This window comes from Mytilus trossulus, chromosome 6 (genome assembly GCF_036588685.1).
Source record: "Mytilus trossulus isolate FHL-02 chromosome 6, PNRI_Mtr1.1.1.hap1, whole genome shotgun sequence".
Classification (NCBI taxonomy): domain Eukaryota; kingdom Metazoa; phylum Mollusca; class Bivalvia; order Mytilida; family Mytilidae; genus Mytilus; species Mytilus trossulus.
In genome coordinates, this window is record NC_086378.1 from 52,857,677 (window position 1) to 52,929,765 (window position 72,089).

The following is a 72,089-nucleotide window of genomic DNA, read 5'->3' on the forward strand; positions in this document are numbered from 1 at the left end:
CCAGCTAGGAATATGGTATAAGACAGAATTAAAGCAACGCATAAATTCATTAATATTTTTGTTCTATCATTTTTCACATATCTACAAAAACAGATAGAAAAGCATTCATTGGTTATCTTCGTATTTGAACCACTGTTTAACATTCATTGCTATTTATGTTAACCAACTTTTGGTTTCAATTGTGCACTTGATAATAGTAATTCGTTACATAACTATAATAAATTGATTTCCGATTTGTTAGTGAGAATACAAATACAATGTGTCCATCTGAACAAATGAAGATATTGATGCAAATACGTACAAAACAAAGTGTTCCCTTCTAGGAAATTTACTAAATGTTTTTTTTTTAAACAATATCAAAGTACACTTTATTACAAACGCTATGACATGTTGTTCATATAACAATATTTCATATTTGATGATTAGTTTTTGTTGTTGCTGTATTGTGTGTACGTTTGTTCTTAATTGGTTAATCGTTATAACAAATATACATAAACATAATACTTTGAGAGTTATAGTTATCATTATGTATCAAAGAACTTCAGTAGCACTTTCTAACTAGAGGCTCTAAAGAGCATGTGTCGCTCACCTTGGTCTATGTGCATATTTAACAAAGGACACAAATGGATTCATGACAAAATTGTATTTTGGTGATGGTGATGTGTTTGAAGTTCTTACTTTACTGAACGATTTTGCTTCTTACAATTATATCTGTAATGAACTTTGCCCATTAGAAACAGAGAACTATATTTGGTAAAAATTTACAAAAATTTACCAAGTTAATGAAAATTGTTAAAAATTGACTATAAAGGGCAATAACTCCTTAAGGGGTCAATTGACCATTTAGGTCATGTTGACTTATTTGTAGATCTTACTTTGTTGAACATTATTGTTGTTTACAGTTTATCAATATCTATAATAGTATTCAAGATAACCAAAAACTTCAAAATTTCTTTAAAAATTACCAATTGGAGGGCAGCAACCCAACAACCAGTTGTCCAATTCATCTGAAAATTTCAGGGTAGATAGACCTTGACCTGATAAACATTTTTATCCCATGTCAGATTTCCTCAAAATGCTTTGGTTTTTGAGTTATAAGCCAAAAACTGCATTTTACCCCGATGTTCTATTTTTAGCCGTGGCCCCATCTTGGTTGAATGGCCAGGTCATCGGACACATTTTTCAAACTAAATACCCCAAGGATGATTGTGGCCAAGTTTGGATTAATTTGGATCAGTAGTTTCAGTGGAGAAGATTTTTGCAAAAGATAACATTAATTTACGAAAAATGGTTAAAAATTGACTATCAAGGGCAATAACTCCTAAACGGGTCAACTGACCATTTTGGTCATGTTGACTTATTTGTAGATCTTACTTTGCTGAACATTATTGCTGTTTACAGTTTATCTTTATCTATTATAATAATCAAGACAATAACCAAAAACAGCAAAATTTCCTCAAAATTACCAATTCAGGAACAGCAACCCAACAACTGATTGACCGATTCATCTGAAAATTTCAGGGCAGATAGATCTTGACCTGATAAACATTTGTATCCCATTTCAGATTTCCTCAAAATGCTTTGGTTTTTGAGTTATAAGCCAAAAACTGCATTTCACCCCTATGTTCTATTTTTAGCCGTGGCGGCCATCTTGGTTGGTTGACCAGCTCACGCCACATATTTTTTTAAACTAGATACCAAAAAGATGATTGTGGCCAAGTTTGGATTAATTTGGATCAGTAGTTTCAGAGGAGAAGATTTTAGTAAAAGATTACTTTAATTTACGAAAAATGGTTAAAAATTGACTATAAAGGGCAATAACTCCTAAACGGGTCAATTGATTTGTAGATCTTACTTGGCTGAACATTATTGCTGTTTACAGTTTATCTCTATCTATAATAATATTCAAGATAATAACAAAAACAGCAAAATTTCCTCAAAATTACCAATTCAGGGGCAGCAACCCAACAACCGATTGATCGATTCATCTGAAAATTTCAGGGCAGATAGATCTTGACCTGATAAACATTTTTACCCCGTCAGATTTGCTCTAAATGCTTTGGTTTTTGAGTTATAAGCCAAAAACTGCATTTTACCCCTATGTTCTATTTTTAGACATGGCGGCCATCTTGGTTGGTTGACCGGGTCACGCCATACCTTTTTAAACTAGATACCCCAATGATGATTGTGGCCAAGTTTGGTTCGATTTGGCCCAGTAGTTTCAGAGGAGAAGATTTTTGTAAAAGCTAACGCCGGACGACGACGGACGACGGACGCCGGACGCAAAGTGATGAGAAAAGCTCACTTGGCCCTGTGGGCCAGGTGAGCTAAAAATGAGTTATATTAACAGTGTTATTGAATTGATCACCTTATCGAGTATATTTCACGACTCTACAATTCAAAACTGTATAACTCCCTATTCTGATAACATTATTATTAACATCAGACGTCAATATTAAAAATAATACTCCTTTAACTTGAGAGGTTAAACACTTTTTGAAAAAGGGTAATAAATATCGTCCTCAATTTACAATAGATTGGAAACAGTGTCGCCAGGTCACTAAAGACGTTCCCTCGTATTGTACAAATTGGTGTGAACGAGAAAAATCTGATTAAAAATCTGTCGATAAACTTTGTTGCCAAAACGTTCATAAATTTCTCATTAGAGAAGAAGGCTTTACATGAGTTGCAGCAAATATATTTGCATTCAGATTAACGTAACGAGCATTTATTTAAATAGGAAATCTTTTGATTGTGTGGAAGTTGAATGATAAGAGTTGAGAAAATCAAAACTGAACACAGAATCAAAAGAACCATCAACAGCTCGCAATTTATCTAAAACTCCCAAAGATTTTTTAAAACTCCAGAAAAAGGTAATTCCACTATTTGCATATATATATATATATCAAAAAAGCACATTCATGGATCTACAATCTGTAACATCTTTACATTAAATCCATTGGATGCTGGATGTGTACTGATTGACAATTAAGTCTTATATGCCTGATTTTTTAATAATTTGTAATTCGCTTGGAACTTTTGTCAAGGTTATGACCGCACCCATCTGTAGCTGCCAGTAACTGCAAGTACTCTTAGATCTGTACTTTTCAGATTTTGTCGTTTAGATGTGCAAGTTCCCGGCCACGTTCGTTCTTATTTTGCACTGTTATACCACTATACCAGGTTGGGTCGAGGTTTGGGATCCCACTAACATGTTTAACTCCACCATTTTCTGTGTGTGTGTGCCTGTCCCAAGTCAGAAGCTTGTAGTTCAGTGATTGCAGTTTGCTGATTTGTTACATATTTGGTTTCGTTAATATTCTTGTGCATAAGTATGGCCGTTAGTTTTCTTAGTTTAAACATATTTATGTATAGTGGATTGAGGAACAAGTTATTGAAACTTATATTAATCCCTCTCCACTTTGCGGGTGCGGGTGTTGCCTAGTAGCGGCATTAGCCTTTTTCGAAATTTACAAGGGTGTCTTTTACGTGCAAGAGATATGGCTCTCTCTTAACACGGTTTAGCCATTTATCGTCCCCTACCGACGGACTATCATCGTTTCCTCAAGACTATACTCGCAAATGATGCCAAGGGAGAGCCGAAAATTCAGTTCCTGAAATTTTCCTCCAGGAACGGAAATTGAAACAGAAACCTTTGAGTTAGTAGTCCGATGCACTAACCACTACATCACGGCTCTCTGTTTTCTTGTTTGAAATGTTTTACATTTGTCTTTGCCGGGGCCTTTTATATCTGACTGCGGTATGGGCTTTTCTCATTGTTGAAGGCCGTTATTCTGGCTCATTTGGAATTTGCGTCTCATTGGCAATTATACCGTAATTTCTTTTTTTTTATTTTACGATTTGACATAAAAGAAGAGTTATAAAGAAGAACGACTGAGATTACATCAGTTTATCGGTACCATGGATACGTTTAATCCTTCGGCTATTACCACATGTATATCTTGGAGATCAACAGGTAAATATTATTTTGAATGATGCACATTTGTTTTTTGCTAAACAAATATCAACTTACCTCCAAAGTACATAATGAATGATAATTGTAATAACCAGAAACAAAATGGATACTCCACATCCTATGGCTGATATAAGGCTCAATGCAAAGTTGTGAGAAAAAGGCTTAAAAAGAAAATATCAAATCAATGGTAAAATATGATTCTAGCGTCGATGTATATGATGCATAATGAACATCAATTCAACGATATAAACGCAACGATATGAATATGATAATGTACATTTCTGTCTTTAAAAACTTATTCGAAACTCAAATGCAGAAGTAAGGAAATTTGGAATTACTGCCAATAACACAATTATCTACCAAAGTTGCATTGACGTGAACGAATCACCAAATGGCCATAAAAATTAGCAAAACCCTAAAGTCAGCAATATTTGACATCGATATGACAAATCATGAGATAATAAGAACGAGAAAATCCAACTTTCATTTGAACTTTGGTGAACGGTTGTCTTATTGACCATCGCACACCACATCTCCATATTTTTATTTTGACAACTTGACAACAATTATTGAAAAAAAAATGCAGCAAACATGCTTATGTTTTCCAAAGCATGCATATATCATTTAAGTATTAACTCAAAGGGAGGCGAAAGATACCAGAGGAACAGGAAAGCTCATAAATCAAAAATAAACTGACAACACCATGGCTAAAAATGAAAAAGACAAACAGACAAATACTAGCAATAAGAAACAACATAGAAAACTTAAGAGCATCACGAACCCCACCAAAAACTTGGTGATCTCATGTGCTCTTGAAGGGTAAGCAAATTCTGCTCCAGTATTATCTAACTCAGTTTTGGGGATTTTATTTTATTGCACTTCAACTTCGTGTTTGATTTTGGACATTTACTGTCTAGGTCAACGCCACTGTTGTGTCTTATCTGTACGACACGCGCATTTAATGTATCCAATAAAAAGTCTGGTATCTGTGAAAAGATTTATGTCACAAGTATAGAATGGTGTGTAATCAATACGTCAAAGTGTAAAAGGTGGAGAAAACTTAAACAAATATATATCGAACTGCCATCAAAAAGGGCCAAGTGAGCTTTTCTCAACACTTGGCGTCCGTCGTCCTTCGTCCGGCGTCCGGCGTCGGTCGTCCGTAAACTTATGGCCGCCACGGCTAAAAAAAGAACATATGGGTAAAATGCAATTTGTGGCTTATAACTCAAAAACCAAAGCATTTAGAGCAAATCTGACATGGGGTCAAATTGTTTATCAGGTCAACATCTATCTGCCCTAAAATTTTCAGATGAATCAGACAACCCGTTGTTAGGTTGCTTTCCCTGGATTGGTAATTTTAAGGAAATATTTCAGTTTTTTGTTTTTTGAATATCGTTATTTTGAATAGTATTATAGATAGAGGTAAACTGTTAACAGCAATAATGTTAAGCAGAGTAAGATCTGCAAATAACTCAAGATGACTTAAATGGTCAATTGACCCCTTTAGGAGTTATTGCTCTTTATAGTAAATTTTAAACCATTTTTCGTAAATCTTAATCTTTTAGAAAAATCTTCTCCTCTGAAACTACTGGGCCTAATTACACCAAACTTGGCCACAATCATCATTGGGGTATCTAGTTTTAAAATTGTGTCCGGTGACTCGGACAGCCAACCAAAATGGCCACCATGGCTGAAAATAGAACATATGGATAAAATACAGTTTTTGGCTTATAACTCAAAAACCAAAACATTTAGAGCAAATCTGACAGGAAGTCAATTTGTTTATCAGGGCAAGAAATATGTGCCCTTAAATTTTCAGATGTATTGGATAACCGGTTGTTAGGTTGCTGTCCCTGCATTGGTAATTTTAAGGAATTTTTTCTGTTTTTTGTCATTATCTTGAATATTATTATAGATAGAGATAAACTGTAAACAGCTATAATGTTCAGCAAAGTACGACCTAAAAATAAGCCAACATGACAAAAATGGTCAATTGACCCCCTAAGGAGTTATTGCCCTTTATAATCAATTTTTATTAATTTTCATAAAATTTGTAAATTTTCACTAATATTTTCCACTGAAGCTATTGGGCCAAGTACATTATAGACAGAGATAATTGTAAGCAGCAATAATGTTTAGTAATGTAAGATAGATCTACAAACACACCCCCCTCACCAAAACACAATTTTGTTATAAATCCATCTGTGTCCTTGGTTTAATATTCTCATAGACCAAGGTGAGCGACACAGGCTCTTTGGAGCCTCTAGTTAAATATACTAGTCAACAAAATAAACGATACACGACTTTTGAATAAAATTTATTAAAAAGTATTAAAACAAAACAAAATGAGATATACTATTTTCAAAAGCTTTCATTTGCAATGTATGCACATATGATAATGCAAATCAAAACCTTTCGGAAAGTAACTAAATTCCGTGTAAAAGATCATAGGGTGCAAATTATGTTTGCAAAAAGTTGGACACAAAATCAACACACAATTTTTTAAGTACGAAAATGAATTTTCAAATTTGTTTAAAAATATTCAATATGCTAAAAAGTTATGTTCATGCTGTAACTAAGGGGTTGAAATATTGTTTTTTTAAAGTTTGGGTAAAAAAGTGTTTTTTAAAATCTAAAAAAAAAAAAAACCCCAAAAAAATAAAATATGTTTCCGTCTCAAATCAATGTTTTAGATATGAAAACAACACACTGTAAATTTCTAAGATTGTTAACGTTTTTTTTAATTTCACTTTACACATACTGTCAATGTTAATTGATAATGTTTACATTTTAATGAGTTCTTGTGGGACCGAACTTTGCTTTACAAATAAACAAAGAACTATACGATGTTTAAAAACAAATTGATGGCAAACATTGTCTTGATCTTTAAATGAGAGGTTGACATCATTAGTTGGAACTTTTGTTTATAAAATTGTCGTTTTATGTAAATTTTGTGAAAAAACGTGAATTACGCAAAATGACGTCATGAAAGCCAAAACAAATCTTTTTTTAAACGGATTTATATTTTAATGATCATTAACTATTACTAGCTTCAATATTGGTCCTATAATCGGAAAACTTCATCTTTAATTTGAAAAAAAAAAACGTGTATCGTTTCTTTTGTTGACTAGTATACATAGAGATACATTTTGTAATTACATTGTCATTTTTCCAGTTTAATTCATAAAAACGTTTTTTGCAAAACATTTATTTTCTATGAGTATAATAGACTTTATTATGACGCCAGATCTACAACATGTTACATTATGTGACACTTTATAAGCGATAATTAAGATAATGTACCTTTGTTATAATATTGAAATATTTCTATCTTTCCGTTCAAAATACTTCAGACTAAATGTGTATACAAATAATTAAATACACTGTATTCTTGTCTCTGGTTTTTGCTATGATTTGTCTATATGCATTTTTTCTTTGTTCACATATTTGCATTTTTGTTATAATGATTAAGATTCTAACACGATGTTGACTACTGTACCCTGATTTTTTATAGCATTTTTCCTGTTATGTCTGGCAAACCGCATACCGTATAGTCATGCATCATAATTACATATGTAAAATGATTCAAACAATAACACAAACAGCCTAATTGGGGTACAAAAAATTAACGAAAAACAAAAATGTTACAAAAGACACCGTCTCCTGCGACAGGCGCATACATAATATGGCAGGGTTTAACTCAATTAAAGGCGCAAACCCTCTCCTCACCTGGAAGGTGTAACAGTACAACCTAATAACAAACCATACAAATCAGTTGTAAAAGACTTAACGACTTGAACAGATGTCTTCATTCTTACTTTCTAAAGAATTTGTTTTTGTATCGTACTAAAATTCATAAATATGCATTTATGACTTCTTACTATACATTGCAATAAGTTATAAGGAATTAAAACATCAACATACCGTCCTTCCTGGGCTCATCAGTATTGCGAAATTTGTAGTGTGATAAATTCACATATCGTATAGGAATCTGTTGACTCTACAAGTCGAGAACCAAAGTTGGACCATGCTCCGTTCACAGTATTCCTAAAATATATTTGATATTATTAGTAATTTGAAAAGTTATAAAACTGGATAAAATTTGAGTATCTTATAGTTTCCTCTGGATGCTTTAACCTCACTACAATACATATTGGGAACTTATCAAATGAATTCAACAACTTAAATCAAAATTTGAATAATAAAAACAAAAAAGACACTCGGCACTTTTGTGTCCCTTTTTTGACAGTTTTACCTATTATGTCCGTTTTGATCACACATCATTATAACTATTATGGAATTTGATGCGACCGTCGTACAAGTGAGAGGTTGAGCGCTATAAAACCAGGTTCAATTCGCCATTTTCTACATTTGTGAAAAACCTGTACCAGGTCAGGAATAAGACAGTTGTTATCCATTCGTTTGATGTGTTCTATCATTTGATTTGCCATATGATAAGGGACTTTTTTGAATTTTCCTTGGAGTTCAGTATTTTTGTTATGTTACTTTTTGATCTTTAACCTTAACCAAAACTTTTAGATATATATGTGTTCGGCCTAATAAAAGTTCAGTGTGGTCTTTGAACATTTTTTTAGATAAGGAATTTTATTTATCTTATCAGAAAGACTTGATTAAACATAAGATTTTCATAAAATTGTATATGACTCATATGAACATTTTGAAAACGAAAATGATTAGAATATCAAAATAAAAAAAACCAACAACACAAACAAAATTAACAGAGTAGCATCAAAAATAAAGTTGAAGCTCTTATTTTGTATTTATACAACTTCAATCAAGATATTGATTCCAATATGAAATTTGAACAAAAAAAACTATATGACACTCTGCTCTTTTTTAAAAGCACGAACAAATTAAGCTTAATACTTACGGAACACCGAAATCCCAAAATCCACAAAAAGGTCTGTGGTAATTGTCCTTGCAGAATAAAGTATTGAAATTAACATAAGATACTGATCATTATCTAAACAATTTAATTTTTGTTTGTTACAGTTCAATCATCCGGTGTTCTAGTATTGGAGTTAAAAAACACAGTTCGTCTTTTCTTTTATATGGATAACTTTGCATCCGTAAAACACTGATCATAAATGTTAATTACGAATACCATGAAAGTATAAATAAAGAATAGGAAATTATCAGTTACAAATTCTTTCTATTTATCACAAAGACGCGTCTAACGAGATCAAACGCACCGTACAACGTTGGCCTTTCTTTGGATTGAGGGTTACTTTTTTCGGTTTAATTACTCCCAAGAAAAAGTGACATAAGTATGCATTTAAAATACAATGTGTACGAGTAGCTTCGTTGGGGAAACATTTAAAAGTATTTGTCTTACTTTACTACCCGCAGACTAAGAATAAAAATAACCGAGGGAGCTAACTACATGTATTATTTGAAGGCGAAAGCAGTTTACACCGTTGCCTTAGTTACGTTTAAGTGAATTTTAGTTGTTTGTGTTCAGCTTTAGTTTTGATCCTAACAGCACTGATGTGTTGTTGTAGACGAAACACGGAAGCATGGTATAAACAAAAATAGCTCGATATAGACTTTTTGATATCCATGAAATTGAAGCTCATGGATTATGATAATAAATTAAAGCACACGAATTATAATTATTGTTTTATAAGTTTTCAAAAGCCACAAAAGACATGCTATTGACCAAATGTAACACATTACAGATGATTTGCATTAAAATAGTTTGTAAATTGATCTGAGGGTAAATATTAATGATTGAGTTTAAGTGTGTTTTTATGGGATTCATTTACTTCGAGTTTGACATGAAAAAATGAAACAATAGAGAGAATCGAATATTTTTTTCAGTGTGACTTCACAAGTGTACTTTACCTATAAATATCTAAAATATCAATATTCAATTATTTAAAATTAAAGTTTTAACTCCAAATGTTGATCTGAAGGAGATTTGTATATTTTGGGTTTCATTTCGATGCTTTTGTCATGTAACATCTGTTCGTAATTGCATTCCTGTATAAAGTAAACCCCCAAAAGCGAATTGACACAACAAATTCAGAAAGAGTTAATATCTTAAAAATTACTCATTAACTTGTGTTTTGATATAAACCACTCGAAGGTGCCCACAATATTGGTTGTACCAGTGGTAAAGTAACACAGTTCATGCGCGTAAGAACACAACCAATAATCAAAAATGAATTAAAAGTGTTGAGCAATAATATATGTTTGCAACTAATAGTGTATTTACAGAACCCAATAGTTCCGAAGAAATGTTCACAAACAAAGAAATTATATTAACACAACTTACTAATAGATTCTCAAATTTTATAATCACGATATTATCTGAAGAAGTTGTTGATTCGATTGTAAAATCAGTTATGATGGAATTCACAGCGTAACTTCCATTAAATGACTGTAATTCCCTGTAAATAGAATAATTAAGTTACAAAACTTTGAGATAATGATTTTTGAGGGTGGTGTGCTACTATTTTATAAAAAATATGTAAGGACCAAGCTACATCTTTTCCAAGATCTAATCAAGAAAAAACTAAAGAGAAAAACAAGTTACTATTACCAATAGCAATAATATAAAATAAAAAATGCTGGATAAAGGTCACTTTCTCAGCATCTTATGAATATGAACCCTCTACTTTTTGGTATATTTCTGAAACAATATGTTTGGTGTTTCTCGATATTTGTACATCCATCCATGTGTTCGGTATTTTTTTGTATTCTTATCTTTCTTCTTTCACTTATGCATTTGGTCTTCAGAGTGTCAATATGACATGTTTTTCTTTGAAGACATAGTCTTTTTGTTTTAAAGTAATGAACACTATGTTGACTGCTGGACCCCAATTTTTGACAATTGTACCTAGTGTATCTGTTTATGTCGCTAATACAATGCAGTCAATATAATAGAGTTCTATGCGACTATCCTACAAATGAGATGTTTAGGTAGCTATAAAACTAAGTTAAATCCACCATTTTCTACATACGAAAATGCATGTACCAAGTCAGGTATATATGACAGTTGTCTTCCATTTGTTTGATGTATTAAAGCTGTTGAGTTTGCCATTTGATAAAGGACTTTCAGTTTTCGAATTTTCATTTGAGGTCGATATTTTGGCTATTTTACTTTTAAATAATAAAGAAAGACACTGGATAGATTGATTGATGGACATTTAACGCCCCTTTCAGCACAATTCTGCCATTTAAAAAGTTTTGTTAGTGGAGGAAGCTGGAGTGCCCGTAAAGAAAAACTTACAAATTCAGTGTTGACAGACTTGATATACAGAAGTTTGGCTATAAAAGCCACTTGTCAATCGAGGCTCCAGAAAGAAACCTGATGTTCTAATTCAATATTGAATAATAACTAAGCATCTTAACCTGACGAACTTGTATACAATGAACTTTTTTGGTAAGTTTTGATAGAATTAAAGTCATAATCTAAACTAAAATATGTAATACAAAAAAGATATATCATGATGATAGATCTACAATCAGAAAAAATATGACTCACCCATTTAGAATAACGTAATTTAGAAAGAATCTTGAAATATTTCGATAAAATGTGCCACTATAGCCTGTCAAATCTGTAAAAGAAATCCATTTACATTTTATTGTGTTTCATTTCGTCGGATTTATGCATTGGTCTAAATTTAAAACAGAAAAAAACCCAAATAAGAACGATCACGACACCGGTTTGAAAACTGTATTTAATTGAATTGCAATTTATACCCGAATGTTCTTTTTTATGGTGTAAATACATTACAATTTCGACTCAATTGTAGGTCACTGTATAACCGTCAACAATGAAAACAAAATGTATGTTTGAATTGACATGTATAGCATACATGTAGCTCCTACGTTTTAAACACTGTTTGTTAGCATTGTTTTGCCACTTAAAATGATATTCAATAATACAAGTACCATAAAAGTTTTAAAGTTGCAAGCGGTTTTTGATCACTTCTTTAAATGAAAACATTCGATTCTTATTCTATAGAATGATGGGGTTGAAAATCCCAGACTAACGAGAACTACTAGGTTATACTGTTGGTTGTCCCTTAAAGAACTTGCGTATTAACGAACACTAGCACACAGTGTATTTGTGTGTTTTGGGTTTCCAATGTTAATCTCGAGCTTAAATAAGTTTTTTCGGAAAAAAACCTTTTGTCGCTTTGTGTTTTTTTGGTTGTGTGACACTGGTGTTCCCAAAAACTGTGATACCATGAGGACCTTTTTTCTAGCTACCACTGGGTATGTGTCGCTTATGAATTGTCAACCTCGAGGCCATGTAGCTAGTGATTTCCTACTGATCATTTTCAAAAAGTAAATGTACACTTTTGATTTATTTCTTGTTTGCACATTTTACATTATGCAGTCGTAATCAGATAAATCTTGTATCACCCTAAAACCACAGTCTGTTTCCGTAATTTGGTCTCATTACGCTTTGTTTAAAAGCTACAAATTTATACTGTGTTGGCCTCAGTGAACTATTAATCTCGATTATGAGAATAGCAGAGGAATTTTATTCTACAAATATGTATATAATTATCACAATTGTATAGGTTTATTTACCGTTATGAATGCTCTTTTTCAGTTTGATTTCAGTTGCTGAATCTTTTATCCACGATAACGATGTTTTCAAACGATCAGGCACAGTTATCTCATCAGAGATAGTCTTTCCTACCTCAATTACTGAAATAATGAACTTCTCTTTAAACCAAAATCCACATATGCACTGAGGTATACATAACTTGAGCATAGCTCACAAAAAGATAATCCTACTATTTGCAAAGTCCATTATATGCTTAGGCCTTGAGTTAGAGTATTACAAAACAATATTTTCGAAAATTTCGATCAATTCTCATTTATGTTTATGGAGAGCGGATACAAACATAAACTGCTGTATGCAGATATTTCTTGATAAAGACAGTCCCGATATTCATTCGGATAATTGGGTGAAAAAGAGTCCAGCGGATAGTGTCGGACAGAAGGACGTAATAACAAACAAAAGCACGAATACACTGACTACTACATCACAATATGCCACCCAACGTTAAAACACCACTGATGTGTCGAATATAAAAAATGTAAGCAAATCTTGATTTTTTTCCAATTGGAAAAATATTTCATTACCCGTCCAATAATTTTTAGATAATAGCTACGTTTTGGAAAGAGAGAAATCAACATAGACTAAAAATTTGAGAGTCTAATGATTATTTTTGCTGTCACTTTTTAACTAACTATTTGTGATAATTAAATACGGAATGTTGTCTTTGTTGCTTTAGTGATTTGTCATTGTTGCATAATATACTTTTTCTGTGGACACTTTTTGAAGTGTTCATGTCACACAGTTAAAACTCAAAAGAATACTGATTATCAAAACCAACTTTAATTAAAAAACAACATTTGATTAGACCTGTTTGATTTTTAACCTATTGTATTTTGCTGTGATGATGATTTTACATCTATAAAAAGGTGAACTATAATGGAAACAAAATACAAAATGAAAATCTGTGTAAAGTAACTGGCACTTTAAACTGAAATTGTGTTTTATTTTTTAAATAATATGTGTTAGACAATTGTATTTTTTTTATTAAGAAGATTTCCAAATTGAGTTATAAACAAAAGTATTTATCATGTTCACTGAAACAAATATCTCACGTTTTATGTTCACACTTAAGCACATGAAGTAAACTTGATTAAAAACGAACCAATATTTTCCTTTTGAACAATCATTGCAAATTCTCCGTCTATAACCTTATGATACACTTCATTGTAATCAGTAACTGCTTTTACTACAGAAGGGACACCATTTGACCTCTGAAGTAAAACGTATATATTATATGATAAAGAACAGAAATCTGACTGGTAAATTTATTGTCTATGTATTACTCGAGTAGGAATGTATAAACATCGTCTACTCACAGTATTCTATGCAGGGTTGTGTGAAGTTTTATCGTTCTGATTTAACTAACTATTTTGTCTGCATTTGTTTTAAAACAGTGATTTTGTTCGTCCTTGGTATTTCCTTGTATCAATATTGATTGAATTTCAAATATTTCAAGTGGATATATTATTTACCGAGATTAAGAACACAATTAGGAGACAATTGTATAAAACAAAATTACCATTTTAATATTATTCAAATATTCTTGGAAAAACATGCATTGTCGACAGTCTTTATTTAAAGAAAAAAACTATTTCAACCATATCTCATATTCCTTAGCTGTGTTTGGTAAAACCTTTCGAAATTATTGGTCCGCACTGGTCTTCAACTTCGTTTTTGTTTGTCATTTTTAAAACGTTTTGATTCAGGCGTCTCTGATGATTTTGATAACGAAATATCTATTTGACGTACACGTTTGTAATCATGAAGTGACACCAAAAGTACACACTTAAATCGGTATCATTTTCTTGCATTAACTGCGAAAAATAATCCGACATACATGTACAGACGATTTTTTTTTGATATAATGATATAATAATAATAATAATATTTTTTAATAATAGTTATTTTATTAAGAATAACATTTGTTAAATTTTGTTTTTACTTTATTGGAAAAATGTTCTTATTATAACAAAAATACCTCATTGTTAAGTTCTTCCCACAACTGATGGTTTCGTTCATCTAGTATACTATTGCAGACAGACCCAAAAATCTGAAATACATAACATGAACTTTAAACTGTTGTTGTGTTCAACAAAAGTTTTTTTAATAATGTTTCAAAAACTAAGATGTATTTGAATAATACATTTCATGTAAAAGATGATATATATTAGATAGCAAATAATTATAATAAACTACACGTGAAACCCTTCAATCTAATTGAACTTATAGTCATTTTCGATTCCTCATATCGTTGTTAATTGGTGTTGAGTTTTAAGTTTCCGAAAAATATTTAACAGAACGATTGAAGAAATGACAGGATTCATTGTTTTACGGCGTTACTTTATTCAATACTGCGCATCAAACACATTGAATGGTTTTAATAAGCCAACTTAATAATTTCTAACAATGTCTAAAGTGCCCAGTTTTAAAAAAAAACTGTCATTGTTACAGCCAGCAGAGCTTTGACAAGAGACATACTGGATAAAGCAAGTTAGTATTAAATTCCAATAAATTCAAGATATTGACCGCTTTTATGGATCGCTCTATTGAAATAAGTAATCATTTATCACAGAAAGTTTACATATTTCTTGTTATGGCTGAATTGTATTCCTACATGTACTCATATGAAAAGTGTTTTAGAATGAATTTTGTAGAACGACAAAATATTTCATAATGACTGTTTTATACATAATGGATATAATTACGTAATAATGCCCTGGTGGCTGTTGTAGGCCCTTTAAAATTTGAATTATTAGAATATTTTCATTGCAAGTATTAAGGTGGTAAAACAATATTTTCTTATTTAGTTGAGTAATTAATGTAAATAAGGAGTGTTTTCAAAAGCGACATCTTGGTACATATCATTATATATGTCTTCCTTCTGTTCCATTACTACAAAAATTCACGAATAAGCCTTTGTCATTTTCAAAACATTTACTAATATTTCTCAGTCTTATTGGGCGATCAGTTTAGAACAGAATATTAATATGTGTATTTTTATATGCTGGAATCATAGATAACAGTTTTATTTTTGTGATTTGTTACGGTGCTTTACACTTTATGGTGTATATCCATATCAATTGTAGTAATTTCAATCCTTAATAAGTATTTCAGATAATGTTCAATGGAGTGCTTTTTGTTGTTCCACTGGTCGAGATAAAGAGGGAACATTTGAGTATTAAAAATGACTATCGAACTGCCAACATTATAATAGGCCTGTCTCATGTTAAAATATGCATCTATGATATTTCGTTGCTTAGTATATATCTGCATACATTTTTTATTAATAATATGGACAATTTTCTCTTGATGACTTCTTAACCTTTTGATTTTGTTAAAAATGTCAAATAAGGGTATTCATGTGTTGTCTCACTAACATTTTAATCATATTTCTTTTACGCAGTTTTATATATGTGTTATCGAAGTTTTCTTAGTATATTGAATAATAAGTTATTGATTTGCTTTCCACATTTTATTTTTCATCTAGCTTTATCCTGTCGGTGACAATTTATGGTTATTTTCTGAAGTTTTATGTGCTTTCCTTTTTGTTTTACGTGTTCTTTTTTATTCTGTGGTAAGTCACCTGTTCAATATTGACATGAACGTCAATTTAAAGGTCATTTTTATAATTTAACTGTTTGCAAAAATAAGAATTATTCTAGATACTAAGGATTTTCTTATCCTAGACATAGAACACCTTAGGCGTATTTGGCACCACTTTTTAGAATTTTAGGTCATCAATGCTCTTCAACTGTGTCCTTGTTTGACGATCTTCACTATTATGTTTTGAGCGTCACTGGTGAGTCTTGGGTAGACGAACCGTACGTATGGTGTATTAGAGTAAGAGTCTGGTACCTTTGATAACTTTTAGCATGTAGAAATGTCCTATTGTAATGTTTATTTGTGCTTTTTCCTGTCCTGAATGTTCTTGCATTTTATATACTGTAGTCCTGTCATGTACTGTAACAGTTCTTATTTTAACGCGAGGTTTGGTTAGCCGCAAAACCAGGTTCAACCCACCATTTTTTTGTTAAAAATGTCCTGTACCAAGTCAGAAAAATGGCAGTTATCTAATAGTTCGCTTCTGTGTGTGTGTCGTTGCAGGGTTGGCAAAGTATTACCCGCCCGGGTTTTACTGGGCTGGAAAACCCGGGTTTTCCCGGGCTGGGAAATACTCCCTGAAACGGGGAATACTGTGAAATACTGGGCAATATGATTTTTTAAGCTTATTTCAACACAAAATAGTAAAGACTTGTTGTAGTTTCATAGTATTATAGCTAAATATATACATTTTATACAGATAACCATTGAGAGTCATTTCTAGAAGATTAAAAATTCAATTTCATTCTCTTCTCCACATAAATTCTATGCAGGCAAAATACAAGATTTGCAAATTTTAGGATTCCTTTTTAATTTCCAAGCATTGTTTCTATAATCTTAACACCTTTGTGCAGTGTTTATGTGAATTGTAAATTAAATTGCTATATATGCAATCATGATTGCTAAATAAACACCCTACAGGGTCTTGTCATTAACTCTTATAGAAATGAAAAGACTGATTATTGTTATATAAACACATCTGTGTTCTAGATCTAATCTGAATAATTACTTTCTAATTAGTTTTGTACATTTGTACTTATATATATTATTTCAAAGTAATTTTTCTTACATGTACATGTAATCATTAAATTCTTTATACTAGTTATCTATAGTTGAAAAAATATTTCTTATCAGAGTTGTAAGAATAATTCTTTCTCAGATGTATACACTTGTACTTTTGTACATGTATGTATCATAAGACTCTCAAACAAGTAAACTAATTATTTATAAATAAAAATAGGTTTATATATATCTTAAATGTATTGCATTTGTGTTTGATTACTGAATCCTCTTTAAAATTCAGGCCAGTATCTTATATTACCCAGTATTGCCCAGTATTACCCAGTAAAACCCAGTAAAACCCGGGTTTTCACAGTATTTCCCACTGGGCTGGGCAATACTCATAAAACCCGGGTTTTTGCCAACCCTGTGTCGTTGTCGTATCTTTTTTTCTTCTTTTTTGCACTTCAGTGTTTCTGTTGTTTAGTTGGCTCTTATTGTTGATGTATTTACCTCAGTTTTAGTTTGTAACCCGGATTTGGTTTCTCTTACTCGATTTATGACTTTCGAACAGCGGTATACTACTGTTGCCTTTCTTTATCTCTTATGTAATAGTTAACAATGATTTATCAATAAACTAACCTCTAATTGATTAACGGACAGTTTATCTGTGTGATTCGTTAAATATTTGACAATGTCATCAAGAACAGCTGATGATGCTACTAGATCACCAGACCTTAATTCAGTATTCTCACTGGTTGCGTTTTCTAAATTCTCAAGTATAGTAGTCACAACCGTATCTACACTCTCTCCAGATAATAGTTTAGCTGACTAAAATGAAAAATACATTTGAAACATTGTTTATTATAGCTAACTTTTGTGGATAGTTGTCTCATTGGCAATCATACCACATCTTGTTTTTTATATTAATAATGTTTTGTAATGCTGAAAATTCTAATATCTATTAAAAAAGTATATTTCAATAGAAATATTTGAAGGGTTTAAGATCTATGTGAGCATTTAACATAATATAAAAATCTATTTATAAATAGATACTTTATGGAAAAAAAACCATGTCGGGACGATGCGAGTGCGCAACTGTTTGCAATCCGCAACAGCACGCAGTTCCATTGCTGTTTATGGAATTATGTTTAAGGTACGGTTACTTTTTTTGAACATTGCAATTACAGATGAAAAGATATTAGTAACGCTAAACGTTGTAGATGTAGAATGGCGGGCATATAAAGATACCTATTTGTTTAAAAAAATGAAACTTAGAAGTTTATATTAAATAGACAGCAATCCAACAACCAAAACAATAAATATACCTTAAGAAATCGACACGAAGGTGTCAACAATTGATCGGTTTCTATACAATATGATAAACTCTAAATCCTACCTGCTTTTAAACATTCAGTGTAAATTTTACAGAGAACTTAAAATAAATATGAACGCCGATTCTCTTTAAAAAAAAAAATAACACACACCAATACGACTGAATTAAGTCAGGTTCGTAAACATCTTAATTGATATTTATTAACTCATACATGCATCTTGTTATCTCATTTATTTTACCAATTCATGCAGAATCATACAATAAAAATCAATAAAATCTTATCATACATAGTCCAAACACAAATTCTATCTTTTCGCATTGAAAATTCAAAGCTAATGAAAGCTAACTTAGAATATAATCGTGCCATACTATAATCGATATCTGTATTTCAGATATACAATTTCATGGAGGAACGTCATAAACTCTGGAACATTAAACATTGAGAAACACTTTTATTTTCATTTCATGTTCATTTGGAATGTTGAACTATTTCAACATATAATTGATAGATGGTGGTTTGCAGACCGTTGTGACAAATGCTATCATATAATATTCGCCAAATCCTCTTCAAACTATTGCATGATCATCGATCATCGTACAGTTTATGTCTATATATCGTCTTATCAACACTTATAATACTAACACTGGTGATTACTCCGCCAAAATACTTAACGGTAAACAGGAAGTTTGTTGAGTGATGAATTTGATGAATCTGAAAACCCATCACGAAGTATAGTTGACTTATTTAAACCCTGAAACCAAATTTCAGAAATCCTAGTATTGTAGTTCCTGGGGAAAATGTGACGAACATTTTTAACTTGTCTATCATGTGTAAAATTATGTAAGTGTTCGGTAAACAGGAAATTGCAAAGTGATGAATCTAGTGACTTATATATACCTTAAAACCAAATTTCAGAAATCCTTGTAATGTAGTTCCTGGAAAAATTTCGACGAAAATATTCATGGGACGGAAGAACAGACGGACGGATGGACGGAAGAACAGACAGACGGATGGACGGATGGATAGACAGACAGACAAATATAAACAGTATACCCCCGGGAGTATAATTACTGTCACGAAGTTAAAGGCATAAACAACTAACTCGTATCCGGTTTAACAGAACATACATGAAAATAGCACATATTTTACACAAAAAAGTTCATATGCATAGCTGAGACTTTGTCGATAAATAATTCTTTTTTTTCGAATATTGGTACACAATGAAAGCTGCAGGACTTGAATTGGGATAACTGTAGAAGCTTTGTTGAAAGTGTCATATAAATACTAAAATGAAATATGAAATTTAAACAGGAGGGCATATTTTCCCTATTGTTCAAATCATATAGTTACCTGTTTTTGTTTTACGTAACCAACGTTTATTAGCTGGATGTATTATGCAAAGATAATTCAACGCAAGTCAGGGTAGGATATAGTTTTGACATGAAATTAATTCCTCTTTTTTAATTTAAGATGGTATACATGTAGCTATGAAATTTGAAATATTGGAGAATTCAACATATAATGTAAGTGGGCTATGAATAAGTAGTTTTATTCTGAAAAATTAACTATAAAAATGTTAGCCAATATATGAACATACGACGGAAAAAAAGATAAACATTTAATCATAATATACGTAATTCCTAAATTTGAGACTTGATTGCTTATTTTCTGAAGTCGTTTATTTGAATACCATAATTAAACTATATGATGTAATACATTTGCACATAAAAAGGTCATTGGCTAACATAAAACAATATATGTTTTCGTTTCAGTATTACAGGTATTATGACAGCAGATATTTATCAAGAATCTTTATTTAAGTATATTCACATCTTATCTAAACAGCTTTACAAATAATATCAAGTAAAATAACAAAAATACCAAACTCATTTGAAAACTTAAAACGAATGTCCTTTATCAATTGCAAAATCAAAGATTCCAAACACATTAAACCAATTGCAAGGGGAAACAACTCTCATAATCCTGACTTGGTACAGATATGTTCTTTTGCAGAAACATGTGGATTTAACCTGACTTTAAAGCTGGTTATAAATCTTTCACTTGTATGATCATCGCATAGAATTCTAGAACAGTGTGTGAGCAACGCAAACATATATAATACGTATAAATGTCAAAGCATAGGCTACAGCTGCCAACATTTTGTTGTCATATTTTAAAATAAAAAAAAAACAAAAAATATTTAGGCAAAGAAAAGCAAAATATTCACCTAATCGTTGTTATTGTCATGCGGACTATGTACACGGTTTAGACACTACTGGAAATTACTCTGGTAAAAATATAAACAATTGATTCATCCTAAAAATATTGTTTACCTGTGATTGAATATTTTGTATCGATTTACGCATACACTGGCTGTAATCTGGTTCCATCCACTTGCCACCATTGCTGCAGTATCTAGAAACACTACCAGTGTAGTTACCATTGCACGGTAAAGTAACCCGGGTTTTTTCTGCTGTCATACCCCATTTAATGTCGAATTTGTCTATGTTTTCTCCACAAACAATTGTTGAATCTGTAGTTATATAGTCCATAAAACAAATGCAAGACTTGTATACAATATTCAGTTATATAACTTAATGGCAGTAGTGATAATGAAAAAAAGCCAATATTACAACACGCATTTGCATTCTGTTAATAGTTAAATGATTCAAGTCAGACGCAAAACTACTCAAAATCAATGTCTTTTATGGTTTCTTTTTGGTGGTGTGTTTCTCATTTTTTAAAGAATGTATAGTGCTGGTAGGTCTTATTTGTCTATGTTCAAAGAGACAGAAGAGACAAAAGAGACAATTATTATTCAAAGGTAAAAGATGGAACTACAACAATGGCAAAAAACAAAACCCCCCAAAAAACCACCAATACTGCGTAAAATTTGTTTGAAACAAAACCAAATTTTGAAATTGACGTCAACCATCGGCATGATCTCATGAAACAGGGTCGAACGATACCAGATGGACAGTCAAACTCATAGATTGAAATACACTGAGACCGCCATGGCTACAAAATAAAAAGACAAACAGACAAATAATAGTACACAAGACTCAACACAGAAAACTAAAGACTGAGCGACACGAACCCCACCAAAAACCTGGAGTGATCTCAAGTGCTCCGGAAGGGTAATCAGGTCCTGATCAACATGTGGCATCCGCTGTATTACTGTGTGAACACGATATGATAATAATATCAATTTACGCAGACAAAGTTGGATTAAAGGAAACATAAAAATTACATAATTAAGAATTTTTAATTTATGCTAGATTCAATATCATACATTTGTAGATACAAATATTAGGACAACTCTCGTATATTTGTCGATGAATGTTTATGTTTCTTTGCAGGTAGTATTTGTCAACGATATCGGTTTCCCACTAGCCTTGTAATTGTTATCTTGCAATTATTTCAGCAAATTGCTGAGCACATGCGCAAATTTAAACAATACTGGTAAAAATTAGATCAAAATATTTATTTGTAAAGGTGTGTACATCAATTTCGTTTGCTGTTCTTATAAAATGTTTGTTTTATTAAAAATCATACCACATCTCGCAAACTTGTTAGTGCAATTGTCTTCAACTTTATTTTCCCCTATTTAATCAAACATAATGAGCTTACTATAGAATTTTAATAATAACCTTCAGTGACTGTCAGAGTGTGTTGGGAATTTGCATTACTGGCACTGACACTCATTCCAGCTGTATTCAGGACATAGCAAGTGTAAACTCCAGTTTTATTCGTTGCAATATTCTTTATCGTCAAGTGAGGATTTGTACCAGAATTTTCTATCATATATTCTTGACTGTTAGTTCCTTTGTATATAGTATCCACACTGCCAACTATAGGTTGGAAAGTCCAGTACCAATCAAAAGCTCCTGGTGTAGCAGTAACATTACACTGAATCTTAAAACTAGCATCGTCAACCTTTGCTGCATGTTGATTTGGTTCGACAGATGTAATAGGTGCACCTTGAATATATGAATGATAATAAGATAGATGATAATACTCGCTTCTATTTTTATTATGCATCAATGATTTGATTTTCTACTCACACACAATAAATACTTCACATCTGTGTTTGTTTATTTCTCTAAATTAAGCTTCTGAATTTATTGATTGTATCAACAGTTTGAATCAATTATAATTCTTTAGTATATTCATAATTTTTTACATAAATGGTGCTTTACCTAAAAGTTTTTTTGAAACATAGGTGAAAACAAGTCTCTAACATCCACTCCCCCAAAAACAAAAAGAAGAAGATACAACTCAAGGTAAAACATAAAATAAGGGTAATGCATACACTCTATACTACCGAAACTTACTTTCATACAGATTAAATAGTTTGATTATTGTGATCTGAGTATAAAGTTAAGTTGAGGTACAGAAAATCATCTGAGTAGAAAGAACAGAATCAACTGTTATTGTTGCATCATCCACCAGGCAAATTAACACTTGGTCAAATGCCACAATTGAATATTGGAAGCAATCAGTAAATCCACAGATCGTCCGGCATTTTTGGTATCATACATATTTCAAGATCACAAAAGCCTTGCGGTAGTTAGTAGATAAATATGGAGATTGTAAGCTCATTTTACAGTGATACTGTTTATATACAATGTAGTTCATAAATTTAGATAAGTATTCATAAAATCATGTCAGAGGTCCCTTTAGGATAATTATATTGTTGGCGAAAATCAAGATCAAAACCACTTCTTATTTCTTTATATCGTATCAGTAATTTTATTCAAGGCGGTGACTGTAAACATCATGTTCTATCATTTTTTTTAAAAAAACTGTCGGAACAGTTTTCTGTGAAAAGCGCGTATGGTATTTGTTGAGATGTAAGCGCCATACGACGCGGCAGAGGTAACTACTGAGAAATTGGTTGCTGAACATTAGAAAAGTTAAAATAATTTCATTTGTCTGAAGTATTCTTAATCTTCAGTTCAATTGGATATATGATATGCAATCCCTCACAGAGAGCAGGTTAGATGTTAAGAAAACGTTATTTTAAAGCAGGAACCATACAACCCAAGTTTAATTTTAATTCAACATTATTTAAGACCGTATCAAAATTCACTTAAAGATTTGACATGTTTGACAAAATTAACAATATACCAGTCCCAGCCTTCAAATACGGTTACAATAACAAAATAAGCGTACTTACTTATGTATTGCAAAGTTGACCCAGGATAACTAGATGATGACCCAACGGCATTTATTGCCCTGCAGATATAAGTACCAGAATCACCTGGTTCAAAGTTTAGTACAGTCAAACAAGGTTCCTGTTGTGTTCCAACTGTATATTTGTTACTATTTGTTGTACTTAGTATTGATTGTTGCGTGCTACCAGCTGGTGTGAACAGCCAGGTAATGCATGTTGATGGTGGTGTTCCAGTCACATTGCAGGAAATGATTTGACTGTTTTCTTGGGCAACGGTTGAATTTCGAGGAGTTACAGAAACAAATAATAATCCTATAAAAGAAAGTTACAAAAATGTATGTGATAAAAAATGACACTGAATCCATTGTTTCCGTTTTTGAAAGCTCGTGTTATCAATCGTTGAGAATATTTATAACATTATAACATTCTATTTTTCAGACTGTAAGGTGTTATGAAAACCGATTGTATTTCTTCACTTATTATTGTGAACTTAGTTAAAAATAAAAAAATCAGGACAAGTCGAATTAAATGATTTGAATGTCCCCGCGATTGATGTGTAAATAATATATGTAATTTGTGGCAAATCTGTTGAAACAATTTTGTCAATCTCTAGAAGGCTTTGAATATGACAGCAACATTTGATTCATTATGACCTATATTTTGTTATTTTCTCACGGACTATTTGCAAGAACATTTTGGCAATACAATTTAAAAAAAGAAGATGTAGTATGATTGTCAATGAGACAACTCTCGAAAAGAGACCAAAAGAAGCAGAAATTAATAACAATAGGTCTCCGTACGGCCTTCAGCAATAAGCAAAACCCATACCACATAGTCAGCTATAAAAGACCCCGATGACAATGTAAAACAGTTCAAACGAGAAAACAAATGACCTTATTTATGTACAAAAAATAAACGAAAAACAAATATGTAACACAAAACGAACGACAACCACTGAAGTTCAGTCTTCTAACTTTGGACAGGCATTTATATACATAATGTGGTGGGGTTAAACATGTTATTGGGATCCCAACTCTCCCCTAACCTGGAACAGTGGCGTAACATGACATTTAAAGAACGAACTATAAAAACAGTTGAAAAAGGCTCATACCACATCTTCTTTTTTATATTAACTCATTGGATGAAAAAAAAAATTACAAGTGTTATAGATACACAAGTAATTTTGAAGCTTTTTATAGCATGCTGTTAGGTATGAGCATAGGCCCATTGTTGAAGACCGTAACTTGAACTATAATGGTTTACTTTTATAAATTGGATGAAGAGTTATCCAATTGGCACTCATACATTTGTATCACATATTCCTATATCTAAGACTTAATATGCTACTTCAATACTAGTGACTTGGATTCATATATGTTTCTTAAGGGAATTAAGTAAACATTGTGTGTTAATATCGATACCACCTTATAGATACGAGTGGGCAGCTCCTATTAATCATTGTGTTTTACTTTCACCTTTCGGTAAATTGATGATGTATTGTCTCTTAATAATAATAATAGATTCAGTGATCACTTACATTTAATATATTCAAGTGAACTTAAAATTAAAGAAACTACCGACACATATAAATCTGCGTCATATTTAGACCTTTTCCTCGAAATGACTACTGATGGTAGGTTGAATACCAAAATTTATGACAAACGCGATGATTTTAATTTTCCTATAGTCAACTTTGTTTTTCTGTGTAGCAACATCCCAGCGGCACCAGCATATGGAGTATATGTGTCTCAATTGATACGTTACTCTAGAGCAAGCTCAAATAGTTATCAAAGGTACCAGGATTAAAATTTAGTACGCAAGACGCGTCAAAGTACGTTGATTTTGTTGAACGAGGAATACTGCTTTCTCAAAAGTTGCTAAGACAGGGCTATGAATCAATCAAATTAAGGTCATCACTTTAGAAATTTTACGGTCGCCATCATGAACTAATTGGCCATTATGACAAAAATGTGTCAGAAATCATATCTGATATTCTTCCTCAGTCATAATAACCTACCATCATTACCGAACTGAACAAAGAAATAACACGATGGGTGCCGTATACGGTGCAGGACATGCTTACCCTTCCGGGGCACATGATTTCACTCCCAGTTTTTAGTGGAGCTCATGTTGTTTCTTAATTATTATTTATCACTGTTGATGTAAATGTCCTTTGGTTTTGTGAGTCTTTGTGTACTGTTTGGTTTTGATTGTTATCGACTTAAGTCAAGATTCCTCACACACAGGTGGGTCATGTCTCCAAATATTACCAGGTTGTATTTACGTTAGCTTAGTATTTCAATTCAATTGGATTCTCCTTTAACATTCATTGGAAAATCACACAACAATGTTGATGTCCAGTTTCTGTCTGCAAAGAAGATTTCTGTAAAACAACATTTTGGTCACATTGGACAATACCCAAATTAATCATGAAATGATCTATGAAATAAAGATCCTGTATATAATTCATAATGAACATGGTCAGCTGTATGTACATTTATTTTAAAGACATGACAATGTACATAAAGGCATTGAGATGTGAACATAGAAAGTACCATAACAGTCTAACTTCACTAAATGGATAAGTACTAACCGCCAGTAATTGTTACAGTTCCAGTGTTACTATTTCCTGTTCCTTGGGCATTTGTAGCATGGCAAGTGTATGTTCCAGTATCATTTATTGATGCAAAATCAATCGTTAATGAAGGTGTTGTAGGAGTACTACCTTGGTACCCTATGTCTCCATTGTAAATCAAACGTAGCTGATTATTAGAAATTCTCTGCCAGTAGACTTCATTAACGCTAGCACTATCAGAGTTGATATTACAATAAATTGTCACTTGATCCCCAATTGCTGCAGTATAGGTTAAAGGAGTAATCTCGACTACAGGCAAACCTAGAAAAAACAAGTTGAAAGATACAAACTAATTTAATGTCATTTGCAGAGCAATCACAAATATCTTTGTACTTGAACATTTCAACCGACAGACTTTGCAACTCCATTTAACTACGAAAAAAATCATTCTTGAACAAACTGAACCTGTTTATGTATTAGTTACACAAATTTAGTGTAAGGTAATACCCGTGACACGTTTGTTTACCTAATTCCTTTAATATTCACCAAACCTTTTTTGGCCCTCAAATTAATTATTTTCTTTTTTTAAGTATGCAAATGAATAAAACAAACGATCTTTTGCATGCAAATATTCATCAAGTAAAAAAGAAAAAATATATCAAGTGTCATAAAATAAAATCTAGTACAAACAGACAAAATCATCAATAAAAAATGAACTACACTCAAAACTAAAGACTACTCAACAAGAGATCAATTTAAATCCGGGAGTAATGCTTGTGCACAAGACAAGTCAGCCATTCGTGGAAGGCTAGTGACATCTACAAGTGTATACTTTGATTTAATCCATCTGCTTTTTTAAGGGAAATGCACTAAAAGTGGACACAGTGGTTACCAATGCACACAGTTGACACCGTGCAACATTGACTAGTTTTGTTTAGATATGCGATATTTGAAACAGATTATCGCATTAGGATATTTCGCATGATTGTATTTGAATCTTTATTGAACCAATATATACACGCATACTTTTGTAAATGATGGCTTGTTAAGATAATTGGTGAAGGTTTGTTTCAGAACCAAGGAGTACTACAAATCCAAATTTAAATTCTCAAATGTCTTTAAGATGTCCATTAAGTTGGTTAGTTGTCCTTCTGTATAAGTACTGCCAGCAATACACGAGAATCTCACCTGTTTAAGATTTAGTTTTAATGTAATTACATGATGGGTAATACCAGAAATTCAGAAGAACAATACGTTCTCACAGCAACTTCATTTAAAATGATAAGTAAAGATAAATCGAGAAAATATATTTGATATATGTTCTCTTTCCCAGCTGACAATTTCGTATAATTACAGTTTTGTTTATCATTATTTTGTGATCAGGATTGTCTTAGCTGATCATGACAAATTTCCCGATTGTTTTTATGTATCTTGTGTTCAATGATATCATTTGTTTTAAATTTTTTGATGTATAGATTTATTTATATATTTAAAAACAAATAGTAACTGTAAACATTCCTTTTCCCTTACACATAAAAAGCAAACTTTGTAAGTTTATTTTTAAATAATTATCTCCTGAGTAATTTTTATTCACTTGAGCGCTTGTTTCTTAAATACTCTTAATTTTGTAAGAGAATTTAAGACAGTCTTTATAGAAAGAATTGCTTAATATGTGTTTAATTTTGTTTTTTTTAAGAAGGCATAAGTTACGAAAAATAATGTAGGCGTTAGTTCATATAGAAATAAACATACTCACACCAAATCTTCTTCTATCTATATATAGATCTAAAAGAAAACATGTTTAACTCCGTCGCAATTGTGCGCTTGTTCTAAGTCTCTTTCCTTTGTTAGTCTTGTACTTAGTCTAACTTAGCACTTTATGGAGATATGGGATGGAAACCATGTATTGTAAAACAATGGTCTTCTATATTTAGAACATGGTCCTATATTTAGAACATGGTCACGATTTAATAAGATGTCTAATAGTAGACTTAATAAGAACATTTTTCTTTGGAGTAATAATATCAGTTTTAATAAAGTAAAACATTGGAAATGTAGAGTGAATACAAAGTTTAAAGAACTTGATCTTAATCAGTATTGTAATATTGAATGTATTTGAGCAAGTCTGTTATTAAAGATATTGAAAACAATTTATTTATTATGTACCAAAATAATTGGCATTTAAATTTACTCGCTAATGAAAGCAGTAAATTGCGTACTTACAGGTTATTTAAATCAAATTATTGTACAGAAAAATATTTAAGTATTACTATGCCCGGTAAATATAGAAGTGCATATGCTAAATTTAGAGCAGGTGTTGCTCCGATTAAAATTGAAACTGGCAGATATGAAGGTATAGATGTAAATGAAAGGTTATGTTTTAATTGTAGAAAAAATGATTTGAATATAATTGAAGATGAAAAACATGTTTTATTAGAATGCCCAGAATATGCAGATCTGCGAACGATATTTTTTAACAGTGTATGTAATATAGAAAGTAGTTTTAGTAATTTTAGTAATGAAGAAAAGTTTTTATTTATGTTTCATGATGATAGAGTTTGTTATTTTACAGCCAAATCTGCCATGAAGTACTTTTTAAGAGAAAGTGTATTCTATACTCGTATAAGTTTTTATAATATTGTTTGTTTTCTTTTGTATAAGTGTTTTTAATAGTATGGTGTTTTATGCTAAGATATATTGATATATGTAATAGATGTAATATAAATGTATTTTAATCTGTGTTTTTACAGTCTCTCATAACTCTTTTTAGAGTGGCTCTTTTATAAATTGTAAATATTATATTGTGTTGTATATCAAATGTTTTAAAGAGGTGAGACTCAAATAAATTATTTGTTTGTTTGTTTGTTTGTATGATTTTTAATTTTAGTTTCTTGTGTATATTTCGGACTTTCATATGACGTCCATGATCACTGAACTAGTATATATATTTCTTTAGGGACCAGCTGAAGGATGCGGGATTTTCTCGCTGCATTAAAGACCCATCGTTGAATGCTCTATGATTGGGTTGTTGTCTCTTTGTCAAATTCCCCATTTCCATTCTCAATTTTATAGGGATAGTGTTCATTAATCAATCTTCCTATGTTCTGTCAGTTACAGTTTCATAAATGTTTTACTGTGGCCTCAATATTGCAGTACGCCAACACATAAAACACAATAAAAACTACATATTTACAATACTTAATTAACCTACTTCCTGTTACGGTTAGATTTGTTGTTGGGTTGTTTGTGCTGTTTCCGGCAGAATGTCTTGCCTTGCAGCTGTATGTTCCTTGGTCCGTCGTAGTCAAATTGTTGATGGTCAAAGATGGACTAGAGGTTGTTGAGCCTGAATACTTTCCATTAGATGTTGAAATGAGTATAGGGTCCGTCACTTGTCCAACATTATTTGAGAATGTCCAATGAACCTCTAGTAAAGCACTGTTTGGTGAGCTAATTGAACAGCCTAAAACAATTTGTTGTCCAGTTGACTGATTATATGATGGCTGTGGAATAGTTGTGACAGGTGCTGTTCCTAAAACGATTTTAAATAATCATTAAAAAAATATCTGATTTAAAGGGTAAATAAACTCATCATAGATACTAGTAACAAAGGTAATCATTTTGTTTACAAAAGACTAACAAGCGATGCTTGAATAAAAAAAATTGAAAAATGTGAAATAAATATAAAGTTGTAGATGTATGAGAATCTAGAAATTCAAAATAGGTGTTATTTATTTTGGCTTAATTTGTATTCATATGTATATCTATATTGTGTCTCATTCTAGGAAGTTATTGATTAGAAAATAGATCATGAATCGCTTGAAAGACTTTGAATGTTACATGTTACCTAATTCAATAATATGCAGCGACGCAAGTCCAGACCCGGTATTGGTTTATTTTATTTATTGATGATACAGAAAAGACGATTGAGTGCTTTTTATATAAATAACTACAATATTGTGATTTTTTTTCTTATTTCACACTTTTAAGTTGACAAACAATTTCACTAAACAAAAATGTTGTGACATACAGGTACGTACCGACAGGGTTAACATTAATTGTATCTGTGTTCGCAATGTTACCAGTTACAGCATCAATGCCTCGACAGACGTAGCTGCCACCATCAGAATACTGCAGATTGGTAATAGTCAGAGATTCTATAGCGACAGTACCACCAGACAGTCGGGTGTTACTGCCTATATTAATTTGAACGTTGTCTTTAATCCATATGATTTGAGATGTAGAACCTTGAGTAACATCACACTGCAGAGTAACCGAGGAATGTAGAAGTGGACTATACTCGGTCACGGGAGCGTTTATTGCAATGGGCACTACAAAATATAATAAAATCTAATAAAATTGCATGTTTTGCGCATGTCTAGAGGACAGCAGCTAAATTTTCTGTCATGGTGTGCAATTTTAATATAACTTCCCTAAAAAATTTCTAAGTACCCTTCCGTATTTCAATGAAATCACACCCAGTTATGATCCTAAGTTTTTTATGGGTCTTTGTACTTCTGTTTGTCTTTTGGTCGTTTTAGTTTATTTTTGTTGCATTATCTGGTTTCCTTTTACTTATGAGTTTGCATATTCCTTTGATATATTTTGTTCTTCTAAAGAAGCAGCACACGAATGTCTCGCGTCAGTGAGTTAGTCGAGCTTAAGTTTTAGTTTGCATAATGTCAATCTATTTAAAGATATGTGGGATTGTCGTTATAATAATAATTGACTTCTTATGATGTATCAGTGTCACCAAACGGATATACAAAAGGAGTGAACGATATGGTACAAATATATTAGTTTAAAAATGATAGCATTTCAAAGTATCGGCTATTTTAATGTTTTGATAAAAACATTTGCAATTATATATAACTATATTTAACTTTATACCTTCTGAATAAGTCTGTTTAAAGGTTTGGTTAGCTTTTGATCTGAATGCCCATATTGTGTGCTTTGTAAAGATTATTATCATAAAAGATTGGATGTGAAATACCTGAACGTATAAGATGTCTGCTTGTTCATTTGAACATGGTTTAGACCGGAAGTCATTTTGATAATTGAATATGTTTTAACCATACCCGTGTCCTCCATCCCTTGCAATAATTATTTAGAGTAAAAGGGATAAAAAGTGATTATCAATAGTTATCAAAGGTACCAGGATTATAATTTAATACGCCAGACGCGCGTTTCGTCTTCATAAGACTCATCAGTGACGCTCAGATCCAAACAGTTAAAATGCCAAACAAATACAAAGTTGAAGAGCATTGAGGACCCAAAAATTCCTAAAAGTTGTGCCAAATACGGCTAAGGTAATCTACTCCTGGGCGTAAGAAAATCCTTAGTTTTTCGAAAAATTCAAAGTTTTGTAAACAGAAAATTTATAGAAATGACCATATATCAAAACATTATAAAATTTCGACATATGCATATTTTGCAACTGCCGTCGTCATATTTATACTTTTATATTCACAATTTCCAAAATGGGACTATTATTAAATATTTTTTAACTACATTTTAGAAGAAAATCAACGGTTGGGTCTCACTATTTACTTTGCGAAAACACATATAATGTGTATATATTTTAACCGGATTAATGATCATACCTGGACACTTCATTGATGAGTTTATCCCAAAAGACCTATCTATAGATGAACTGGTCTATGATAGGCGAACCACTCATTAGACAAGTAAAATAACTCAAGTAATACATACATGTATCATGAAAATTAGAAGAAGATAAAGGATATCAATTCACTTGTAAAAATGTAAACAGAATTATTTATATAAGTACATGCATAACCCCAATTTTCACCCAAAAGAATATGTCAAAAATGTTTATATCTTTCTATACAGTAATTATCAAATGTTAACACATGTTTCTCTTCAACCGTTGTAATATTTGAGTGTTTTCAAATTTAGACTTGTCAATTTGAATGGTGAACCATACACTCATTATCAATGGCTAAGAACATTAAATACAATTGTTGGAATTTTTAATTGTTCTATGATTAGGGACGATTGTTTGTTAACAATTAAACAAAAAAGCAAAACTACTGCGTTACCAAGTTTACCAAGATAAGTTATTCAATTAAATAACAAATTTGCATAAAGACAGTTAAAAAAATGTTAGTCTTAATGTTTTACATTATTAAAGTAAGTCATTTTGAAAGCAAATCAAAACTTATTTTGATTTATAATATAAATAAAAAGACGTGGTATGAGCACAAAAGAGATAACTCTCCGCTCATCCTCCATTTTATAGAGAGTTAACAAGTATATGCCAAAGTACTGTCTTCAACACAAAACATCTGCTCACACGGAAAGGGATGCTATAAAAGGCCCCAAAATCACTAGTTAAAAACAATTCAAACAGGAAACCAACAGTCTAATATATATATAAGAACAAAAGAATCAAGAAACACATATAAACCACACAAGCAATTGACAATCGGCGAGTCACATACTTCTGACTAAGGACAGCTACATTTCAATGCAGTGGGTTTTCACGTTTTAACTGACGCCAACCTTCAAATTAACATGAGACAGTAGTGTAACATTGCAATAAAAACAAGACACTATAACATATATATTAACTAAATGGCTAAATCGATGAAAACGAATTTTAAATATATATATAAGTACGTCTGAGTCAGGGACAACCCTACAACAGATGTATCCATATATATAAACGTCTAAAAAGTGTACATAACAACACCAATAACACAAAAAGGAACTATAAATGTAATTATTTATAAATATTTCGGATAACAGATATCCTTCGTCAGTCAGATTCTGATGTTAAATGAATCATCTTTAAGTCTTCTTAGATTAAACTTTTACTAAATCTTGAAATTTATACAATAAAAAAGGCAAACCGAACATCAGTAAAGACGCTTGCACCATTCCAAAAATATGTTGAATATGGAATAGGTTATTAACTAACTACATCAGAGAGTTCAAATAAATGTTTTGAATAAAAATAATAATGTGCGATATGAACTAGCACAATTCTAAAGCTTTAACAGTGTCGATAATTATGATGTTACAAGAAAGATTGCGTCAATAAGAATTCCAAATAAACAGCATTGAACGGTCTTATTTCTAAATAAACAGCCTGAACGGTCTAAATTTCTAAATATTTCAGATTTGACAACTGTAGTGTAGTTACATTAGAGTCTGCGATGTTTAAAACACCTGGGCTCTCAAAAAAGAGCTTTCGCTGGCCATGTGTTACCTTTCCACGTCAGTTTTAATCTAGCGGCGTACTACAGTACATGATATATAAGGCATGAAGATGTTGTTATTTGTGTTCCGTTTGTAGCTATATATATATATATGCAAAAGCAAATTTACAGATCTAAACCTTTTGTAGCCCCGATGTTTTAGGTGACCGCGAAGTTCTTGTAGTCGTTTTTTGGCAACATCGTTGGTGGAGCAAATCCGTTTTATTCGTATGGCCTGGATATAGGGAATGCTCTTGGTGCAATGTTTAGGGTGACAACTTAGCTTGAAGGAGACAGATATTGATGTTTGTCTGTGGGCTTGCAATACAGATCACATAAAACATCGGGGCTACAAAAGGAAAGACATTGATAAAGGTTTTTCTCGTGCTAGCAACATCAGCCGAGATGAACTTTTACAATATAAAGTCAAAAAGGTCAACAGGAGGGTGCCTTTTGTGTTGAATTACCATCCAAAATTGGACAACCTGTCTCACCTTCTCCGCGAAAGTTGGAAAGATATCGAAAAACATCCTAAACTATCCAAGATCTTTCCCGAGCCACCTGTACTGGCTTTCCGCAGGCCCAAAAGCCTTAAAGACTTGCTGGTGAGAGCTGAGTTATGCTCTCAAGCAGGCTCTTCGTCAGTGGGCTCTTGTAAGGGTTGTGGAAACAAACGATGTCTGACTTGCAAACAAATACTGGATACCCAGACTTTTAACAGTCACTCCACTGGTACAGAATACACCATATTTTGCAATGTTAATTGCAAGACTACAAATGTTGTGTATCTCCTACAGTGTAAATGTGGTAAACAGTATGTAGGCGAGTCAGAACAGCCGTTTCACAAACGAATGAACGGTCATCGTTGCGACTACCAATGCAAGCCAGACCTCCCTCTTAGTCGACATTTGAGATCCCCGGGTCACACTTAGGCAGATCTCAATCGACTGACCATTACTATCATTGACCACAACTCTGCTTGGTCTAGGGAGGATAGACTTACTCGAGAAAGATTTTGGATAAGAAAATTAACAACTTTGGCACCAAATGGGATAAATGAAAAGATTTAATTCGACACCATGCAGTGCTAAACATCTGGGTTATATTACTTATTATAACAGTCTCCGTTTTTTTTTCTTTACCTTACTCATCTCTAAAATATATCTGTTGAATATAACAATCTAAATTGATTAATTTTTTGAGGGATGTATAAGTACCAAGCCACGCCCAACTATTTTACTTTAGTCAAAATTTGTTATTATTTTTAAACGGCCGTTTGTTTTAAACATCGCAGACTCTAATGTAACTACACTACAGTTGTCAAATCTGAAATATTTAGAAATTTAGACCGTTCAGGCTGTTTATTTAGAAATAAGACCGTTCAATGCTGTTTATTTGGAATTCTTATTGACGCAATCTTTCTTGTAACATCATAATTATCGACAATGTTAAAGGAGTAGATTACCTTAGCCGTATTTGGCACAACTTTTTGGAATTTTGGGTCATCAATGCTCTTCAACTTTGTATTTGTTTAGGTTTTTAACTGTTTTGGTCTGAGCGTCACTGATGAGTCGTATGTAGACGAAACGCGCGTCTGGCGTATTAAATTATAATCCTGGTACCTTTGATAACTATTAAAGCTTTAGAATTGTGCTAGTTCATATCGCACATTATTATTTTTATTCAAAACATTTATTTGAACTCTCTGATGTAGTTAGTTAATAACCTATTTCATATTCAACATATTTTTGGAATGGTGCAAGCGTCTTTACTGATGTTCGGTTTGCCTTTTTTATTGTATAAATTTCAAGATTTAGTAAAAGTTTATTCTAAGAAGACTTAAAGATGATTCATTGAACATCAGAATCTGACTGACGAAGGATATCTGTTATCCGAAATATTTATAAATAATTACATTTATAGTTCCTTTTTGTGTTATTGGTGTTGTTATGTACACTTTTTAGGCGTTTATATAATTTATTTTATTGTGTACATGTATCGTTACTTGTAACGATCCAGCGCCCTCGTGGGAAAAATCGTTGACTATTATTCAGACGTTTTATATATATATATATATATACAACTCGTCTAAACATCAACCCAACAATGTTAGATCTGTAAATTTGCTTTCGCAAATTTTTGGTTCTTCCCTCGCCGGGATTCGAACCCATGCTTCTGTGATATCGGGACACCAAATCGCCTGCACTGCAGCCGTCCCGCTAGACCACACGACCACCTGGGCTCTCAAAAAAAGAGCTTTCGGTGGGCATGTGTTACCTTTCCACGTCAGTTTTAATCTAGCGGCGTACTACAGTACATGATATATAAGGCATGAAGATGTTATTGTTACAGATCAGCTAAATTATCTATAGTAAAGGATCCTACAAATTAATGTAAGATACAGTCACAGAAAATAATTATATTCATAAGTACGTCTGAGTCAGTGACAACCCTACAACAGATGTATCCATCGGATCGCCATCAATGATGGTGATAAATGGCTGTGTACATAATGTATATATAACTCGTCTAAACATCAATCCAACAATGTTAGATCTGTAAATTTGCTTTCGCATATATATATATATATATATAGCTACAAACGGAACACAAATAACAACATCTTCATGCCTTATATATCATGTACTGTAGTACGCCGCTAGATTAAAACTGACGTGGAAAGGTAACACATGGCCAGCGAAAGCTCTTTTTTGAGAGCCCAGGTGGTCGTGTGGTCTAGCGGGACGGCTGCAGTGCAGGCGATTTGGTGTCACGATATCACAGTAGCATGGGTTCGAATCCCGGCGAGGGAAGAACCAAAAATTTGCGAAAGCAAATTTACAGATCTAACATTGTTGGTTTGATGTTTAGACGAGTTGTATATACATTATGTACACAGCCATGTATAACCATCATTGATGGCGATCCAATGGATACATCTGTTGTAGGGTTGTCACTTACTCAGACGTACTTATGAAAATAATTATTTTCTGTGACTGTATCTTACATTAATTAGTAGGATCCTTTACTTTAGTTAATTTAGCTGATCTGTAACAATAACATCTTCATGCCTTATATATCATGTACTGTAGTACGCCGCTAGATTAAAACTGACGTGGAAAGGTAACACATGGCCAGCGAAAGCTCTTTTTTTGAGAGCCCAGGTGGTCGTGTGGTCTAGCGGGATGGCTGCAGTGCAGGCGATTCGGTGTCACGATATCACAGTAGCATTGGTTCGAATCCCGGCGAGGGAAGAACCAAAAATTTGCGAAAGCAAATTTACAGATCTAACATTGTTGGGTTGATGTTTAGACGAGTTGTGTATATATATTTGGTGTCACGATATCAAGTAGCATGGGTTCGAATCCCGGCGAGGGAAGAACAACAAAATTGCGAAAGCAAATTTTCAGATCTAACATTGTTGGGTTGATGTTTAGACGAGTTGTATATACATTATGTACACAGCCAAGTATCACCATCATTGATGGCGATCCAATGGATACATCTTTTGTAGGGTTGTCACTTACTCAGACGTACTTATGAATATAATTATTTTCTGTGACTGTATCTTACATTAATTAGTAGGATCCTTTACTTTAGTTAATTTAGCTGATCTGTAACAATAACATCTTCATGCCTTATATATCATGTACTGTAGTACGCCGCTAGATTAAAACTGACGTGGAAAGGTAACACATGGCCAGCGAAAGCTCTTTTTTTGAGAGCCCAGGTGGTCGTGTGGTCTAGCGGGATGGCTGCAGTGCAGGCGATTTGGTGTCCCGATATCACAGTAGCATTGGTTCGAATCCCGGCGAGGGAAGAACCAAAAATTTGCGAAAGCAAATTTACAGATCTAACATTGTTGGGTTGATGTTAAGACGAGTTGTGTATATATATTTGGTGTCACGGTATCAAGTAGCATGGGTTCGAATCCCGGCGAGGGAAGAACAACAAAATTGCGAAAGCAAATTTTCAGATCTAACATTGTTGGGTTGATGTTTAGAATGTTTAGACGAGTTGTATATATATGTATATATATATACATTTTGCTTAATATCAATAATATAAACTAATTCTTATAACATATTGATAACAAAGATTACAATAATTGTTAGGGGTAAACCTAACAAACCAGAAAACTTAAATTATTCAAGTTTTCTGAGCTGTCAAATTTTCAAAAAATACTCACCAGCGACAGTAATTTGTCTGCAGACCGTTTGTGGAGTACTGCTTTGTGTAGTTGTATGTGTTACATCACAGCAAATGGTATCTCCATTGTTAACAATCACGGGGCTCCAGGTTAAAGTACCAGTGGTATCATAAGATTTTTGATTGCTCACACTGGAAGATGTAAACTCAGTAGTAAACTGAGTATTTTTGTTTTGATTTCTCATTGACATAATGCCAGCTGGATAACCATTGGAGGAAACACATTTCCACACGCCTTGTTGCCCTGGGTTTAAATTACTTGGTCCAGTAAAGGTTGGTGTATCTGGTGAATCTATCAAACATATGCAGTTGATGAGAAAAAAGTATTTTGTTATGATTTATACATTTTGAAGTATCTTTGAAACGATATTTTGCCTGTACAAAATCAGGAATATGACAGTTGTTATCCATTCATTTGATGTTTCTGAGCTTTTGATTTCGCCATTTGATTAAGAACTTTTCCCGTTTAATTTACCTCGAAGTCGTTTTGTTTTGTATTTTACTTTATTAAGGAAGTCCTCTACTTTTATTGCTACAAAAGGGCAATATTTGTCATGTACCCGTTTGTCCTGGTATGAAAGCAGTTGGTCGAGTCAAAGTTTGGGGTTGTGGTGAAACTATGTAAGGTATATAATAGATAAGTAATTAATAAAAAAACTAAATCATTAGAAATTGTGTTTGCTAAAAAAAAACCGCCTCAACAGCTCTGTTGTCCTTCTTGGAAATTTACTGTAAATTTATAAAATCGGGTATTTACATTGCAGTAAACAAGTCCATATTTTTAGAAACTCAAAATTCCGGCAAAAAAACAATCTGATCAGAATTGCCAATAATTTGAAGACAATTCCATCGAATACTTTTTCCTGGTAATTATTTTCCTGATCGCTGAATATTTTCAGTCGTCAGTTCAGGGATTGTACATAGAGATGATGTGTTTTTGTCATGAGCTATTCATTTGGAAGTATAACTTGTTTTAACTAAAACGAGTTACTACGTTTGTACAGCTTCAAAATCTGCTAATGGAAGATCATCTTTCAGACGAAAGAACAACGGAAATATGGTATTTAACATACTGTGGATTCATCAATTTTCGTGGATTAAAGAAAATTTACATTTTCATGGATATCTGAATTCGTGGTTTTCCAATTTCTATGTACAAAGCCTATAGAAAATTTGTAATTCGTTGAACATATAAATTCTTGGTTCACCTGTACCCACGAAACCCACAAAAATTGGTATCAAAAGAGTAATAATGAATCCAAAGTAACACGTTAATGCACGAACTCCAGGAAATATATATATCTGTAGTACTTTATACAATAAAAAAAGTAATGTGTCTTTTATTATTTTGATTTCCAATCAGTATCAATTTCAAATTCCAGTTTTATTTAATTTATCAAAGATTAAATTAATACATATGAAAGAGGAGATAATCACTCAGAAACAAAAAAACACAAACAAAAAAAACCGTTGTTTCGATTGTATACATGCACAGCATTGTCGATACCTCTGCTGTTAGACTATTAGCTTAGTAGTTAGTACTGACATGATTTAACAAACTTAACAGAAATTGTCCGTTTTTAAATTTTGAAATTACTAAGAAGCTTAGGTTTCAACTCCCTCAGGCAAAGTTGGCTTTAATTAAATTTGGCTATGTATTTTACTATATATTTTCACATATAGCTCTTCAACGTTTTCTGTTTATTTATCTTCGGAATGTAAATGTTTGGCTTTGAGTGTTCCTACTGAAGGTTAATCCAGAAAAAAACGTCGGACGCAAGAAATTATTTAACTTGTTGTTTTCATGTTTCTTTAATTAAAACAGCATGTTATTAGTTTTGCGTCCGTAGCACAACATCAGAAACGCTCAAAGCCGAACAGCTGAAAGCAAAGGGTTAATAAGGACCGAGAACGTTGTAGACTTTTTACTCAAAATAAGTGTATGCATACAAAAAAAATACCCAATCCATCTGAGGCAAATTTTGTCTGAGGGAATTGAAAATTTAGTTTCTGTTTAATTTCAAAATTTATAAACGTGCAATTTAAGATAGTGTGTTATAATTCATGTCAATATCGAAGTTCTGACTATTGAGCTGTTGATATCATCGGGGGCGGATAGTTCGACAGCAGATGTATCGACTCAGTGCTGTTAGAAAATTAAAACAACACGTTATAAATTTCAAGCGTCCGAAGCGCTTTTATGGATTTACTTTCATAAGAAACACTCAAAGCCGAATATGTTTAAGCTTAGGGTGTAAAGGACCGAAAACGTAGAGGAGCTAGTATGCAATTGCATCCTACAAAAAATCCCAGATACATCTAAGCGAAACTTTGTCTAGAGAGTTAAAACCAAAGTTAATGTTTAATTTCAAAACTCAAAAACGGGCACTTTTAGATAATTTGTTATACATCATGTCCATACCGAATTACTGACTAATGCGCGCTACCCTCGGGGACTGGTGCTGTTAAAAATTAAAAAAAATAAAACAACAAGTTACGCATTTTCAGAATAGTTACGTCACTTTTTATGTAATATTAGATATTTCCAATAAAATGATACACGCACGTAACTCGACGTAGGGACCAAATAGGACTGGTTATTACCAACAATTGAATTTGATTGAATAAGTTGCTTTAGTTCATACAAAGTATTCCAAGACTTTCAAAATCACACACTGGTATTTTCGTCCATATAAAATAATCATACATGTATCATGACAAATAGAAAATTTAACATTATTTTTTATTTTAATTTAATTTTTTTTTAAGTAAGAAAAAAGTAGACAAATCTGTGTAAAGTCAACTAGAGTGAGCGAAATGCAAACAAGCATCCGTGAAAACAAATGGGTTAAAGTAAAACACAGCGAATTCGTAATCATTATAATTTTAAATACTGTTTATTTTGGCCCAACTGTGGTACAGAAATATTCAGCAAATACTATCATTCTAACGGACTTCAATCCTTTTTGACATTTTAAACAAAGAATCAAAGATCAATCTAGAGACAGCGTGCAGCACAATAATGTAAATTTAAGTTGCATTTAATTTTTACCTAAAATATTATGCTTTTTCACGAATCACATAATCAATATGTCAATTTTCATATATTGACTAAATACAAAAGTATTTGCGCCACTTAATGATTTGTTATGATGGGCTGTTGTATTAGGATTACGCGTGATTGTAGTAAATGATTGATGAATAACTGTCCTCTCAATAAAATAAGGGATTTTTAATTTGGATTGGTGTTTAGCAGATGTTGGTTTTCACGATTTTCACTCATTTCTATCATTTTAATTGGAATTTCTGATAAAAGTGTCGTTTATGAAACCACGTTATAAACATTTCAAATCATTTTAAATAATCTCTCTTCTCTTTTGCCATTTGCAGAGGAACTTTCAGTCAAGAACTTTCGACGGAGTTAGGCATTTCAGTTTTTTCCCTTATTTATAACAGTTTTCAAATTGATACATTCATGGTCGGTTGGCAATCGGGGTAATCAGACACATATATATCCCGAAAATGATTGTTGCAAAGTTTTGTTAAATTTGGTCCTGTAGTTTCAAAGGGGAACGTTTTATTATTACTACACATTATTTGAAATAAAGGAAATAATTGTTTAAATGGAAAATTAATATTTCCACAGCATTAAAAAACGTCTTCAATTAAATTTGATAAAATACTTTAGGTTTGATATCTAAAATACATTTTACCACTTTTTTTTAATTTCAATTGTTTAAAAAACTGAAAACGAAATGCATGAGATGACCGTATTGATGTCGATGCAAGATTCATAGAAGTCGTACATACTGATTGTGATGATACGCGGCAGAGGTTTAATGTCACCAAAGTTATTGACATGCAGTCGGGAACAGTGTTTACAAAACGATGACCGAGAGCATTCGATGTATTGTTGCCACAAAGATATGCATAATCCTTTTTATTTTTGTTAATTATTTTCCTAGACATATTTGCAAAAGTTTAATTTTCGCGTTTCTTTTCTCACCGAGAAAATGGTGTTTATTCTAACAAAAATCTAGATTGAACCAGTGTGATAACTGAGGTGTAAAAATATAAGTTTCACTGTTTTCAGAATTAAATAATTTAAATCTTAAATTAAACCAATTATCAATTGGGTAAACTAAAAAGAAGTCATTAGGTGTAATTTGTATTGCCTGTTATAAATAATTTTTTTCAATATTACAAAACACAATATATCATAAATAATTTAATGCACAAATGAAAATACATAAACATTAATATATAACCGGAAGTTTAATTTTCGCATTTCTGCTATAACTGCGAAAATGATGAAAATAAAACTGCCGTGCAATTGTGTATTTTTCAGTGAATGTCTCGGTTTTATTGCACTTTGCACTTACATCTAATCGCGATCAGATTTGACATGATTCGTTATAAATGAAACTAGTTAGATGAAATGCAACAACATAAATGTATCGTGTATAATGAAAAGGGATAAGGTACTTTTTTATTCATCCAGATTTAATCTTTCTGTTCTATGCTATTGTATTTACTAAAATGACGACTGTGAGGTGTAATTTTGTGGTTGAAGATGCCATAATAATAAAAAAAATGTGTCACAGATGGTTGATTACAAACAAATTTTATCAACCCGTATCAAAGAGTACTACGGAAGCCGATAAGGGCCATTCAAAAAAAAAATATGTCATAATTACGACAAAGCATGTCGTAATTTCGACATAACATGTCGTTATAACGACATCGCTATGTCGTAATAACGACATCACCAATATAAAAGAATATGTATTATGATTGCCAAGAGACTAAATGACACAGAAATTTTACAACTATACGTCATTATAATGCCCCCAATACTTAGAAAAAAAACCGCATAGTCAGCTATAAAAGAGGGAGGAAAGATACCAGAGGGAGAGTCCCCGAAATGCTGTAAGGCAGATAGTGTTATTATTCAATTATTAGCTCCCTTGATAAATCTCCAAATTTCATATTAAATGCATTTTATTGTTAAATAATTTACATGAAGCTTAGTAAATATATATTTGTTAATTGCATACCTTTTGCTATTTGAATTCATTGGTTAAAGATATTTATTTATATTGTAAAGTTTAATATTTGCATCGTCGCAAATTTGTTGGATACCTTCTTTGGATACCTTCAGTGAGAAACTTATATATTTTATAGAAAGCATTTGAGGTTAATAAATTAACATTTGTAGAGTAGTTGTACATACAGAAAGATAGATTATACCATGTGAATATGTGAGACTAACTTGCCAGCTAAGCAACTCTTCTCCCTCAAAATAAGCGCATACTACATGACTTCTTGTAATAAGGGTGAATTAAAGTATCAATTGCTCTAATGTTACTCTCAAACGTTGGGCACGATGTTCCTTCAACACGTTACACTTAAAATGCGGCATCGAAGAGGGTTTTTGATTTCGATTAATTTTTGCAAGTTTTATTTGTTTTTTTATATTGTTAGTTGATTCTGGTTCTATTCGTTTTGTGATGTCATTTTATCAAAAATTACCTCGAGTTGTTGAAATCGATATAATAATGTTTACCCTTTAAATTTATTTCAACTAAAACTGCAGTACTGTCGCAAGTAATGTAGGAAGGAAAGATGGGACGGGAGTACACGTACATGTATACGGTTTTCATATTTTTTTTATCATAGGATGTTCAACTTTCAAGTTGCATATCATCTGTCATTATAAAATTTCTATATCTTAATTCATCCCCAATACAAATATATCTGACACTCTGGAAGTAAATCGAACATTTTTACCCTTGGTTAAATTTGAATAGAATTGTATTTTCCCTGGCACATAAGTTGTCGAAATACACCCCTTTAATTACTTGAACCTTGGCTTGAGAATTATTTCCCAAGTCATCTTCAGATATATACATTTTAAAATATAGTAATCTACTCCTGGATCGTCCGCGAAAACGGCAAATAAAAATATAATCCCTTTTTTTTTTAATTCGATGAAACGGATTCGTCTTTCAATTACCTCCATTTCATGCACAAGTTTATATTCATTTGACGAAAAGTTCCGGCTTCGCTAGTACATGAATTACTTTCATCACGACAGTTATAACATGAATAGCAGGACAAATCGCGAAGTAAAACATTCCGTGAACTGGTATTAAGTCTTTTGATATTGGTGATTGCACCTAACTTAAGTGACGACTTTAAATGATCTATTTCGGAGTACTTCCGTAACATAAATTTCAATTTATTTTATATAATGGGATTTTTCCGTCATTTCCAAATTCTTTTAAATAAATCGTTAAAAGCTATACAATTAATAAAAATTGCAAACTTTAACCTGTGTCGAACCTATGTCACCGGGTGGAGTCTAAAGTAACATGCACTATTCTTTTTTTCGGCAGCAATCATTCCGTTTCGTAATGTATGGAAGCATGAAATATGTAGTTAATAAGAAAAGAATCTTTGCATTTTTTACTCTTCGTATATCTAACTTTTGTTTTGACCAATTATTAAAAATACGCGTTAACTGCTTTGAAAAATGAAATATCAACTTGGACAAAATGGCTACCGTTTGAAAAACGACTGTGTAGAGAAGATTTTATTGAATCAGCAATATTTGAACTCACATGAGGCAAATATTTGTACTTTTGTTAGATTTTATTATTGTGTTACTATTTTTATTCATTTTTTGCTATAATATGCAGTCGAGTCAAATGAAATTTGGTAAAACAACGGCTTTAACGCCACAGAAAACCGACACATGTCGTTGTTCTTGTCAAGAATCAAGAAGATCAGAGAATAAGAAATAGGATCACTATACATAAGAGTTAAAACAGTTTTTCATAAATGTAACGTTGGACGGGGACGCCCGTTTTTTTTCACATTGCTTTTTAATTTAAATCCTCAAATATACTAGATATTACTTAGGAGATGATCAAGAGCTACAAAAACATAATTCAAAACATATTCTGTTTTAAATCATAGGGGTTGTAGGAACATCGCGCGTGCCCAACGTTTGAAAGTAGAAATAGAGCAATCAAAACTTCAATACACCCTTATACCAAGAAGTCATGTAGTTTGCGCTTATTTCAAGGGAGATGGAAAGCTTGGCTTGACTAGGTTGTACAAATTCAGTCCTCTAATAATTCCACATTTCATTCTTCCAACATGTAAGACTGCATAGCTCTTCTACGACCGGTAACTTGTTAATCTTTAAATAATGGAAGTTTTGAACTACTTTGTTTGACTGTACAGCCCTAGCACGATGGGCAATGATTATGTAAATTGGTATCTATAAAATATATAAGTTTCTCACTGAAGGTAACCAAAGAAGGTAACCAAAGATTTTGCGACGATGCAAATATAAAACTTCACAATATAAAGAAATATTTTTAACCAATTAATTCAAATAGCAAAAGCATATATTTTATGCAATTAACAAATATATACTTATTAAGCTTCATGTAAATTATTTAACAATAGAATACATTAAATATGAAATTTTGAGCTAATAATTGAATAATAACACTGTCTGCCACACAGCATTTAGGGGACTCTCCCTCTGGTACCTGTCCTCCCTCTTTAATAGCTGACTATGCGGGGGCTTTTTAATTATCGGGGGCATTATGATGACGTATAATTGTTAACTTCTGTGTTATCAAGTTTCTTGCCAATCATAATACAAATTCTTTTAAATATAGCGATGTCGTTAATACGACATAGCTATGTCGTTAAAACGACATAAAGATGTCGTTATTACGACATGATATGTCGAAATTACGACATAGCGATGTCGTCATAACGACATGTTATGTCGTAATAACGACATATTTTTTTTTAATGACCCTTATCGGCTTCCGTAGTGTTCTAAATAGTTTGATCTAAGAACTAAACTTACAGTGAACCTCTACAAATTTAGTAGTAGAAAGTGGGTTTGGTAAGACACCATTTGCTGCCTGGCACTCAAAAGTCTCTAAATGATCATCTTTGGTAGCAGTAAACGTTAAAGATTTTGTCACTGCTGTACCAGCTGTTGTTGTAGAAATACCAGTTGTTATTTCCGTGGCGTCGAAGAACCATTTCACTGTCGGCGGTGGATCACCTCTAGCAGAAGTACATGTTAACGTTATCTGTGAATTCAGAACTATGACTTGAGGTCCGTCGATGACTGGTGATCCAGGAGGAATCTGAGATGAAACTGTAAATATACGTAGTTGTTTTAATACGAAGTGAATGCTAAGTTTAGAAAATTTGAAAATATACCGACATACAATATTTTTTTCATAACAAATTATTATTTTAATTTTCTTTTATAGAAATGCTTATTTCATAATTATTTCTACAATTCAGTGTAAAATTATTAAAATCCTAGCATGCTTTTGTAATATGTATGTTATTCCGTCCAATTGCATATCATGATTAAAATGAGATGTTATCTTAAGGAAATCAAACCTACAGACTAACCGTAACATAAATTAAAATATATAAGCAGTAGATTTGGCTTGCCTCAAAACCAGGTTCAACCCGTCATTTTTTTCATAAAATGTTCTGTACCAAGTAAGGAAAGTGGTTTTTGTCATATTATATAAAATTGAGAATAGAAATTGGGAATTTATCAAAAACACAACAACCCGAACATATAACAGACAACAGCAGAAGGTAACCAACAGTTCTTAGATGCAGCGAGAAATTCCCACACCCGGAGGCGTACTTCCTTATAGTTAGTTTCTGTGTGTGTCAAATTTTAGTTTTTCTGTTGTGTCGTAGTTGTCCTCTCATATTCGATGCGTTTCTCTCACTTTTAGATTGTAACCCGGATTTTTCCTCTCAATCGATTTATAAATTGCGAACAGCGGTATACTACATTTGCCTTTTTTCAAACAGCCGTAAATAATGGGCAAGTAGACACACAATATGACACCCTTTATTTTTATCAAAGATATTAAAGTTTTTAAGTATGAATATGGACATCTTCGGAAAATGTTATTAATGCATTATAAATCCATTGTATTCTTTCATTGCGGCAACACATCAAGTTGGTTTTTGACATTAATTGAACAAATAGTGAGTTTTACTCTCCGGGACGTTGGTATTAAGCATAACACTCGTAATGTCTTACAAAATTCAAAATGCCCGACAGGTTTTAGCAGAACGAGTATCTAAACTATTTTAGAAATTCAAAGTGAAATAATGGCATCTTCTAATTAATGAAAGACATTTTAAAACAGACTCTTAGTAAATGACTTTAATGCATCTACCTTACCCAGGGTAATATCGTATTCTTAACCTTCTGATTCGACCCGTTCTTGTTGAAAAATGTATGTTGTACAAGTTCCCAGTTGAAGAAAGGTCACAGGGCCAAACTAAACATTTAAAATTTTGCTAGTCTGAATTAAAACTAAATGTAATCATTTTGATATTATCAAAAAGAAGTAGTGGTATGATTGCCAATGAGACAACTATCCACAAACGACCAACATGACACACATTAACAACTATAGTCCACCGTACGGCCTTCAACAATGAGCAAAGCCCATACCGCATAGTCAGCTATAAAAGGCCCTGATTGAGCATAGTTTGGAGATTTACAATTTTGCGCCGTCTGCACAGGAGGTTGCACAATGATTTCGGTAGTCATGCTTATTTGCCATATCATAACGTTTGATTATTGAATAAAATCATCTATTTTGTTTGAATAAATTGAGAAAAAGTTAAATAAAAGGTTAATTAAAAACTAAAAAAAGTCTAGTGTTGCAGTTTTCATTGTTGCAATGTACTTCCATGATTGACAAAAGGAGCATGTTCTTGATGACGGAAAAGAGAGACAATATAATTTATAATGATCGAACTCGTAAAGTGCTTGCACTAATACTGTAATACAGATCTGAAATGAAAGATAACGATCTTCATTTCGGTAGCTTATAAAGCAATTCCCCCTTGTCGTCAACTTAAAAAAAGGTCTTACAAATATGCGAAGATTGGATGTAAAGATAACATTAAAAGGGGGAAATGTAAAATAAGTATTTTAAACCGTCCGCGTATGAATGAAATAATAGTGTATGATTTGGAGTTTATACATGTATGTCTTCCATCATCACTTAACTAGTATATATATGTGTTGAGGGGCCAGCTGAAGGACGCCTCCGGATACAGGAGTTTTTCGTATGATTTTACGTCCATTATTCTTTTTTTTTCTTTTTTCTTTATTGTCTGTGCACATTATATTTATACTCTTCATTCTTTAAAACCCATTCAAACCCTCCTCTTTGATCCTTCAGAATATTCATGACGGAAGAACAAAACTGTTTTAATTCCAAGCAGAAATGCCTGTCTTGTAAAAAATGTTTTTATTTATTTAAATAGCTTATCAGGCCTCTTTTTATGATATTGCTGCGGCTGGTCAGCATTTGGTAAGAATCATGAGAAACATGCATTAATTGTTATTTATAATTGACCTTTAAAACTAGACACATATCCAGGGGTATAGAATTATGTAATCATGAAAATCCTGATAATATAAGCTGAAGATTCATATTAAACAATAATTTTTTAACAATTTACTATTTGATTTAAATGTTCTTCATCGTGCAGAATTAGTTTTAATTGATAAAGATAAATATGTACTGGTATGTATTTCAAAAGCACTGTACTCTATTCAATGACAAAATCAAATAGTATACAATGATGATTGACAATAGTTTCAATACAACAAAATTATTTTGTACACTTAATGTCAAAAAAGTATTTGGTTCAAAATGCCTTCCTCACACAATGTATGTACCTTTAGCATAGACAAATAGTCAATGTCAGCATGTAGCAACAGAGAAATTATTTAGTAAACCCCATTAAACAGGATACCAACGTATATTATGGGAAGTGAAAGTCTGTGCTATGTTTACATGTCCTAGAATCAAATGCATATACCATCTGACATACAATGAAAATGCATTATTGTTTTTGGGGCAGCTGAAACCCACATCCGGTTACGGAGTTTTCTCGCTGTGTTGAAGACCCATAGGTAGCATTAGTATGATTTCTGCTCTATGATCTGGTTGTTATCTCTTTGACACAATTGTCGTTTTTATCCTCAATTTTATTATGGAGTCTAATGTTACTTTTTTAGCAAAATTAAGCAGTATAAATATTTACCAGAGATCAAAAAAGAATGATGTTCTACACTACACGTTATCCTTATTTATGAGTGTCTGGTACGAAATTAAATTAAATTATACATATTATACATAATATACAGACATTTAATCAATTTTAGCAGCAAATATATCCTTGTGAATGAAAACATATTTATTATACAATTTCTCATTTAAAGAATTTAACATCTGAAATATAACAGATACACACATTTCTATTGCAAATGATTTCAAGACTAGCAATTGTGGTATTTACTTAACATTGCTACAAAAGCGCGAGGTTAGGCTAGCTGCAAACCAGATTCAACCCACTATTTTTTTCATAATCTGTCCTGAACCAAGTCAGTGTTTCTGTTGTATCGTTGATTTCCTCTTATAGTTGATGTGTTTACCTCAGTTTTACTTTATAACCTGGATTTGTTTTCTCTCAATCGATTTATGACTTTCGAACAGCTGTATACTACTGTTGCCGTTATTTATATCTGTTGCAGACACTTTCTAAATGTAAGCATTTTGTAAAATTCATAAATTTTAAGACATTTTCTAAAATGCATGTTTGATTAATACATTCTATAAATTGACTATTGTTTTCAAGCAATATATAAAATGACTGAAAAATGTAAGTTTTTTTACAGAATGCCTAAAAGTAGAAAACTGAATGAAAGGTAAAAAACAGATTTCTGAAAAATATCAATCAGACCAGTTGACTAGCATGCAGGTTTTAACCATGAATGTTTATTTACAGTTAACACAAGCACTGAAGTTGAAAATTATGTATAAATACATACAATGTTTGGATGACAACACCTACAATTTTTAAAGAATAATCTTTTTCTTTACTCAATATTTCTTTGCTTTACATCTAATTTGCACACATTATTTTCCTGAAAGTAAACAGGAAATTTGCTAAAATTTCATTAGAAATTTCAGGCTTTGGAGAAAATGACTAGGAATTTTAAGGAATTTTGAAAACGCCTGTCAACTTCAGACATGTAAATGCCTAAATTTAGAAAATGTCTGTAACTTATAAATAAATGAAAAACGACTATCATTCATTGCTCAATGAATATGACAAGTACAGTAAAATGAGAAATAGTCCTTCTTTGTCCTAACAAAATAAATAAAACAATATTTTTTGCGGAGTAAATAATTTGTCCCAAGTCAAGAGCCTCTGACCTTTGTTAGTCTTATATGCTTTTTTTAGTTTAGTTTCTTGTGTATAATTGTGAGTTTGTATGGCTTCCATTATCACTGAACTTATATATATAGTTGTTTAGGGCAAGCTGGAGGACTCCTGCGGTTGTGGGAGTCTCTCGCTGCATTGCAGACCCATTGGTGGCCTTTGGATGTTGTATTCTCTATGGTCGGGTTGTTGTCTGTTTGATACATTCCACATTTCCATTCACAATTTTATTGTTAAATGGCCGTAAACGGGTAACCCTCAATGTTTTTGTTTTTGTTTGATGAACGTTTTACTGGGATTAACAGTGCACAGTTAAAGACAAATTTGTCATTTTTATTTATACCCCTTTACCATTTTAGAGGTATGATAACTTTTCTAATATTTGCAATGTTCAATCCTAATGCAACCATCTTTCCGTGCAAGACACACTTTGCTGTTAATATGTACACAGAAGAAACGAAACTATGGAGACTATCGCATATACTATAGTAATCAGTTGTGGAATCACATAATGAATTTACATTTATAATATAAAAAAAAGTCCATGGAAGCTGAATATAGCAGAGGCAAAAAACAATTGTAGAAATAGTTTTGTCCACGCTTTACCATTCAAACTATGCTAACGATCTAATAGGTGATTTATGGAAGGCTCTATGAGGGTGTGGATTGGGGTTGTTTTATTTGTGATGAGTGCAAGATTCTGTGGCATTTTTATATCATTACAAGTTTTTTTAATATAAAAGAGAAAAGCAAACATGTTATACCCACTTTTAAGCTGAAAATTATAAAAACTATTCATGTTCATGAAGGATGTTCTAGATGCGCACTGTGTACACAGGATAAGGTTTAGGTTGTTCATGGCCCTTGCACTGTGATCTTATCAAATTTCAGAGGTAATTTGTTATTGCTTTTCATTTTAATTGTAGTAGTTGTTTTTTTATTTCAGTGGTTGAATTATCATTTACCTGTAAGAATCAGTTATTTTCCTTGAGGTGTCCAATGTTTTTAAGAAAGAGGATGGCTTTTCTTAAAATATTGGACAGCTAAAGATAACATATTTTTAACATAGATATTATTTCCATGTTATGGGTAAAATGGGATAAAATTTAATGCAAATATTTGAAGAAAATAATATTTATTTACGGTACTTAATTCAGACAATGCATATTTGTTCTTGATGCACATCACATCTTTGGGTATCATGGTTGACTATCACAAGAACGTAAAATTTATAAGGCAGCATTTAACAGCAGAGATCAATGTCAGATATTTCAATTAGAAATGTACGTAATGTTGACGTTTGCATTTAAACACGTACAAATGCATTGTATTTTTTGTTTAAGTGATTTAAAAACTTTCCTTTGTCTGACAACAGAAGTTAAAAATCATGCAATATACCACCTAATTTAAATCTGAAATATAGATGAAAAAATATAAGTATCATTCTTTAAACAATTGCACACCATCGTTTGGTGCCCGTCCCCTTTCTGTCTATTTAAATAAGAATAGAATGGCCGCATGAATGTCAACCATACCTACAGAGTAAAATACGATTGATGTTATGTGGTAATAAATACTGCCGTGAATATGGAATACTTACTTGGCACCAGGATCATATAGATAATTACCAACAAAAACAAATATTCCATTTGAAAAACGTAAAAAAACTATATTGTTTATACTTCCATGTACAATGTCAAGATTAACGATGCATGCTTGGTGAACCAACGCAGCTATGTGAAAATATTTTAAACTTTTAACATAATCTATACATTTTTACAAGAATGATACGTTAATTATAGGCAATCGTTATTTATAATAGTTCTGTTGTAGTTAAATTTGATTCACTAGTCATTGTTAAATTAAATAAATGAATGTATATAATTACATGTCCCGCATTCTGAGTTGATTACACTTGACTGGTTTTGAATGTTTGCATGTATCGTAATGAATATCAAGACAGTATGATAACATCTGTATACCATCCTTGATTATTATGATGCTGACTTCATACAGAAATTTCTTACGAAGAAAAATAAGAAGTTAACGATATCCTGTAACTTTACTTTCTGCTATATATCATAGTCTAAATCGGTCATTTTGTTAGTTCGTTAGGTATTTGTGTCTGAACTTAACACACGGGGAAACTCCGCATTGACGTCACTACGCTAATTGCGGCGTAGAAAAAACAGTGCAGAATACGTTTTTTCTGCACTTTTGACGGAAAAACATTTCTTAAAGAAAGTTTTCATTGTTGTTCTCAATTATTGCTAAAAAATGCTAATTTCCTAATGCCCGTTTCAATCCAGATTTCAAATGTCTAAAATAAATCTAGAACTTGACAAAATCCCACGTCCGGCCACTTTTGCTTTTTGTAAATTCCATTCAGCGTCATCAGTCTTGTGGCAGGCAATACAGGTCAAGCGAATCGTATTTTTATGAATTTTAAAATGACATGCTCCTTATGTTTTTCGCTACTTTCCCGCGAAAAAAAACCCAACCAAAATGAAAGGAAAAATATATGAAAAAACGATGTCCATGCAATAGTTTTGTACAGGAATATAGAGTAGGTTAATAAAAAAACAATTTACATTTATTTGTCATAGAATTTTCTTTTTATTCATTATAAAAAGATCGATATTCTGACCATCATGATGGTAGGTAAATATTCATGCATAATTTCATTGATGTCAAAAGGGATGGCAAAAAATAAGGTTTCCTGTTGAATCAAACCCAAAATTATTGCAAACTATTTTGAAGCAATATCCTACAAAGAAATAACGTAACAATTGCCGTAGACTGAAAAATCCCATAATTGACAGTAGAGCAATTTGATTGGGTAGAACGAATTGAAATTTGAATGTAAATAAACAAGGTCAGAAGGTTTAGTATGGGACAGCATCGTACATTTAGTTACTGACAAACAATTATGAGTTACCAAGCTTGAAAATGCAAAATAAAAGCTAAGTCTACAGAAAAAAATAGCATTAGGATAACGACTTATCAGCACACCTGGATAGTTGATGTTCTCTCACTAAATAACTAAGTATATATTCAGTTACGAATTAAAGATAATGAAAATCTTTTCAGACAAAGTAAACCCCCACTTGATGCTTATTTTCAATAATACCTGCCCATTTTAGGTCCTCAAATTGTATCTTTAATTTTTTTTACATTTGTAGATCAATCACCAAATTTATCAATGAAATGTTAATGCATTTAACCAAATGTTCAAAAACATTTTGGCTCTTGAAAACCCCCAGTCACACTGTCATGTTTCGACAGCTAGGTTTTGGTACGTTTACAAATGATACGTAATTTTTTAAAGGTCCGTACGTTTTACTAGGTTAGGCCACGTTTTGAAACGTTCGTCTACGCATTATTACGTTTTGTATTGTTTTTCGATCAATACACGGTACACGTTCCACTAAGTTTTATTACGTTTAATAACGTAGAAACTACGTTATACTACGTTGTACTACGTTACAGTACGTATTACAAGGGGTCAGTTAAAGTCTAATTGGATTGACTACGGAAAAAGTACGCTTTCACACGGTTTTTTTAATGGTTTTGTACATTTATTCTCCGCAATATCACTTACATTACAATGTGATTATTGACCTATGAAACGGCGTCATTAAATAATAGAATTCAGAAAAGACCGCTGCAGAGAGGGAGCAAAGTAACTTTAGAAAGTCAAGGAGAGATGTACGAACGATCCAGTACATTTGCAAACACAATATGCGTTATTTGCTGAACGCCTGATTTGGCGTTTTTTCCTTTGAATATTCGGTACATATACGAGGTTAGAACTGATCTCCACTGTATGTAGAGATTTAAACATTTACGTATTATTTCAATATATATTCAAGGGTATTATAGAGTGAGTTTTGAGGGAATATCGTTTACTACTTATCAACATAAAAGCGTCCAATCATTTGTAAAATATAGAAATGTGTCACAGAGACAATAATCCAACCAAAGAACAGTAACTAGATCAAGCTAATCGACTTTAGTGGTTAAATGAAGATGTGGTATGAGTGCCAATGAGACAACTGTTCATCCAAGTTACAATTTATAAAAGTAAACCAATATAGGTAATGGTACGGTATTCAACACTGAGACTAGGTTCACCGAACAAAAGCTTTAAAGGGCTCCCTAAAATTACAGTGTAAAACCATTTAAACGAGAAAACCAACGTTTTTTTTTGTTTTAAAAAAAAACGATCCTAAATAAAACTACTTAAGGCTTACAGTGACAGCATCACTATTGTACGTGTTGTGTTTCTATTTTGATAGATAAGTATGTGGCAATGCAAAACTCTGATAGACATGACACGATCTTTTCGTTTACTTCTCTTTGCAATAGTGTCCTTTGTTTGAAAATTTTAATTTACATACGCTTTTCCGTATCTTACATTTTTTTTCTGTTCACTTGAACCAATTTATAGTATAAAATACAAATAATATCGTAGTCACACAAGTATAAAACATAAACTGTGTCTATTGTTCATACAGGGTTAATATTTCTACTAAAATTTATAAAAGAAGAAACCGAGATCAAGAGATTAACTTAAATTAAATTTTTCTTGGAAAATAACTAGTCTAATGATATTTACGGATTTTTATAAAAGATTAGAATGCATAACTGGTAAGAAACTGAATACTAATAGAATCACTGAACTGGTATAAGTTTAAGAAGTGTAATTACTGTTAAGACTTTTATAAACGTATAGTATAAAAAAATGAAGAAAAAAAAATACTTGAACCTACAATTATACATAAATTAACATGCAGTAATAAAATCAGGAATTGTGAGACTTTTATTAAAAATAAAATTCAATATTTATAAATTCAATATATATATATATATATAAAAATGAAACTTTTAAAGGAAACCTTTTTAACATAATATGGTATTAAGTTCTCAAATTCTGAAGATTACGTGTAAATACAATAACAATTAAAAATACTAAGTTTAATTAGTCAAAGTACTGTTAACACGTTAATATGACACAAACTCAGGAATAGTCTCGGGTTGATTGATTGTTGGTTGCTTTACGCCGCATTAGCACAAAAAGGCTATATCGCGGCGAGTGCTTATTCGAATATGTTTACAATTTAAAGCATATTTTTAAAATAAGACAAAAAGTCCTTCAATATACGAAAATCCTAGACTAAAGCAAATTGATTATTTATAAATAAAAAGAGCAGCAGTAGGATGACGTGATACAAATAAAAAACGACTTACACATGATGACATTTTTATATTCTATAATAATTCAAATTTCTTTTAAAAATGCAACAATATTTGTAAATGGAACATTATTGAATAAATCATATATATTATTGACATTAAAATGCTTCTTACGAATATCAACAAAGTCAATACAATTAATCAAAACATGTTTAATAGTATACCTGCAGTTGCAAGGTACACATTGTGGTTCATCTTCATTTTTTTAAATGTCTTGGACATTAGTCTATTATTAGAGATAATCATTTAACAAATGAATGACTTCATCATGTTCGTCTAGCTTCATCTTATCACTGTTTCATTTCACTACTGTATTTGTTAGTCCATATCAAATTGCTATTCAATGAAACATATCTCATAGGGAAACATGTCTCATTTAATATGTTACATTCTATCATATTCACACTATACATATTTTCTTTACCATGTTTACGTAGAAGTGCTTTTTTCACAAAATTTACTTCATTGGATAATTATTATAAACCCCATTCCAAAGTGGTGACAAGAACGATTTGTCGGCGTCTTAATTCACTAGAAACATTTTTTCTGTAGTGTTAAACATCTAGATACAAAACAAATAGTGCGATCCGTAACCTTACATTTGGTTCCTATTTGTTTTTTGTGCCATATAAATGGAAAGGGAATGATATAAAAAAAAAAACGCGGACATCGTTTCCCCATGTGCCTAGTTTTATATAAGGATGCATATCAAGTGTTTTTTTGATAGTCGTTTGATAGTAGATTTTTTTATTATAACAGAATCCAACAACGATTTATTTCATGCCAAAAGTCAGATACCGTCATATTACAGATGTCAAGATTATTTGAACTTAGAATTATAGAATTGTTTTATTTGTCAATATACACCATCATAAAACTCCCTGTATGTTGTCTTTTATAAATCAATCCGGCAAAAAAAACTAACCGCTATTTGAATGAGGGAAGTTGTTCAGTGACATGTTTTCAGAAAATAAATGACTGACATTGATATCTTGAGCAATTAAACGTTTTAAATCTACCAACTTCAATTGATAATCAGTTCATAGGCAGTCACTCTTATAGTACTTATCTGTTATTTTTTACGACATAACTATGGTGAAATTCATTCCCACGTTTCCAATCACGAACAAAATCAGAAGATATGAATGAAATTGTTCACCTCAATGTCTGAGTGTAATCTAGGACATTCAGTGCATAATACACGCCCACATTTAGCAACTTTTCAGTCATAGTCGAACTCTTTTTGTTTACGTATCATGAATTATCATTGTAAACGTCTGAAAAATTAGAAGATCAATGAAGGTTGTTTGCTGTGGATAATGTTCGCTCAAACGAAAGTAGTTAACCCTAGATTTTTAGTGCAATACAAATTCCATTTTCACATTATTTTAAGGTCCTCAACAATTTACACATCGGAATTACTTTATGATACATAAAGAACCGTGGACATATGAAAGAAGCTGATAGAGAAAATTGTTAATTTGGAATAAGTTTGTTTTATAAGTAGTCTACATTAATCTCTGTGAAGAGGCTACATTACAGAGTCAAAGTCCAATGCAAAGTGATTGATCTTAAGTGTTTATAGAAAGGAACATTTAAGATCTTATCATTAACATTGTTGAAAAAAAACGAAAAATAACATTTTGCACTCTGAACGTCTTTGTTATGCACAGTTTTACATTAATTTTTACATTTCTGTCATACAAATAGGTAATAGTTTATTTCTGGCACAATAATGTATTGATAGGCGTCTCATATAAAGATACCAACTAGGCGTACCACTTTAAATTAGTTTTAAATTTCACACTTCAAATGATATATATTAGATAGAGTGCATTGTTTTTTAAGCTGTTTATTTAAACATACAATGAATAATAATATACAATTTTTAATTTATTTATCACTTTTTAAATCTGATAAGTTTCAGTTTAAACGTAAAACATCATAAAAAAGAAAAAAATAGTATATCCTTATTATTATATTAACCGGTAGAAATGACTTAAAAGATACCATTTATTTATAATATGCTTATTAAAATGATATATATACAACTTCCTACATGTATACTGATTGCATACTTTTTCGACAGATTAACAGAGTAGTAATGTTCATGATCGGCACATATCAACGAACTACAGAGCCGTGTATAATTAGGAATCATGTGTTCTTCCGTCTGTGACAGATTTTCCAATGATTATTAGTTCGAGTCCCATTTGAAAGTTAAGATTAGTGATTCTGAACCCGACATTATTATCATATACATAATTGTACATGTTAAATAATATGTTAGTTTAAGTTAAACTGTTCATGATATTTTTTTTTATTATTTCTTGTGTTTAAAAGTTATCAAAAGTATCAGGCTTATAATTTAGTTCGTGCATCAGTAACACCCAGATCAAAATAGGTATTAAGCCAAACAAGTACAAAGTTGAAGAGCATTGAGCAACAAAACTTTCCAAAAACGTTATGTCAAATACGGCTAAGGTAATCTATGCATGGGAATATTTAGTATTTTGAATTCATACTTTAGTAAACAGGAAATTTATTAAAATGACCCTACAATTGATATACATTTATGTCAACACCAAAGTACTGACTACTGGGCTGGTGATACCCTCGGGGACGAAACGTCCACCAGCATTTGCATCGACACAGTGATTTAAATAATTATCAAAGATACCAGGCTTATACATGTAATTGAAGACGTCAGACGCACTGTTCGTCTTCATAAGACTCATCAGTGACGCTCAGATCAAAATAGTTATAAAGCTAAACAAATACATAGTTGAAAAGCATTGAGGACCCAAAATTTCAAAAAATCGAAAAATCATTTATTGCATATCAGAGATTGGTAAATTTCATATTGGACTCATGACGTCACCACTCGAAAGAAAATATCCGGACTGCGATAAATTCGTTAAACGTTTCTTTACTTACACCTGCGGTCCATATAGGGTGAGTTAAATTCATATACCTATATGGAGTTATTTTCTTTCAGAACGACGGGTTATTCCTTTTCAGAATCAACCCGGACGATACCATGCTTCAATGAAATATGCTCAAAGGCATAAAATAATGACCTGTGTGAGGTCATTATTTTCCTTGATAAAAATGCAATTTATAATTTACTTCAAAATTTTATTCGTCTGATAATTGTTTGTTGCCGATTTCGAAATTTATACTTTAAAGTTCAATCGATGAGAGATGTAAAAGAAACCGCATTTCTATTTTAGAAACAAATAACGTGAATTTTTGTTAATTTAAATTTATCGATACAATAAAAAAAATCATTGTCATATATGTGAGATGAATTTTAATATAGACTTTCCTAAATAAAATACCAGATTTAACATATTCGTGTGTTAGATTTTGAAAATCTTATTGAGTCACACTGAATATGTTGGTTGATTTGTGGTTGTTTGCTTAACGTCCAGTGGCAAATATTTCATGCATGTTCAGAACGATAAACGCTGAATTGGAAATCATACTGTGACCTACATGTATTTATATTCGTCTTTGTGTCAGTTCTTAACTTTTTAAAAAAATGATCAATTAATAAGATAATCTTATACTCTATTGAATAATATTAACGTAACTCAGAAAAGGGTCGGGTGCGGAGGGTATATAATTATATCCTGATTATCTGTTAATAAAATGTATTGCTATTCAAAAGACAATCTTTCTGAATTTTTCATCCGATTCAATTAAAATTATTAAAAAAATAACCACTTTTCCGTGATAGAAATGACATAACAAATAGAAAAAAAAACCATACCTCTCCCCCTTTTCCATAAGCTAAGTAGTACAATAAATTACTAACAATGTGTCTTGTATTTGTCATACACCGTTATCGGATGGTAACAATACATTTGTATCTTACTTCATGAAGTTACAGTAATATTTTTTTATTGTGTATGGCTAATATTTTTTTAAAAGGTTTATATCTAGATTAATAAGTGAGTTTCATTTCACATTCTAAATGAGCCGTAGGGCGTATTAAAACCTGAACGTATTAGAAAGGAATATCCCACCTTAGTGTTGTCGGTAAAATAGGATACTAAATTTTGCAAATTTTTATAAAAAATAATATTTGTTTGACGGTAGATAAGTCAGTAGAACACACCGAGGGGTGTCCGGATTGATCAAATGAAAGGTCGACCGTAGGGAGGTCTTTCTTGGAGCAATCCTGACACCCCGAGGTGTGTTCTTCGACAAGAAAAACCTTAAAATATGCATTATCTATAACCTATACCCGTTATTGATATCAATTCATGATAGATGTATTTTTATCAAATTTTAAATCGTCTGACAAAACAAAACTAAGAATTCAGATTGTCAGACATGGTATTCTTTCTTAATATTCTGAAATTGGATACAAATTAAAAGTTCGGTTACTTCCGTCAAATGATTTAAATATAGTTTTTTTTTACCTATTTAATCATGTGTTTGTCATTGCATTTTATGACGATGGCCCACCTTGACTTTTAAATGGATCAGCAGTCAGTAATGGCTTTTCTCACATACTTTAAGCAATTACAATACAAATGTTATTAAAATGACATCTCACATACGTGTAAAAGGAAGAACAAGTGTATAGATACATAAATTGAAAAACACCTGTTTATTTCAAAATGTTTTTGAATGTTCACCGAATTTTTACAAACTCTTTAATTTTATTTATAATTTACAAAATGTTTGCATTTATTTTAAAAATATAAAACTAAAAACAAAAAAAATCCGTGAACAATTGAATTAGAAAATACTACCATTATGTCGTGTAAATTTAAGGTAACACGCTATCAAATCAACAATTGAGATGAAATAATCTCCAGTTGTCAGATAACCTGATATAAACATAAAGATAAAATTATATAGATAGACAAACACGTGCAGTTCTATAATGACCATTGCTCTGAGTATGTGATGTTGTGAAATTAGTACCTTCTATGTTAACGCTAGGTCCTTATTAGATTTTATGTCATAGGTGAAATAAAAAAAAACTCTCGAAATTAAACCTCTTTTTTTATTTATCTTTTTATTTATCTATTTTCATTTGTTTAACGTGTGACGAAATAAATTTGTGGCCCATATCAGTCAGAGAAATGCTTCTTCCTATTGACATTCTTGTTTCATTTTTCAATTCTGACACTAGTTTTGGCAACTGATCGTGATGCGATCGCTATCAAAAAATGTGCAACTAAAAAAAAAAAAAAAAAAGAGAATTCTTGAAAGAAGCGTGAAAGAAGCTGGTAGAGGGAAGTATTAATATAGTCCCACTGTCAATCGAAATTGTGTTAATAACAGATACGGTAGTCAAAGATCATCCGATCATTGTTTTGTCTCAAGAAATTAATAAAATTACATAAAAGGAAAAATTAACTTACTACAGTGAATAAAATTATTGTTTTCAAGTGTGTCATTTGTTTGTTCAAAAAGCTTAACAATCAACCTAAAAAAAAAAGTTGAAAACGCCAAATGAAAAAAGGTATGACAATTCACATGGTTTATGCTCATTTCTTCTTATTTTCAAGGTGGAGTTCCTTCAAAAGCAAGTAGATCAAAGGATCAATATTAATTTCAAATTCAGATATATTATAAAATCAAATGTTTTTTTTTTCATTAACAATTCAATAACATTAACGGTACCAATTTTCCTGCTCCAGATGCGCATTTCGACAATACATGTCTCTTCAGTGATGCTCGTGGCCAAAATATTAAAAATCCAAAGCTTATATAAAAGATAAAGAGCTTTAATCCAAAAGGTACAAAAAGTATAGCCAAATCCGCGAAAGTAATCGGAGCTATGCATGAGGGAGATACATTCCTTAATTTATAATAATTTCTAACATTATGTAACAGCAAATGTTAATAACACAAAAAATCCGTATTTTCATGCCAGTACCGAATAAATAGCTACTGGGCTGGTGATTACCTCGGGGAGTAACAGTCAACCAGCAGAGGCATCGACCCAGTGGTAGTAATAACATCAACGGTACCAATTTTCATGCATCAAATGCGCATTGCGACAATACACGTCTCTTCAGTGATGCTCGCGGCCAAAATATTTAAAATCCAAAACTTATATAAAAGATAAAGAGCTTTAATCCAATAGGTCCAAAAAGTGTAGCCAAATCCACGAAAGGAATCAGAGCTATGCATGAGGGAGATACATTCCTTAATTTATAATAATTTCTAACATTTTGTAACAGCAAATTTTAATACCACAAAATTGTTCTTTTTCTAAAAATAGTTCATCGGAAATACACCAAGACCTTGTTCAGTCGGGGCACTTAGCGAACTCCATAATATTATGGAATTGGCTAAAATTGACTGCTTTATGAAAATCCATAATATTATGAGATTAAATAATATTTCCAGTAATATTATGCGTGTCCATAATTTTGAATATTATTGAATTTCATAATTATGCATGAAAAAATAAAATTTGATGTGTCGGAAAAACAATGTTTTGGGTACTGCTAACATGTTCCGTGATTTATTAATCTTAAAATGCTATTTTTATGATCATCTATTTATTATATTCATCCAACAATCGTCGCCCTCCTCACGTCATCATTATAAATGCTTCCGTCTTCAATGTCTTTTATCTAGTTCAGTTTTTTGTACAAGGGAGACAAATCGTGTCGTCTTATAAGCCATATTTTTGTTAAATGTATTATCGTTCCTTAAACAATGAATAAATCGTGTCGTAGAAAATAAAAGTAGAAAATAAGTGTGTCAGTTGAACTTGTTTACAATACATTAGTTTTATCAAGGGGAAATGTTATAAAAAAATAGTACACATCCTTCAGACGTCTTTATAAATTATAAATGACTATATACACAATAGGTATAGCATGTATAGAAACACATTACTTTCGCGTGTTTATATGTCTTAATTTGACGAAATTTAATTAATGGTCAGATCCACAAAAACTCATTACATGCAATTGTTATCGTTTCAAATTCAGTTTATATTGAAGACCGTTTCAATGCTGCTTATGTGTGTTTGTGTATATTGGGTAATGTGGATACATTAATTCGAATACAACGTATTTTTCCTGTCACCATCAAATTTGAAATGTTCCTTTCAACTCATTTAAAATTAAAACTTTGTCTTTTAATGAAATGTTTCTTTTGTTGTCTTACATGTAAATAAAAAATACATCTTAGAATAAAAATCGAGACATGAAGACAGAAATTTAAAAACAAATCACAATCTACAAACATAGGCAGGTAGAAATTAGATATTCATTTTGATGTATTACCAATAAATATTTATTTCGACGTCGGTAAATATTTGATGATAGATACACCTGAGTATTCAAAACAGCACTATGACTGTTGTTTCTCTACATAACACATTGAATATCAAAATTAAATCCATCTGACTTTTATATTTCTGCAGAAAAAAATCTTAAAAAATTAAGATAACATATTGGTTCTCGAGAACCACAAAATTAATTTATATACAAGTATAAAAACAGCAGAAGAAATAAATTGTAAATATTAAACTATTTCAATGGGAAGCAAGGTCATGTAATACAATATTATTTAGTTTAGCAGTATGATCAATTGGTAAGAAACAGATGACATAATTAACGTTTGATATGACAAATTTATAAAAATTGCAGAATGAACTCATTATAGCAATGACTAGTTGAAATTATGTCAAAAAATACTATATATGGGAGTGCAACCTGTCAAAATAATCTTTTTGCAATAAAGATATAAGTATGAAATGTGGATGATGAATTATGCATGAAGACAATTTATAATAGACTTTTACTTTTGTTTGTTTTAATTTGTTTTAATTTGTAAACAGAGTTTATTCCGATAACCAAATACAATGGTATACAGAAATAATATATACATTTGTAATATTTAAATCGAAAAAAACATAATCTATTTTTATTTATCCAAATTTATTTGTTGACTTCTTTGCACATCATACTAGTCAAAACACGAAGTTTGTTAGTCAAGATATAATACGGAATAATATAAATAAAAATATTAAATATTTATAACATAGAAATATGAACACTCCAAAGAAAAACAAATATCAATCACTTTGTGTTAAACGCAATTCATTGAATGGTAAATCAGTTGATTCAAACAATAAAATATAATATAAAAGCAACGACAAATGTTGAATAAAGGTTTAAAAATTGTTCTATTATCTCGGCAAATATTCTAAAACTAAAACACCTGTATTTCTTAATTTCCGAATTAAGTAGTATTTTTTTCATATTTGCAAAAGTAAACCAATTACAAATAAAATACATAAAAACCAATATCAAGATATATCGTACAGCAGGTTGCATTTTTTAAAAATTTTCTATGCATTGTTATGTAAAGGAAAATTAGAACACTATAAAAGTTAAAACTAATTACCGTTATTTAAAGTATTTTCTATAAGAAAGTTTCTACATATTACTTTATATATGCTATAAGGGTGTCGCCCAGTTGGTTATAGCGCGCTCACCTGGAGTTCGAGATGTAGATATTTGGTGCAAGCTGGACCAAACGTTAGATTTGAAAGGTGTTTGTCCGCTTTCTTCTTCTAAACTTAAGATATTGAGAGTAATGACTTATTGCTCCGGATTCACAATAAAATGTCCGGCTAGGACGTCATATCTAATTGCATAAAATTGAGATCGGAAATAGGGAATATATGAAAAAGAGACAACACTCCAGCCAGAGAGCAGACAACAGACTGATACTTTGTGAACTAGCAAAACTTGAATCCTGGTCAACATTTCAGACTAGTAAAAAAGCCGGGTTAATATGATATTTTCGTGTTTTGGCGTTAGGAAACTGTTTTTGTCCAATTTAGGTTTAAAGGAGTGAATTCATATAAGATATATGATGTCCCATTGAATTGCTTTCAACTAATACAATAATAAATTACATAAATGAATGTTACTACATATTAAGTTTACAAAAATGTCGCGCTTACAAAATACTAAAACAATACAACCACTCTCTGTGAAAGAGGGGCGACAGATTCCAGAGGGACAGTAAAACTTATAGATCGAAAACAAACTGACAACGCTATGGTTAAAAAAGAAAAGACAAACATACAAATCATAGAACACAATACACAACAGAGAAAAGTAAAAACTTAGCAACACAAACCCCATTGGACACTGGGGATAATATGCTCCGGAAGCGTATGCTGATCCTGATCCACATGTAGTACCTGTCGTGTTGCTCATTTTATTACAAAACCGGTAAATACTCTAATTCAGTAGGTCATATACGTGAAACGGAAGGGGATTTTAGTTATGAAATAGGGAACATCTCCGATATCATCTGTAAACGGTTAATCCATAACAATCATCTATCATCTACAATATACCACATTTAATAACCATACTCTATCGATGTATACTCTTCGACTTTATAACATAAAGGCATTGATTTCAAAGCTGAGCAATACACTGATTCGTTTATTCAAATAAAGCAGTCAATGTGAAAGTTTCGACACCATTCAAACTCTGGTTCATAGACATCTTTGAAAAACTAAAGCTAATGATCAGTTAGCTTTGAAGAAGGCGTATTCTCTTTTGTAAAGTGCTATACAAAGTACTTTTCGCGAAAGCAACATACCATCCGTATATACATTGTACAAGACAATCCATACACTTACATTACACCATAATTAATATTATGGTATCCCATAATTTAAGATATATTATAAAAATCAATAATATTATAAGAACGCATAATGTGTGGATTAATATTATGAAATTAAATAATTTTCGAAATGCTTATAGATATAAAAAAAATCGACCATTTCGTGATAACCATTTTGTTGGAATGTGTTTTTGATTCGGTAGACATATCTATAATTTGGTGGTCTCATAAGATAAAAACTGGCAAAATTTGACATAAGTAACAATTTATTTAGAAATAAATCATTTATCCGTCATTCAAACTCTGGTTCATGGACATATTTGAAAAAACTAACGCTTATGATAAGATAGTTTTAAAGAAGGATTATTCTCTTTGGTAAAGTGCTAGTGACAAAGTGTTTTTTTTTCTCTCTCGAGAAAGCAGCATACCATCCGTATATCAATCTATGCACTTACATTACACCATAATGAATATTATGGTATCCCATAATTTAATATGTGTTATGAAAATCAATAACATTATAAGATAGCATAATATGTGGATTAATATTATGAAATCATATAATTTCAGAAATGCTTATAAATGCACCAAAAACATTAAAAAAATCGAACAGATTGTGATAACGATTTTTTTTGGAATATTTTTTTTGTTTCGGTAGATGGTGGTCTCATAAGATAAACACTGTCTATGTTTTGAATTTGACATAAGTAGCAATTTATTTAAAAATTAACCATTTATCCGTCAGTTCTTTTACTTAAATCATAACTAAATACAGAAAAAGGGTACCCAGAGGACATAAAACCCTCAAGTTGAAAATAAACTTGCTTCGCCATGGCTAGAAAAGAAAAAAAAAAGAATAAAAAAGTAGACAATTCTTCGAATATCTATTCAAATATAATATATGCAATAGGTTCGTTATCACGATGTGTTCGATTTTTAAAATTTCATGCATTGTATTATAAATTTCAAAATTTTTGGATTGCATAATATTAATTTACATTATGATATCGTATAATTTTATTGATTCTCATGATATATATGATGGGATAGAGTAAAATAAGTGCGTGGATTGGTTTGTCCATTGGTACAAATTTATTTTTAGAACACAAGTACTTGTTTTAAAATATGGATCAAAATCAAATGAATATAATTACAAGGTCAAGCAGATACATATTAATACGTAATAACTACAGGTATTATATGCTCTACCGCATGTCAACTTTCACGTACTTTTATTTTAACTTTAGGGCGGCATACGATACTTGGTGACACCAAACAGCATCTTGTATTAATAGTCATATCAGAAAATGTGCTAAAGTAAATTAAATGAAAAGAAACTAAAATTGCTCTTCAACAACGTGTTATCATTCTACATATTTACTATGATCATCTAAAACTGATGACATTAAGATGAGATGTAAGAATTTACGATTTCAGGACAACATAAATACTACGTATACATATGCATTTCAAGATCCAATACATGCATTGCATATAAACAGTGATTGGTGTGGTTCTATAAAATAGCTAGTTATATAAACACTATGCTTTTTAGCCCACCTGGTCCGAGTGCCAAGTGAGCTTTTATCATCACATCCGAAAAATTAAAATAAAAAGAACTTTATTTTCAACTAATGATATGTCATACACCATTTATTCACACAATTCTCGATCGCACGTAACACAATCACTTTGCGTCCGTCGTCTGTCGTCGTTAACTTTTACAAAAATCTTGGGCTAAATTAAACCAAACTTGGCCACAATCATCATTGGAGTATCTAGTTAAAAATTGTGTCCGGTGACCCGTCCAATCAACCAAGATAGCCGCCATGGTCAAAAATAGAACATATGGGGTAAAACGTAGATTTTGGCTTATATCTCTAAAAACGAAGCATTTATAGCAAATATGGCAATGGGAATTTTTTATCAGGTTAAGATCTATCTGCTCTAAAACTTTAAGATGAATTGGAGAACCTGTCGTTGGGTTGCTGCCCCTAAATTAGTAGTTTTAAGGAAATTTTGCATTTTTTTGTTATTATCTTGAATATTATTATAGATAGAGGTAAACTGTGAACAGCAATAATGTTCAATTGAGTAAGAACTATACACAAGTAAGCATGACCAAAATGGCCAGTTGACCCTTTAGGGGTCAATACTTTATGAGTAAATGCTCTTTTTGTAAAATTAAAATAGTAATTTTTTGTAATCTTTTACAAAAATCTTCTCTGAAACTACTGTGACAAATTTAACCAAACTTGTCCACAATCATCATTAGGGTATCTCATTTAAAAAAATGTGTTCAATTACCCCGCTCGTGAATCAAGATGGCTAAAAATAGCACTTTGGGTTAAATTTATTTTCTGGCTCATATATCTGAAACAAAAGCATTTAGAGAAAAACCGCAGTTAATAAAATTGATCATTAAGTCAAAATTTTCAGACCAACCAGGCAACTTGTTGTTGGGCTACTGCCCCTAAATTATTAATTTTAGGAAAATTTGGCAGCTTTTGGTTATTATCTGGAATATTTGTATAGATCGAGATAAACTATTAAAAGCAATAATGTACAGCAAAGTAAGAGCTACAAATAAGTCAGAACAAAATGTTCAATTGGCCCCTTTAGGAGTTATTGTCCTATTCAGTCAATTTTAAACAATTGTCATAAATTTTGTAAATTTTTGTAAATTTTACAAAATATTTTTCATTGTCACTTCTGAGCGCCCCAATTTCATTATAGATGCAGATAATTGTAAGCAGCAAGATTGTTTAATAAAGTCAAATTTACAAACACATCACCAACACCAAATCACAATTTTGTCATGAATGTTTTAAGTGACGGACACATGCTATTTAGAGACTCGAGTTATTTATTTTAAAGAAATCGCATGTATAGACGCAACTGTACTGGTTGATATTTGCATGTGTTACGGAGTATATATCTCCCAATTGAAACGATATTCCCGTGCTTTTATGACAGTTATGGCTATTTTATATTTTTCTTATAGTATTTGTTATATGATATATTTTATAACAGTTGCATAATGATTTTTTGAAATTTTACTTTTTAATTTGCAAAAGTATCACCTCCTCCAAAGCAGTGGCAGCGAATGTGTGCTTATAACTAAGTTTTTATCCAATATTTACAATAGTTGCATTGATTTCGTACTCATTGTTTTATAGTTTCACTACATTGTTTTAACATATCGCATGATAAAGACGAACTGCTTACGTCTGCAACATTAGACAGAAAATTTCACACTAAGTTAACCTGATTCCCAGAGATGATAAAAACAAAGCAATTACATCGCCACCAGCAGCAATATTGCAGACGACTTATTTGAACTCTGAATGACTAGACTGACCTACTGAAGGTGTCATACAATTACGATTAACGTTTAACTTTCTAAACTGTAATTAACTTTTTAATTGAAAAATACTGTTATCTTTGGACGAAAATGTAAATTTGTTTCAATATAGTTATGCTCACACTTGCACAAGTATAAGTAAAATCAATAAAAACGATTTCTACTCTACAGTGTACTAATTTACAATTATACTCCTTAAAACGATTAACTATTGTTTTCAATCCATGCAAAATTTAGAACTACTTAAGGTCAAGGAACAGTAAATGGGCTATTTCGCAGATTTTGTTAAAAATTTGCATACAACCTTGGCTCGTAGTATTTATTTATCGACATGTAGAAAATCCGTCTGTTCGGATAAGTAGTTATATTCATATCAGCCTTAGTTCCTAACGTTTTTGTGTTTAGTTAATAAATAAGAATGACGAATAGCATCACAAAAAAAACAGTTTAATGATGCTGTCAAACTGTCAAATCCAATGTATCTGGTTTTAAATTTCCTCAAATGCGCCCACGGCGAAAGAGTTATCTTTGTTTCATTTTTACGATGCCATGGCGTTTCCTTTAAAATTTAGTATACGTGTCGTTTTCTATCTGGAATGTACCTCTGTTTCTTGATTTACCAACATCGCATTCACATGAAACGGTTCTATGACGCATTAGAAGATCCACTCCGACATGCTTCATTGTCTTTTTAAAAAACTGTGCAATTTTATGAAAGATATGACAATTTTTAAAATACCGTTTGACCCCGGTGAATTATTTTTGCAATTTTAACGTATTTGAATAATTCTCTTCCTCAATATACATGAAATATATGCAAGTTGAACATTAGTCAAACAATCATGCAGCTTCATTTAGTTACCTACAGAGTTTAAAGTCACGGATAGTTAATTGCCTTGACGCATTCATCATTTATAAATCATTTCTTTTGTATAATACTAGTATTTTATTTTTGTACCAAGCGGGTTTTAAGAGATTTAAAAAGTTCCAATATGCTTTTATACGGAGGAGTAAGGGGAGGACTAGAGATCTTCTATAATACGAAAACATAAATAAAAAAAAAACAAGAATAAATGCTATGTTTTAGAAAAACATAAATTGGAAGCGCAATTGCTAATTTATTTTTCTATAACTTTACCCCTCCCTTTTTGCTCTCAAGAATATATTTCATAAATAAGACTTCATCTATTTTTTGGGTGTAATATAATAATAGTTCTCTAACTTATACGATTGGTAGAGCCTCCTAGATCAGTGCTTGAAATCTGTTATGATTATAACAGTCGACGTGCAAAGAAGTAACTAAGGGGACGACCATTTGATATTCTGGGGGGGGGGGGGGGAGGGGAGGCAGGAGGATTGGTTTTTGATCGGTTATTTATTTTTGTAAACTGAGAGGACAGATTATTCATTTTCTGCACTATTGAAGCAAGATTTTTCATTTTCATTGAAGCAAGGGACTGATTATTCATTTTCACATCTATATTTATGATATTCGAAAACATACAATTTTTAAAATAATTGTTAATTATGAATGAATAATACATGTATAGTCAAGTTATTGTCATCTTCACTAGTCAAGGGTTATGATCCACTTCCGCTCTCTTCTTGAATCGATGTGGATCCTAACCCTGGGCTGGCGAAGATGAGTTATTGTGTAGCATGCATTTAATCAAAATTAATCATTATCCCCTGCAGAAATTTTAAGATTCAAGATTTTATTCATAACCTCAGACACATACTTGTGTACAAAAGGAAAATATATACAAACATATTAAGATAATGCATAGCGAGACAGGACAACCGAAACACAAATACATAGTAAATTATAAAAGACAATTGATATATATAATTAGTAGTATTTTATACTTTTCTTTACGAAATGAATCATTTGTATTCCCAATCGACATACTTGTATTGCATTCATTCATAGTATTTAAGTTTGGTTTTTCCTAGCCTCTTTCACAAGTATTGTCAAACATATTTTGCCGAGCGGAGCGAGTCAACATTTTTTTTTTTGAAGGGTTTTGTGACTGCTGAAGGCCCAAGAAGCTATAGACCGGCTGAGTTATTTATTTTCAATACATTGCAAGTCAGGTAATTTATTTTCAAACTACTAAAGAACAAACCATTTATTTATCATGGCCGAGTTATTTATTTTCAAAATCCTCCTGCCCCCCTCCCAGAATAGCAAATGGTCGTCCCCTAAGACCAGTGCATCTTTCTTCTTGATCAAATATCTCAACTCAATCATCTCGCGGGGTCCACACGAGTTCACATGTATATGGGCCACGTGTTTTTTTTAATTCCGACTTTCATATGTAGTTTATTACCTTTTTCTACTTAAAAAAAAACAATTCAAAAAGGCTAACCGTATTAGGGAAGTAATGTGTAGTTCCGTCACTCATTGAATATTTTTATGTATTTGAATTCATCGACAAGTTATTTTATCAATCTCATTTAAATTATATATACCATGTACATGTACGTACAAATGTACATGTGTATATGTTCCAGACCGTATGAGTATTTGGACCGTACACGTACGGTCTATACCGTATGCGTACTTTTTCAAAATACGCATACGGTCGGACAGTACGCGTACGGTCTGATTAATATTAAGAAGTTGGTCAAGTTTATTAGATACACATGTATATAACAGATCAACATACATGAATCTTATATCTCAAATTAATATAAAAAGTTTAAAAGTAATTGAAATCAAAACGTAATATTTTAACTATTTGAAAACAAAATCACACTGATTTAATCTCTTAATCTCCTGTATTAAGCATGTCAGTATGTTTCAATATATGCTGCCCATTATGCTTCTTGTAATTGAAGTTATCAGAAGAAGACATAATGTCGGAGGACAATTGTTTTAGAATATTTAGGAACTTTACAAAAAATGCATATGCATAGGAACATGCATGCGCAAAACTTATTAATGTAAAACAAATATGTGGAAACTTGTGGAAGCAAGGCTTTGTCACCTTGGGCCAGAGTAACAAAATAGGATTCACAGATATTAAATTAAACAAATATTTAATCTCAATTGTTCGCTTATTTACTGAATCCATCTCTTTGTAATAGTAAGATTTGTGTAACTAAAAATACAGATTATGATAAATATTTGTTTAAATTTAACCCATAAGATCCCAAAACATGTATGATCAGCTGGACCGTACACGTATACTCATACGGTCCGACCGTACGCGAACGGTCCAAATACTCATATGGTCTGGAACATAAACAATTAATGTATGTTTGTTAATGGGACAATGTTTCTCTGTCTTAAAATCAATTTTACTATTCTATGTCATACCTATACAGTAAAGAGTTGAGCACTTTTGTTGTATGTTTCTTTCATTCGGTCTTATTTACACATTTAATTCTTCCATAATATCACTGGTGTAGCTTAAATATTTAGTCGGAAGGCTCGGTTTATCAATATTCTTAGATCTGACTTGTTTTTTTTTCTTTTGTTGTAAGGGATGTATAAATACCCTGCCACGTCAGGTCTATGTTTTATTTGAGAGGTTTTTCTGTTTGTATCGATCTTATGAGATGATCCATTTTCAACTGATTTCTATATTTTGTTCAAATGTTATGTATGCTATACAATCACCACTGCCACAGGTTAGAAGAAGGTTTGAGCGCTCACAAACACGTTTAAACCCGCTACATTATATATCCATTCGATCACTGATCTGATTTAATTGTTTTTAATAAATATTGCCTTTATTTTTTCACAAATGAATTGTTTCGCATTTTTGTATGTCGTGGACTTTCATAATCGACTA

At 31.6% G+C, this 72,089-nt stretch overlaps 2 protein-coding genes across 2 annotated transcripts; both read right to left on the reverse strand.

The window, feature by feature from the left end:
- Positions 1-14,547: 14,547 nt before the first annotated feature.
- Positions 14,548-21,047, reverse strand: LOC134722799 (uncharacterized). Its single transcript, XM_063586425.1, has 3 exons — positions 20,854-21,047; positions 17,826-18,014; positions 14,548-14,634 (listed from the first exon to the last, which is right to left on the reverse strand). Exons 1-3 carry the CDS (start codon positions 20,998-21,000, stop codon positions 14,548-14,550), a joined length of 423 nt encoding a protein of 140 aa, XP_063442495.1. The 5' UTR covers positions 21,001-21,047.
- Positions 21,048-22,158: 1,111 nt separating this feature from the next.
- LOC134722800 (carcinoembryonic antigen-related cell adhesion molecule 2-like) lies at positions 22,159-24,766 on the reverse strand. The gene is made up of 3 exons (XM_063586426.1): positions 24,742-24,766; positions 23,700-24,008; positions 22,159-22,500 (listed from the first exon to the last, which is right to left on the reverse strand). The coding sequence occupies exons 1-3, from the start codon at positions 24,764-24,766 to the stop codon at positions 22,160-22,162; spliced, it is 675 nt and encodes a 224-aa protein (XP_063442496.1). The 3' UTR covers position 22,159.
- Between the last annotated feature and the right edge of the window lie 47,323 nt (positions 24,767-72,089).

Excerpts from the sequence above, each read along its gene's own strand:
- LOC134722799 (XM_063586425.1), bottom strand. The coding sequence starts at position 21,000 with ATGACAGCAGAAAAAACCCGGGTTACTTTACCGTGCAATGGTAACTAC. Across the intron at positions 18,015-20,853 it reads TACAAAATATTCAATCACAG|TCAGCTAAACTATTATCTGG; the intron begins GTAAACAATATT and ends TTTTCATTTTAG. Across the intron at positions 14,635-17,825 it reads TGTCCGTTAATCAATTAGAG|ATTTTTGGGTCTGTCTGCAA; the intron begins GTTAGTTTATTG and ends TATGTATTTCAG.
- LOC134722800 (XM_063586426.1), bottom strand. The coding sequence starts at position 24,766 with ATGTCATGTTACGCCACTGTTCCAG. Across the intron at positions 24,009-24,741 it reads ATGTTACGCCACTGTTCCAG|GATTATTATTTGTTTCTGTA; the intron begins GTTAGGGGAGAG and ends TTTCTTTTATAG. Across the intron at positions 22,501-23,699 it reads GTCAACTTTGCAATACATAA|GTGCACCTATTACATCTGTC; the intron begins GTAAGTACGCTT and ends CATATATTCAAG.